Consider the following 72,089-nt stretch of genomic DNA (forward strand, 5'->3'; position numbering starts at 1 on the left):
ACTGTAATCATGACTATGTTATGAACAGTGCGTTCTGCCGGAGAATTTACAGTTTTGTGAATTAACCGGTAGAGCTTAAAATGAGCAAAATAATTTTAGGAACATAATTTGAAAATTCTGATGACAAATATGAGTTCAGAACGAAAAATTGTATAGTCTGGCACTTTCCGTGAAAATCTCGTGAATAGTGTTTCTACCGGGTATTTTGTACTGCTGTTTAAGCAACCGGTAGAGTCCAGAAATAAATAATTGATGAAATAAGAATAAGAAAGTCCAATATATGCCAAGCAAGTCAATATAGGCCCAAGAAAATGATAAGTTTATAAGTGTTAAGTTTCAGAATTAAATAAAGTACAGTTAGTGGTTCACAGTGCATTTCGTTAAAAACGGTGCAAAAACCATACTGTGAATTATGAATATTGTTCCTTAGGAAATAAAAATTAATTTAAATAACTTTAGAAAAATAAAAATATATCCGTAGCTTTAAGTTAAGTTTCCGGTAAATTTAAGTGAAATACGCGATAGAAAAACATCCGACAAAAGGGCCACATGTGCCTAAATAGCTTGGCCACTTAAATGAATCACTATTCATTGCAAAAATTTCTTCTTCTCTCTCTTGAAGGGCCGAGCTTCAGCCATGGAAAAGGGGGGGTTAGGGTTTTGCTTGTTTTGTTGATTTCTTCTTGAATTCTCAACCAAATCTTATGACCCACCACTTGAAATTGATTAGGAACCACTCAAGGAATCCATTGCACCTATCCATTTGAGCTATAGTTGAGTGTGTGAAGAGTTATTCCTCCTCTTATTTTCGGATTACTATTCATAGGAGGAGAAAAAGTGGGTTTTTGATGGAGCTTTGCTTGGAGGTTATTCTCTAGGCTTTGTACAAGTGATTAGAGGTAAGAAACCTCTATTTCTATGGTATTATTTTGTGATCTATGTTTTGAAAATTTGGAGCATGTTTTGAGTGGGAAATATTTGATGTTAGAAGGTGAAAATTATGATGGATTGTTGTTGTATAGGAATGATAGTGTTTAGTAAGCATTAATTTGTGATAAAAAAATTGAAAAGCCCTAGTGCACTTTTCCCCTAGGTTTCGGCCTTCATGGCTTATATAGGGTTCATCATGCAAATTTTTATTGTATGTTTGAAAAGGTAAAATATGTTGGAATGTAGTGTAAATGGATTAATTGGTGGAAATGCCAAAGTTAGAAAAAATCCTACAAATACTTGCTCTATGTTGCGAACTATAGGATGTTTAGGGGTATATATATATTGGTTACATTTTATTCTAATAAAATGGGTTGCATGTTAATATACCAATGGATGAGCTAAGAAGTGAAATGCTTTGACAAATGGTTGAAAAATACCTTGAGTCCCTAAGGGTACGCCCGCGACTTTTAAAGAAAAATAACATGATTTATGTGAAAAATTCTTAAGTAAATGCTTGATTAAATTAAAGAACGCCAACGGGTGTATAGAGGTCTAGACTTGTGTATTGGCATAGAATTGGCAAAAATATAAAGAAAGGAAAATAAGCGATAAAATGTATGCTTATGAAATAATCATGGTATTGCATCATTTTATTGATGCATTGTAAATTATTCTCTAGGTGTGCCTAGGGATTGAGAAGGATCGGAAATCTCTTGAAGCGATAAAAGTAACTTGTTCCACAAGTAAGCGTATTGGTAAAGCTTCAAGAGGTAAGCTCTATGTTTAAGGAGTCTTTTCCTGCTTGAGTGCTCCACCATGGTTAGTGAACTATGGTTGGACTGTCTGACTGTGATTTAGATGCTTTGTATAGATGCATTCATATAGAGTTATTTGATAACATGATATGTTTTGCTCTGATATGACTTCTGTAATATGATTTCTGTAACAATCTCTGGCCATTGATTGTATAGTACCCGGACGTCCGCTTTGGGGTCCTCCCTCGGGACTGATGGTGTACTCCTCTGATATGTCTGGTTCCGCTTTGGGGTCCTCCCTCGGGAACACGTGCGTTGATTTCCGCTTGGGGTCCTCCCTTGGGAATGACGGCGCACATCTCTGATATGATATGGATATATGCTCTGTTCTGTTATGATATCTGTTATATGTTGTATTTGTATACTCTGTATCTGAATTTCATGCAGGAGTGAGCCAGGGGTATGGAGAATTCTCTATAAACCTGGAGCTTATTGAGATTTGTAATCTCACCCCTCTTTGGGGACACATTTTCAGGGGCCCAGATTTCCGGTGAGTCCTCACTAGGCAGGGACACGACACGTGGCTGAGGCAGTTGACAGACCGGATTTTGAGTGGCTGTAGGCTACTACCTTTTTTGGAGTGTTTGATGTATTTTAGTATTTTCGCATTTGATGGATCATGATATTGATCCTTTATTTTGTATATGGCCTGTATATGTTTGGTACATGTCTATCAGTTTGATGCATGTACATTTGAGTATTCAGGAACGTTATATGATGATGTAGTATTCAGATAGGTTTATGTTTTGATGGCATGCTGTTAGATTTAGTGGCACGGAGCCATGTTATGCATGCGCCCATGTATGGGTATTTGATTATATTTGGATATCTGGTATTTCTGAATTGATATGTTGTATAAACTGTTTATCAGGAAATGCTTCTGAGTGGGATTGGAAAATCCCCAGTTGTCCGAGTTATAGAGGAAACTCTGCCCGATTTTCGTTTACGCCGAGTAAGAATTAAGTTAGAAAAAGAAAAAGTTAGCTCATATTTTTGTAAGTTAAGTCTTCCGCTGTTTCTGTTTGTATCATATGTATGTTAATTGAACCGGCTCGAGACGGGGATGTTACACTTCTCCTAAGAATATTACCAGATTGTCCATATATCGACACATACTGGTACTTACAAAAGTTACAGCAAACCTAATCTGTACAGCAAACCATGTACCTTGGGGAAGCAGGTGCCCCGTACTGGCCTTTGTCCTTGGTATAATTTTGCTGAAATAAAAGCCATACCATTAAATTAATCTTAAAAAAATAATTAGGATACAAAGACGAGTCTGAATTATTCCGTATAATGTTTTGCAGTCAGCAAACTGCAATCCTTCCTTTTCTACTTTCATAGAAGTGTAATTCAACAAATAGATAAACTCTTTTGATAAATAATCCAAACAAGAGTTCTTTCTCTAATCATTGAGGAAACATACCAGTTCACTGATTCCTACCGGTGTCACTGGTAAAAGCTCTCCTTTAGGTGGTAAAATGCATCTACAAGTATTCATGTATAGCTTGTTGAAAAAAATATGTTATGTCTTATACCCCATGAACTACTAGAACCATTAACCATGTGGTCAGCATCTGAGATGACACACAAGGTTAGAAAAAATTTTAACATCCATTTACAAGTTGGTTTCGATGTTGTCTATAACCGTGACTTTTCCAAACAATGCAGCAACACAGAAGACAACAGGATCCTTGATCTCTTCCACTTTCTCCAAGCTATCTTGATCAACAATATGTAGGCAAAAAGAATCTAGTTAGCAATAAAATATATATCTTGTTATTCATAAGTCTTAAACCTTTAATTCTCTATTGTTTTTGCTTCATTTAAGGCCCTTTTAGGTACAAATATATTTCGGGAAGGCATACATCACCAACAAAATAAATTTGTCCATCTATGTGAATATGGAGCACACAGACAGAGAATAAATTATGGTGGCAATATAAATAAAATAAGGGCATTAGGATATTGTGCATGGACGGGATGTTGTTGCTAATTAAAGTTAGCTCACAAAAATAGGAAAAAACAGGCAGCGATAATTATCTCCTCATCCGAACTTTCTAATCATAAATTTTTTTTAATCTTTTAAATAATTTAAGTTTCGACCACTAGTTTGATAAGAATCACCCTACAAATCTTAGTTTAGCCACTACCAACCAAGAGCGGACCTAGAAATATATTTTAGTATATATATATAAAAAACTTTAACTTAATATAAAAAAAATAATCAAGAGTCAACTAAACTGTTACAATAGAACATTTTGGGTTCTCAACAAAAATTACGGGCCTCAATTTAATCTCTTAGGAAAAAAAAGTCTAATCTTGATTCCTCAGAATTCAATAATAGACTCAGATAATCAAAATCATAGTCCTCTGAAATTCAAAAAGATCCACATTAATCCCTCAAAAGGACTAACATGGGTCTATTTTGAATTTTAAAGGAATCACGAATCGATTTTTTTTAAGAGATTAAATTGGATCCTGTAATTTTTGTTCATGACCCAAAAAAAAAAAAAAAAAAAATATATATATATATATATATATATATATATATATAATTTTTTTCTTCAAAAAGTTTGTGTGTGCACTTGCACACACTAAAACATATATACGTCCGCCACTGGTACCAACTATGGAAAAATTACATCCTAAATATAATTTAACATTAAGCAATGATTAGATTTAAGCCCGCTTTTAATTACAGATTGTCGTGAAAATAAAAAGGGCAAACAAATGAAATCAACTCGAGAAATTATTAGACAGGAAAAAAAAACAATTACAAGATAGAGAGTAGGGGAGAAAATGTCAAAAATTGTATTATTTAGTGTGTAAAAAAAGATGAAGGAAGAATATAAACTCTTAGTTTTTCTAATTTTTCATATTATATTGTTATAATACACTTAGGGTGTGCATGACAACCTTCCTGGAATCAATTTTTTTTTAATTTATGTTCCCAGGAACAGAAATGGATAGAAAATTCGTTTGGTAAAACCGATTTATTTTTTTATTCCCGAGATGAACCAGTTTCATTTTTGTGCTAGGAAACAGATAAAAGAATCAGAAAATTTCTACTTTTTTGTTCCCAGGAACAAAACACTTATCTCTCTCAATCACTCTCTACCTCTACCATCATCACCACCACCATCATCAAACAAACACGACCACCGCCACCATCATTGTCGTCGCCATCATACCACTAGTGTCATCGTCACCACGCCCCACCACCACGATGTCACCGCCACCATCACTACCACCTCCACCCATCACTACCACCATGCCACCACAACTACCACCGTCACCACCGCTGCCACTATCATTGTCACCACTACCACCATCACCACTACCGCCATCAACCACCACTGCCATCATCGCCACCATCGTCATCACTATGCCACGGCCACCACTACCATCACCACGACGCCACTACTACCATGATCACCATCACTATCACTAACCACCATTACCATTGCTGCAGCCACTACTGTCGTTGCCGCCGCCGCCAACCACCACCACCATCGCCACCATTACACCACCCTGCGACTACCATCACCATGTCATCGACATCACTACCCCACCGCCACCATCACCACCACTACCACCACTGTCACCTACCACCACCGCCACCATCGCAGCCACTGCCACCACCATCATGATGCCATCACAACCACCACCACCACCATGCAACCGCTACCATTGTCGCCGCCACCAACCACCATCCCCACCACCATTGTTGCAACCATTGTCGTCACCTCCACTACCACCATCCCCACCATTACCGCCACCGCCACTATTACCACCGGCATCGCTACAGCCACTGTTGTCACAATCACCATCACTATCATCACCACATCACTGCCACCACCACTATCGTACTGTCGCCGCCGCTGCCACCACCACCACAACCACACCATATGGAAAAAAAAGTGATTATCTGGAAAAAAAAATTATATTTAATATGAATTATTTTTTATTATATTATTTGTTATGTTATCAAACACAATTCTCATTCTCGGAATAAAAATAGAACATGTTATCAAACACATTTTTTTTCTCAGAAACTGTTTCAAGGCACAGAAATAGAAAAGAATTGTTTCTTTTCAGAAACTGTGCTAGGGAATAGAATGGTTGTCATGCACACCCTTATGCTCCCGGGAACAGAAATGGATAGAAAACTCGTTTGGTAAAATCGGTTTGTTTTTTTTGTCCAGGGATGAACCGATTTAATTTTTGTGCTAGGAAACAGAAAAAGAATAAAAAAAATTCTATTTTTTTCCTTGATACAAAATGAGAAACACTTATCTCTCAATTACTATCCACCACTACCATATCATCACTACCACCACCATCCCAACACGACCACCGCTACCATCGTCGTACCACCACCACCACCTCCACGTCACCACCACTGTCATTACCACCACCACAACCACTACCATCACCGTCATCATCATTAACACTACCACCGTCACCAAGCACCACCACCACCATCATCGTAGCCACAACCATCACCACCACCTCCACGTCACCACCACCGGTATTACCACCACCACCACCACGCCACCACTGCTACAGCCATCGCCGCAGCCGCCATTACCATTACCGCCGCCGCCGCCACCATGTCATCTCTATCACCATCGTCGCAGACACTGCATGTCACCACCACCATCACTGCGGCAACTGCTGTCACCACCAACACCTCTACGTCACCGCCACCATCTTCATCATCACCACCACCACCACTACCATCACTATCACCGCCACCATCACCACCACCATCTCTACAACGATTATCGTCACCACCACCACCCCACTACCACCACCGTGCAACCATTACCGCCGCCGCTGCCGCTACCATGCCATCACCACTATTGCCACCGCCACCATCACCTCCACCACCACCATGATGCCACTATTATCGCCACCACGACCACAACGCCACTACTACTACCATCGCTGCCGCCGCCGACACCACCACCACACCATATGAAAAGGAAAGTGATCATCCAAAAAAATTTAAGCTTAATAAGAATGATTTTTTATTCTATTATTTGTTGTATTATCAAACGCAATTCTCATTCTCGGAATAAAAACAAAATAAGTTATGAAATACATTTTTTTTTCTCAAAAATTGTTTCAAGGCACAAAAATAGAAAAAAATTAATTCTATTCAGAAATAGTGCTAGGGAATAAAATGGTTGTCATACACACCTTTAACCTCCTGTAAAATATTACAACACAGATTAGATTATTTGCTTAAGATGATCATGAGTTGTGAATGTTGAGACATTGGCCATGCTAACGTTTACATTCTCCATTTACTTGAACAAATAGTAACCCTTTGAACGTGATCCAATTTATTTTTGTTATAAGCATTTCATTTTTGGTTCCAACCCTAACAAATATGTGGATTTTCGAATAACTTCTCACTAGATTTTACATTAACATTATTGCTTTCGTTTCATTATTAATATACATCGATATCTTCACCCCATTTTAGTCCCTACATTATGTCCTACCCATCTTCCAAATACAAAAAAGAAAAAACCTCCACTCCATGAAAGAAAGAGAAAGGGGGGGGGGGGGGGGGAGAGAGAGAGAGAGAGAGAGAGACAAAAGCTAGTTCCTCACGCATACCTTAAGATAAACCAATCCCAAGGGAACAGAAGAAAATACCAATGACTCAATTCAAGAAAGCTGTATATAGTATGAACCTAACATGCTATTTGATCTCTAAATGAAGAAATCTCCTCAAAAATTGGAAGTCTCTTTGATCTAACTGGTCCCCATTCATTCATCAATTGTTCCAGGCCTTTGATGAACTCATCATCTAGGCCCAAAAGATCTTGAAAATGTGGGGGAGGTAGTATAGATCTCAACTCTGTTAGAAAATCTTGCGCCCGTTTCTTTGACTTGCTATCATCAGAGCTTAGAAGTTTTCCTTTTACTACATCTTCTAGAATCAATTGTGCCTCTTCATATCGGGCTTGTCTTATGAGGCATAGGCCCAAGTTACAAGCCTTGTTACAATCTGGATCGATCATTTGGGCTTTCCGATACACCACTTCGGCCATCACGTAGTTCATCTTTTGCATGTAGGCCCAGCCCAGGTTTCCCTGTATAAATAATATTTAGATATACTGGTATAAAGTATAAGGGAAATAATTATCTCATGTTGCATGAGATAATTAAACAGAGACAAAATAGTAGGGTCCACTATTTTTTCTTATCCCAAAGTATAAATGTTATAACATTAAAGCACAACTAAGAGTAAAAAGAGAAAACATTTTCATGTTGTTAGAAACATCTTGTCTTATGTCGTAAAGATAAATATGTTGGATCCACCTTTTATAAAAGGAAAAAATATTTGTCATTTTAAATGACATAAAGTTATATCATTTTAGGAGAGAGATAGACACAAAATAAAATTTTTTATTTAAAATTTAAAATAAAAAAAAATTCAGCCACTTTCTCTCTCCCATGATTTTCATTTTTTGTGTCTATCTCTCTCCTAAAACGACATAACTTATGTCATTTAAAATGACAAACACCAAACCTTTTATAAAAACATAAAATAAAAATAAAACTAAAGAGATCCACATGTTTACTACTATAGAATGAGACAAAATATCTCCAATAATACGATATTAATAAGTCCAAAAGTAAAATCTTATAAAATGAAAAAAAAAAGCTAGAGTTGTAATCAGCATTACACATAATTGTAATTTGAATAATAATTAGTCCAACTTAAACTATTATACTCATAACAAAAATCATATCTGCAATTGTTCATAATCTTAACCCTGGGAGTAGTAATCTGATTTGATATGGACAATTCATAATAACTGATTTTTATTTTTTATTTTTTATTTTTTAGGATTGTAATGTTATTTACAATTTACTACAAGCTTTATGAATAGTAACCTAACTATGATCCTTAAAAATAATGCTTGTTCCACACCAATTTTATTTTACATTTACATCATGTTTTGAACAATCAATATGTAAGAATCAAAGTCAAGTAAAAATTATATCAAAAAATTGATATTAAATAAGTGAGGTCCAGACTCCAGTCAATATTAATGGAAAAAAAAGATGTATATAAATTTTAATAACTGGATTTGTGAGATTTTAATATGAGAGGATTTGTACCACTTTCTTGGAAGCGAAATACAGAAGTTATGGAACTGGTCATCCAAATTTAAAAAGGGAAGCTTTAGTTAAAGATCAAATACCAGTAATCTTGAAGTTTCTTGTTTAATAGAAACTTGAAACTTCTTGCCATGAGACCGTGCTGTCTTTGTGAGTTTCCCATTGAAGGCCTCGCCTTGGTATATCAATTTCAGCTTTCTCTTCAGCAATTCTATTTGCTCATCTATTTTACCACATTTCTGTCATTCAAGAAATTGAAATTAATGTTTAGTTAATTAAAAGACTCAATCAAGTACAATTACACTCATTCATCTTACCCAGTACCCACAAAAAAAGACACTCATTCAATGCTAACTAAGAGGATGCCTCAACAAATCAACCACAAGCTTTAAAATATTATAAGACAAGTCAATTGACCTCGAAATTATTGAAAATACCCTTCAATTATTTGGGTTTTATATCTACCAAAATATTAAGTATTTAGGTTTCGTAACGACCCGGTTTTCTTTTGACGAAGAAAAGCATAAAATAAAATTGAAAAAACAATACAACTGATTAACGTCTTCATTTTCCTGCTTTTGTATAATTTCAAGATTTCTTTCAATTAATAAAAAAGCCAGTTTATAATTAAAAGGAGAAGAAGAAGAAAAAAAAAATTAAAAAGTGAATAGACAATCATTTCAATCGATTCCAAAACATAACATAATTATAAAGTTAAAGCATTCTTAATTACTATGTAAAAATTGTGACTACAAAATGGGCATAAAATTATTAATTATTATTGATTTTAAAAAGAAGAGGTTAAGGAGATTTGCACCTTGTAAAGATCTATAAGTACATTATCAAGGGACTCTTGAGATTGTTTCGAGCAAAGGCCTCTAAACGAGGATATGGCTTCAATGGCTTCTTCAGATCTGTCTAATTGCTTCATCACCACAGCCATATCCTTTAAAGCACTATCCACTTTGTCCCCTGAATTTATTGCTTTCCAAAATAATACAATTGCACCTTCCGGGTCCTTCTCTACCAGCTGCGTAATCCACATTATGACTATTATTATTATTTATTATTATTATCATTACTACTATTATTAGATCTTTGGTCATGTAATAATTAACCACAGCAATAAAATCTGAACTTTTTAAATCTAAATTATAGTGAAACTTAATATTTCTTCCTCTTGAAAATTTTGAAAGGCACCACAATTGCAGCAAAAATCCAGTATGAAACATTGAATATAATTGAATCCGAACTTAGAAACAGAATTGGAGTATTTTAGTCAAGTAAATAATTAAGTACAGCACAAATATATATATATATATATATATATATATATATATATATAGGATATTGTGACACCCAAGTTATGTTACACCCAAGTGACACCCAGTCAATCTCACCGTTAGATCGCTTATGTTGATCCAACGGTTATATTTATTCCCATCTTTGTATGGTCATGATTTCCCAAATTTAATATTTTATATTTATTTCTACCTTTGTATGGTTATGATTTCCCATATTTAATGCTTTCACTTTAAATTTGGGAAATCATGACTATACAAAGATGGAAATAAATATAACCGTTGGATCAACATAAGCGATCTAACGGTGAGATTGACTGAGTGTCATATGGGTGTAACATAACTTGGGTGTCACAATATTCTATCCCATATATATATATGGGTTCGCTTTTTCTGCAGATAATGCAGATAAGGTATCTGCAGTAAGCCAATACGACGTCGTTTTGGGACGGAAATCATGGTGTTTTTGTAATTTTAATTTATTTTAGGGTTACAATAGTCTTTATATTCATAATTTTTTAAGATTTCAATACCAAAACGACGTCGTTTTAGGAAAAAATGCAGATAACTTCTCTGCATTAATTGCGAAAACATTTTTCATATATATATATATATGAGGAGGGATATTCTAACTACCAAAATTTTCTACTACTGATCACCATTATATTAACATTTTCTCTCTCTTCAGAATCTTTTTAGCATTCTCTTTATTTGATCAAATGGTAATGTGATGAGTAGTAAGTTAGTAGTGAGAGTTTTTTTTTTTGACATTACATGGAATCGAACCGCACCCCTAATACACCCTAAATACACCCAACACCACTAGGTTATCCCTAGTGGTGCAATAGTGAGAGTTTTTAGTATTTAGAATATTCTCACTATATATATATAGTTTAACATTTTTGATTTTTTGGTGGTAAAATATTTATTTGTTAGGCTCACATGAAAGTGAGTGGTCTTGTTAATTTTTTTTTCTCTCTTTTATTCACAGTCAACTCACTCACTTTTCTTTTCTTTTTTTAATATAAATGGATCCACATCCTTTTATCTTTTCTTTTTTTTGGTACAAAACCTTTATTTCTTCTATTTACGATGGAATCTTTCCACTTTTAAGTGAATATGGTAGAAAAATATTGGAAAAAATATTTTATAATAAAAGAAAAAAATATTTTTTAAATATATATTCCATATAATAATAATAACAATAATAATAATAAATTCTGAATGTACTCAAAAAGTATCAATATATGAAGGAATTCTAGGAACCATGAGCTGATTTTTTTTATTAAAAAAAAAATCAAAATTCGAAGAAAAGTCAACATTTAATTAAAAATTCCATTTCTGTGGCTTTATTTAAAAATAAAAAATAAAAGAGAGACAAAGAACTAATAGATTCAGTCTAATTAAGTATTCTAATCTAACCTAACAAGATTCAAGCATCATATTGAACCAAACAACCAAAGTGAAATCGTGAATTTCTCATCAGACAAAGAAAACGTGAGAGGGCATTTATATACATAAGCAGTGTAATTTAGAATTGAATTGATCCACCAAAAAATATAAAAATAAGTGAAAAAGAGGAGAATCCTAAAAAATGGGTATAAATATATTGTACCTGAGCATGCTTGGCTCTGACATAAGGACTATCTCCATAAGGAACCTTGTGAAGTACATGGTAAAGGTCATCTCTTTTTCCTTTTGGGTTGTTGTTTTTGTTATTGCTGCAATCACTTCTTTCTTCCATTCTCTCTCTTCTTTCAGTTTCTGTTTCTGTGAGTTGTTGTTGCTGCAACCACTTCCTTTGTGAGTTTCTCTTTCGTCTTCTGTTACAATCACACGCTTTCGAGTTTCAACTAAAGCAAAAGCAAGGTATACCCGTAGAAAGAAAAAAGGGAGAGAGAGGATGAGAAAAACAACGTTGTGAACCTAGACGGATTCACGGTCTTGTTCCTTTCGTTTTGGTGTTAGGCCACTGCAGAGTCAATCAACGCCTATAATCGACGTAGAATTCGTTGAGGAGACACGTGTCCTCTCGTGATTTTAGCTTCGAAAATAACGATTCACTGTATAAAAGTAGGGATTAGTATTTGTTATATACAATTGTGTTATTTTAATTAAAATTATTGTATTTTATAGTAAGAGAAATAATTATATAACAGAAATTATAGTGAGGAAAAGTGAAAATAATTTTTTAATTTAAATATTAAACAAAATAATAATAATTTTAATTAAAATTTTAAAGGATAAATATTTTTCTTTTAAAAATATAGCATTGAATTGAAAAAGGTACCGATTCTTAATTTTTTAATTTAAGTCGTTAAGATAATGCTTACATAAATAATCATTTTTTTTATAGAACTGCATCGACGTTATTAGATAATATCTAATTTTTTTGGCTGTTATATATATATATATATATATATATATATATATATATATTATATATATAGGATTTTATATTTCTCATGTGATAAGAATCAAAAACTTTTCTTATGCACACTCAACCAAAGTGACACCCATTATGAGAGAGAAAAAAACAAACCAAAAAAGTAAAAGCACGTGGATCGATGGATGAGTAGGAATTTATTCTCCTCTCGTCCAACATGAGAACTTCATTATCCATATATATATATATATATATGGGTCTTTATTTTATCATGTTACATGATGTCATGCAACAATAAAAGACAAAAAATAATAATAATAAAAATATATGGTAAGACACTTTGTTCATTAATTTTATTTTGTCTTATCTTAACATAACCAAATTATTTTTTCTACAACATAACTCTTATATATATATATATATATATATATATATATATATATATATATATATATATATATATGGTTTTTGGGGGGTAAAATCTCTGTTTTTATTTTGAACGATTTCTAGAAGTTTGTGAAAATTAGAAATGAAGTTTGTACACATTAGTTGGTTTTATTTTTATATTTATTTACGTTAAAATTTTTTTTTTAATGTAATTGTCATTTTTTTTATTTTTTTTTCACATAATAGGTATGAGTCAAGTTTTGAGTCAATGAGTTAATTATTAAATGAGTCAGGTCTAAAACCTGACCCAAATAAAGTGGGTTAGTATTAAATTAAATCCAGTTTAAAAAAAATGAATATTTATAAGTCAGGTTATTCTGTGCGGCAGTAATTATCTGACCCAAATAAAGTGGGTTAGTATTAAATCAAGAGCGGGACAAGTGAATCAGTTATTGTGTGTGGCAGTGATTATCTGACCATATTTCACCCCATTAGTTAGATCATATATTTGATCTCCACTGTCTAAGGCTCTTACCACCTGATAAAAACCAAGGGAATGACTGGTTAATGATTTGAATGAGTTTAAGATATAAATGTCACAAATGAAGATAATTATGTCAAAAGCAAACAAGTACAAGCTTCATGAACCACATAATAATAGCTATCTCTTATTATTATTATCTCCTGAACCACAAGCTCATGTTTTTAGTAAGAGTTTAAGCTTTCGATTTGCTTAAAGATGTTCATTTTTACTCATGTGAATGTGAATGCCCTCAGGTAGTGTTCGGTTGAAGGTTTATTTTGAGATTGATTGAAAAGTGTAAGTGGATATTAGAAAATATCACGTTTGATTCAGATTTTTTCAAAAAACACCAGGCAAATAAGATAGATGGGAAAAAGACTTTTGTGTTGATTTTTGGATGAAATTCATTGTTACAGAATACCACTTGAGATGTGGTATTTTGAGATAATTGGGGAAGTGAAAAAACAGGTGCAAAGTTTCTCCTGAACATAGATTTTGCATATTTAAATAAATTTTTCTGGTAATATTTGGGTCAACCAAACAACTTTTTTTATATTTTCCTATCAAACTCACTTTCCAATCATTTCCCTATCAATTACATTTCTCTAGTAAAAAAAAATTTCTTCCGAACTAAACACTAGCTTAGTATAATGGTAGCTACGAACCTGTAGCAGTGGCGGTCGATTTACTCATCATTATTAGATTTTGAAACAAGTACTCAACTAACAAAATACTTGCTTTTGTGAAAATGTCTCTAAATATGTTTCACTCTAATAGCTATTAGTTTTATGACATGTCGCTGCAGTATCTTGCTACGACTTTTTGTTTTTTACCTTTTTATATTTTAGTAAAACATAGAGGCACACATTTCAAGAATCTCTAGCCTTCAATAAAAGTGGAGTAATAGGTGATACACAATACTCCAAACTATTCTTATAGGTGATACACAATACTCCAATCTTAAGAAGGTAAATTCGGATAACAAATATATTTGAATTCTTTGTTTTCCCCAATAATAATGCTTAGAAAATATAATCATTGGTATTTTTTTTAATCCTACAAAGAACTTATGCACTTACAGTTAGTCCATTGCATGGCCTAACCATTAACTTAAGAAGTTCATAGTCAACTAGAGTTGTGGCCCAATTGTTGAAAGAAGTATTGATTTGAAATTAAACAAATTACGATCAAATACAAGTCCCAATAAAGCAGCAGATACGATTTTGATTTATTTGACAAGAAAAAGAAAACAACACATTTGACATGATTTGAGATATAAGAATTAGAATTAGAATCAGAATCGCAATGGAAGGATTCTGAATGCTGAGCAGTTGGCGGTCTTGAATAGAGGGAGGAACGATTAGAAAATAATTGATGAAGCAACTTGATAATCAGTCCATTTATTTAATTGTCGCGGGAAGAGGAAACCAAAAACTCAACCTATTTTTTATAACATTTTCACCAACGCTTATTTCTTGGCTTTTTTACTTTTTTACCCTTCATTAATTAATTAATAATCATTTTGCCCCTTATTCAAAACTATCTACCAATCTGCCCCTCTTTAATCGATTAACTTGAAGATTTAATCGATTAAATGGTCAAAACTGGTAAAAAAGGTTGACTTGAAGATTTAATCGATTAAATTTTCAAGTTAATCGATTAAATCTCCCAACAGGAAACAAAGGTCAAATCTCCTCCGTAAACAAAAGCAGATTCCATGCAAATGAAGCAAATCAACAAGCATAGATAACCAAACAAACAAAGAAACCAACAAAAGAAAAACGATTCTTGGAAACTGGATTGATTTACATGAACAGGTCTGGCTCCATTTCTACCTCTCACATGAAAACTTTGCTTATTACATGAAAAATGGCACGAAGTGATCCTATTGTCAACCTCGAAACGATGACAGCGATCAAGGTGAACTAACGAACCCTTCCCGTCTTGCATATTCATCATAAAAATACTTAGCAGAATCTTCAATCAGTTTTTCGTATATTGGAGGTTATTTGAATTTTGAATTTAATGTAATAGGAGTTAATTGCGATTAGTATTTAACAGAAGTTGATTGTGTTTTGTATTTAATAGGAGCTGATTGCGTTTTTTATTTAATAGGACGCAATCAGCTCCTATCAAATACAAAGCGTAATCAACTCCTATTACATTAAATTCAAAATTCAAATAACCTCCAATACCGCGTTTGTCTCATTCAATCAATGCTTTCACGCTCATTTGAGACATTTAATCGATTAAATATAATTATTAATCGATTAAATCAATTAAGAGGGATATTTAATCGATTAAGAGAGATATTTAATCGATTAAATCTTCAAGTCAACCATTTTTGTCAGTTTTGACTATTTAATCGATTAAATCTTCAAATTAATCGATTAAAGAGGGACAAATTGATAGATAATTTTGGATTATGAGCAAAATAGTTATTAATTAATTAATGAAGAGAAAAAGGGTCAAAAAGCCTTTATTTCTTACTTTCTCATATTAACTTCATTGTCAATTCTCTGTTTTAAAATTTCACTTCAAACTTTTGCATCAGAAAAGAAAAATACATTTTCAAGTTAAGTTACAAATTTCATTTACCAATTAAATTTTGTTTCAACAGAAAATCTTTCAAAAACAAAAATATTCACATTTAGTTTAGTGTTTTGTTTGTTTTAATTTTTTTTTTCTGTTTTTAGTTTAAGAACTGTTTCAGCAATTGCAATTTTAATTTGAGTCAAAATGCCATGATCTCTGTGGGATGATATTAGGATCTTAAATACCTCATTTACTACTTGTTGTAGTGTATGCTTGTAGGACATACTTGCATAACTATTAGCAAGGTAACATCTACAATTGACCAATTTTTGTCACTTTTTTGTTGTTGATAAATCCAATTTTTATCACTTAAATCAGCATTATATCTCCAATTTATGCTTTAAAATGGACTCAATTATGCACTTAATTGACCAGATAGATATCTATCAATATCTAGGTTTATACTCGAGTTTGACTTATAAGTAGAATTATTTTAAACCGATTAATTTTCTATTTTAAAATTTGAATTAGAGATGAAGATGGGAGACCACGCTATCGGTTCCAATTAACAGAATATGCACTTCTATCTAGTTCATGTTTTGAAGATGGTTAATTATGGGTTTAGAGACTCGTGTTGTGTGACTTGACCAAGCTTATGAGTGGCCTTTGTCGCGTTGATCATGGACATTGAATTTGTGTTGTGAACTTGTGACAAACCTGATAAAACATGCAAATTGGGCTCACGCATGACTTTGAATCGGCTTGATAACCTGTCTGACAATCGAAGTATGAAGAGGGATTGGGCCGTTTCAGCAGTTCAACCCAGCCCACCTCGAATATAGGCCAGTTTATAAATCAATGCCATAAGACCCAACATCAATTAAGTAATTGCTTGTTACATATCCATTCTTCAATAAATCCCCGTTCATTATTGCCCTAAACCGAGTCCATTTACATATAAGTTGTTTGTACCACTATTTTAAAACTCGGCCAGGTTAGTTGAGGTATTGGATCACTAAGTCAGTAGTTCAATCGGTTAGTCATTGGTTCAATCGATTTAATTAAATTTATATTAAAATATATAATAAATATATTATAAGGTGAATTTTGACCAACAATTGATAAAAATTGATTTTAAAACATTGGTTCAATTACATGACCGATTGATCAAATGACCAGCTCAAATTGATGCCCTCATCGGGTTATTGAAACCTGGATTGACCCGACTGATCTGATCCGAGTTTTAAAACATTGATTCGTACCATCAAGTTTATGCGATAATTTCATTCATTGATAAATTATAGTAAAACTATATTTTTACACCAAAATATTTATATAATGTTTACAATTTATTTATTTGAATTAGAAAAGGTATATAGTGTGTTAAAATATGTATTTTATTATCTACAAAAAGTGTAAGAGCAGTATAATACAAATTGTTATGGACCTGACAAAGGTTTATATTCTAGAAGGTTCAATAAAGGACAACACAATCAGGAAGGGAATCTTCTATTAATGACGATCCTATCCAGACAGCTAAGTAGCTCACATTCTAGAAGGCTCAAATAGGGCTAACAACTAAGAGGGAATTAAGGAAATATTTCTTAATTATACTAATCCTACTACGGAAGCAATAGATCAACAATTGGACCCACAATACTCCTAAGAGGCCCAAAAGTTCACTCCTGCCAGGTAAGCTATCTATAAATAAGGGGTTAAACCAGTAAGTTACACACACTCTAAACCCTCTCTCTTAGCTTGTCACTTGTACACACACCCCACACCTTGATTATGTCATATGTATTATTGTGCACAGTGATCCGCTGATCTCTAGGGTACCTCCCTATAGGTACCTGAGAGAGGGCAAACAGATCCAATATTAAATTATCAATCTTTGATTGGACATTCACGATCTAACAGATCGTAACAATAAATAATGTATAAAGAAGGTTATACTTACAACTGTTTTTACAACCTCTTACAATCATATCTTAACACCGTTATTTCCGCCAATTAACAGATCATTTATTGTGAATTAATAATTAATTAATGAGTTTAATTCGCAGAAATCATAACCATTAATTGGCGAAAATCACCGGGATTGCAAAATTATAATTATAAAGACTATAATAATTTTGAAATAAATTAAAATTACAAAAATACAATGATTTTCGCCTAAAACAACGTCGTATTAAGCATATTGCAGATAACTAATCTGCAGTGCAGAAAAAACAAATCCAATGTATAAATATTATTAATTTTAATTATATGAAATCTAAGATGATTTCCACATGCCTCTTGACCGTTGCAATGAACGACATTCCTAACACAAGGCACGTCGACCCCGTCGCTGCAAATTGGTTTTTATCCTATTGGGCTTTTAATTTTCATTAGCTAAAACCATATATATATATATATATAGAGGGAAAAATTACTTTTACGTTACATGTGATAATTTTTTTTTCTACATATCATTCGATAACTGTGTTACTTTTTTTTTTTTTTTTTTTCAGATAGTGGAGTCCATAAATTTGTTTCTATGACATGATATAACTTATCTCCTTTGACATGAGATTAATAAAACCCATATATATATTGGGTTTGATGTTTGTCATTTTAAATGATATAAATTATGTCATTTTAGGATAGATAGACACAAAAAAAATGAAAATCATAGAACAAAAATGGATGGGTTTTTTTTTAATTTAAATTTTTAATAAAAAAATAATTTCTTATGTCTATCTCTCTCTTAAAATGACATAACTTTATGTCATTTAAAATGATAAATATTTTTTCCATATATATAATCATCTGCAATTGATTTTAATTTATCCAAGTCAACTTTTTTAATTACAATGATTTGAATATAATGCTCAAATATTTATTCAAATATTTCATTATTAGCCTAATATTAATTACTGGTTAAAAGTAAAGTTTTTTTTTTTTTTTTTTTTTTTTTGCCTTCAGATGATTGACTTTTTTTTTTTTTTTTAATGCATAACTTTTTTCCTACCTTCAATTAGATTTCAATAAGAATGGTAATAATAATAGAAAAAGATGTGTTGTAGACACAAATGACAACAAAATTTTATATCAAGTCTCTTAATTTCTAAAAGAGTATTTGTTGTATCTTGTTTGCTTTGTTTACTTGATTAGATTTCTCCATTACCAAGAAAAATCCTTCATTCGCCGAGATATATTTATCATATCTTTTGAGGCCCCTGTGGTGAATGTGGAACAGTGGAAGCATTCACGACAAAATTAGGGGAAGGTCAATCAATTAGGATAAGATTTAGATATATTATGGATAATGAGGAATCTCAATTGCTTTGAGTTTACTATTCCAATTACTAAGATGTACCAAATTCCACGTGAAATCTCTTATCGGATCCAAAAAGCGGAATTTGCTTTAGTAAATCGGATGTACCCACTTGGCTACATCATTTTTTTCAAATAAAATAAAATTTTTTTTTTTTTTTTTTTTTTTTTTTAATATTTAAACCTATACTTTCACTTTTATTCCATTCTTATTCTAATTTTTTTGCTTTTTTGGGATCGATGCATGGTAACACCAAATGTTTGCTCCCAAAAAGCAACAAATTGTCAACATATTAATATAAAATATGTTTATATAGAAATTATAAAATAATGTGGAAATCTCTATCCAATTATAATATTTATTCAGAATAGTGGTACTTGATATTTTTACCCGTACTTAAAATTAAGATTTTACATTCAGAAGGATGATAAAAAATTATAAAAAATAAAATCGTAATATAAAAAAAATCATAAAAACATAAAATTGTAATAATAAATCAAAATTTTAACTTCTATGTTTAAGAGGATAAATGACTTTGTTTTGTTTGTTTTTCTTTAAGAACCAAAACATAAAAGAGAATGGATATTGCGGATTATTGTGTCTCACGTAGCGGCAATTTTGAGTCCGGCATTGACTTCAATTAGCCCATCTTTTTTTAGGTTGGTTTGCGGAATGGATAGTGAACACTAATAGCAAATCAAACAAAATAGACATAGGGAGAAACAGAAACATCAAGAATTTTAACGTTAAAAACTTCTTTCATGTGAACAATAAATATCACGGGACCAAGTTCAAAAATACGTTCAAATGGGATTTACAAGAGATTCTTTCTAGCTCAATAATCATAGGACTCTATTCTCTAAATGATGGATCTACTCATAAGTATCTCACACAAGTATTTCTCTCTGTAAATAAGATAAGAAATCATAGTGCTGAGTTTCTTCTTCATGCGCTTTTCTCCTATGCATCTCTCTCTCTCCTATTTTTTCTTCTCTATATTCTCTTTGATAACTCAACATTTAAACATCTCTTATAAAAAAAAAGAAAAAGGACACCCATTAATTTGGACTAGATCCATCATAGGCCACGGATCTAACATGAATTTCACAGCTTGTTATCTGCTTCCAATTTTCCCTCATATCTTTGGCCCCGATTTGTTTGAGGTCAGGATCTTCAATAACACTTAAGACTTGTCTAATATCTCCTTTTTAACCGTTCATTATTTCTTCCAAGAAAACATTGGGTTCAGGGTATGCTCAAGTTTATTATCGGCCATAAACTTTTTGTGTGAACGGGAGAGAATTTGAATTGGGCTGCTAGGTACAAACTCGCAATATGGCACAATGGTGAAATATGAGAACTTGAAAGGAATCAATCAATAAAAATGCTAACCCAATGTTGATTATACACAGGGTTTGCTTTTTATGCAGTTATTGCATATAAGTTATCTGCTGTAAGTTTAATATGACGTCATTTTAGGACGGAAATTATGGTATTTTTGTAATTTTAATTTATTTCAGGATTATTATAGTATTTATAATTATAATTTTTTAATATTTCAATCCCAAAATGACATCGTTTTGGAGGTAAATGCAGATAACTTATCTGCATTAACTGTAGAAATATTTTTTCGTTATATATATATATATATATATTGGTTTTAATGTTTCTACAGTGAATGTAAATAAGTTATCTACATTCGCTCCCAAAACAACGTCGTGTTGTATTGAAAAATTAAAAAAATTATAATGAAAAAGACTATTATAACCCTAGAATAAATTATAATTATAAAAATACCTTGATTTCTGTCTCAAAACGACGTCGTTTTGGGCTCAATGTAGATAAGTTATCTACATTGACTATAGAAAAAGCGAACGCATATATATTATATGGGTTCATTTTTTCTGTAGTTACTGCAGATAAGTTATCTGCAGTAAGCCCAATAAGCCCTAGGGGTGGCAATTCGTGTTCGTGGGTCGGGTTCGGGTCAACCTGAGCCTGACACGAACACGAAAAGACTCAACCCGAACACGACACGATTAACAATTCGTGTTATAAAACGCAACCCGAACACGACCTGTTGGTTAAACGGGTTGACACGATACCACCTGTTTTTACACGGTGACTACTGGTTAAAAAAAGAAATTTATGCAATTTGTCTTCTGGAATAGATTGATCAATTTTGCTTTTGTATACAGAACAATCAATAACCATTTCCTAGCTCTCCTTGCCAACCATATAAAAAGTAGTAATACTTCTTGCTTATTGGTCTTCTTAGTCATACAGTAGTTAAAGAACTGAACTGATTGAAAAGAAGAACATGGGCAAGTAAAAAAAAAAAAGGTCGTGACGTGAATATAGGAACCTACAACAGCAAACCAAAGTTGTGGTGGATCCAAAGGTCGGGATCTTCGAAAACTACAACAGTGGGGGAGTTATTGTCGCGATAAAACCGTGGAAGAAGGTTTGCAGAGCCAGACAGAGATAGGCAGCAGAGACAGAGTAGCCGAGAGTGTTAGGAGAACGAACTGGCGCCGCGGAGAGTGAGACTAATTGAACCCTAAATCTAACATTTTGCTTTTATACCATTTAATAAATTTAATAAAATAATTTTATAAAATTGAATAAAAATTGTTTGCGGGTTGGTGGGTTCATGGGTTAACCCGTGACTCGACACGAATTTTTTCGTGTTATATTTTTTTAACCCGAACACGACCCATTTATTAAACGGGTTGACCCGAACACGAAAATTTCGTGTCGGGTCCGGGTTGGGTTGGCGGGTCGTGTCATAAATTGCCACCCCTAATAAGCCCAATGCGACGTTGTTTTGGGGTAGAATTCATGATATTTTTGTAATTTTAATTTATTTCAGGGTTATAATAGTCTTTATATTTAAATTTTTTAAGATTTCAATACCAAAATGACATCGTTTTGGGAATAAATACAGATAACTTATCTGCATTAACTGCAAAAATATTTTCCCCATATTATATATGGGTTCATCTGGTGTCAAGTCACTTGATATATGTTTTTGTCGAGTCACTAAATCATAATAGTATAAAGGTGGATCAATGGTGATAAAGGAAGAGAGAAAAAAGGAATCATTATCATACAAAGGTAAATAAATTAATATAAGGAAATAAATAAATAAAATAACGTAGTTTAATTATTACTGAACAATCCAGTGATATAACAAACAATAATCTCATACACACACACACACACACACACACACACACATATATAAAAGGATAAATGTTTCTTATATGAGATAATTTTATCTTCTACACACACATAATATAATAACCCTCACTAGTAATTGTGGATTTAATATTGAAGAATAATTAGAAGTAAAAGAAATAAAGTCACCTTTGGTGAAAAAAGAGTTAAAATGACAGTTAAGGGATAAAAATGCGGGTAAATAAAGTTATCCAAAAAGTGAAAATAAAATAGAAACGTGACTAGAAAAATATTCTAGTCTATTGGGTAAAGTTTGGCAATGAATGGAGGTGGGTAGATAGATGAACTTATACCCGCTGGTAGGGGTGTAAATAGGCCAGGGCAGGGCAGACTTTGGCCTTCCTGGCCTAGGCCTACAGACAAAAATGTTGAGCCTATCTGGCCTATGAGCCTATCAAAGGCTTAGTTTAAAGGTCAAGCCTGCCCTGTTATTAAAAAATAAAAAGCCTGCATGGCCTATGAGGCCTTTTAGGCCTACCATATTGCATATTAAATTTAAAAAAAAATGAAATATCTTATTCATTAAACAATATTTCTAGCATGTGTCCAAATTATTAAAATTCTACAACAGATTTTTTAACAAGAACACATATTATAAAAATTCATGACAACAAAGATTGAATTTTTCTTGACATACTAAAACAAAAGCAATTAGGTTATCTAACTTTTAGAATAAATAAATAAATATATAAAATAATTTTTTATTTAAATATTAAGCAGGCCGGCCTACAAGCTAAAAGGCCAGGCATTTTATGTTTAGCCTACGGCCTTGTTTCTAAACAGGCTCATCTACAAGCCTTAACCTACTCTTCTTACCTCGTAGGCCAGGACAGGTCAGGCTTTTCGTAGGCCAGGCCATAGGCCCCTGTAGGCTGGCTTGGCCCATTTACGCCCCTACCCGCTGGTATAATGAACTTGCTTAAGTGACTAGGGAGTCACTATTCCCATTCTCATTTCGTGACTTATACGGGAGGCAGAGGCAGAGAGCATGAAAATGAAGAAAAAAAAAGGATTTTGATGAAAATCTTCCAAAATTCATAACTTGAGCTAGAGACCTCTAAATCACTTCGTTCCAAAGCCAAACTTGTGAGAAATTTCGAGAGGAATCCATTGGTACTAGTATTTCTGGGTGGGTTTCACTGTAGAGAGAGATCTCCTCCTCCAAAGATTTCGAATTTCATGGAAAAGATGGATTTTGATGGAGCTTGAGGCCATGGGAGCTTAGATACTCATCTCTCCTTTGTTTTAGAGTGCATTGTGGTAAGAAATTCCCTTCCTTTTCATGTTTTTATGAAGATTGAATTTATGGTTTCATTTTGAAAATTTGGTTTGATTGAGCATGTTAGAGCTTGATTCAGGTTTAGCTCATGTTGAGAAAAGTGTTTAGATGAGAATTTTAACGGTGAAAATGTATCTGAAAAATTAAAGATACCATATTTTTGAATAGTGTTGTATACGTGAATAGTGACGTATACATGAATAGTATTGTAGAGATGAACAGTACCGTAGTACCGTATATATATATATGAATTAATGACTCTTGGATTAGAGGTGTGTGATAAGCTTGAATTTGATGGACTAAAGCATTGGAATCATGAAGTTGGCATGAATTCCTTTATGTGCCTCTTAGCCATTTACAAAGGAAGTATGTGCTATGAGTTACTGTTTTACAAATCGAGCATACTTTTATGCGTGGAATAATATTCTAAGGTGTATGGACCTTCGCTTTGGTGAAATAAAAAAGAAAATAAGGTAGCTCCTTTGTATGACCTTAAAATGAGTTTTAGCCATTTTCAAAGGAGGTATATGTTCGGAGATATTATTTCGCAAAGTGAGAACACTTATATGCGTAAAATAATTTATATAGGTGGCTAAGCTTGGGTTTAGGCACTAGACAAAGAGAAATCTTATAGCTCCATTGTAATGGGCATTCTGCCTTAAGTTGGGACTATCCTAAGACTAAGTGAATGTGTGAAATTTTGTGGGGATTTATTGAACAAAGAACCACCCACTCATGACTTAATATGATTAAGTAAAAAGAAAATAAACAATAAAGTGTGTGTCTTGTATATTTACATGGCATTATATCATTTTATTGAGTTTTGTGTTGAATTCCTTCTCTAGGTGTACCTAGGGACTGTGAACGTTTGGATTCTCGTGGAGCATGATAAGTAGCTTGTTCTTCAAGTAAGCAAATTGTAAAGCTCCAAGAGGTAAGCTCTATGTTTATGGGGTTCGCTCCTACTTTGTGTTCCGCCATAGTGTACGGACTGTGGTCAGGTTGTATGATATGTATGAGATATATGATATAGATGCATTCATATAGAGCTATATGATAATATGATATGTTTTGTTTTGATGTATTTACTTTGATATGTGTTAATATGATATGTTTTGTTATGATATGACTTCTGTAATATGATTTCTGTAACAATATCTGGCCATTGATTGTATAGTACCCGGATGTTCGCTTTGGGGTCCTCCCTCGGGACTGATGGTGTACGCCTCTGATATGTTCTGGTTCCGCTTTGGGGTCCTCCCTCGGGAACACGTGCGTTGATTTCCGCTTGGGGTCCTCCCTTGGGAATGACTGCGTACGCCTCTGATATGTTCTGGTTCCGCTTTGGGGTCCTCCCTCGGGAACACGTGCGTTGATTTCCGCTTGGGGTCCTCCCTTGGGAATGACTGCGTACGCCTCTGATATGTTCTGGTTCCGCTTTGGGGTCCTCCCTCGGGAACACGTGCGTTGATTTCCGCTTGGGGTCCTCCCTTGGGAATGACTGCGTACGCCTCTGATATGTTCTGGTTCCGCTTTGGGGTCCTCCCTCGGGAACACGTGCGTTGATTTCCGCTTGGGGTCCTCCCTTGGGAATGACTGCGTACGCCTCTGATATGTTCTGGTTCCGCTTGGGGTCCTCCCTTGGGAACACGTGCGTTGATTTCCGCTTGGGGTCCTCCCTTGGGAAATATCTGCGTACGTTTCTGATAAGATATGTGTATATGTTTTGTTTAGTTATGATATTTGATTATATGACATGTTTTATGGGATATGTATGATGATTTTGTAAATGATATTTGTTACGTACGTTGATTTCCGCTTGGGGTCATCCCTTGGGAACGATTGCGTACGTCTCTGATATAACACGTTTTGTTCTGATGTGAGTATTGTGATGATTTTTGTAAAAGATATTTGTTACGTGTGTTGATTTTCGCTTGGGGTCATCCCTTGGGAATGACTGCGTTTGTCTTTGATAAGATATGTATATATGCTTTGTTCAGTTATGATAATTGCTTATATGATGTTTTGTATATTATGTATCTGACTGTCATGCAGGAAGTGAGCCCAGGGTATGGAGGGTTTTCCATAAACCTGGAGTTTACTAGAGATTCGTCTCTAACCCCGTTTGGGGATATGATTTCAGGAACACAGTTAATTGAAGAGCCTCATGGGACAAGGACACTAACCGTGGCTAGAGGTACTAGTATGAGGATGTGGAGTTCTGGGTGGTCGGATGCTACTATTTGTTTTAGACGTATTTTTGGAAAAGATGTATTGTTGCATAGTGTTCATATTCGATACATGTACATTTATGTATTCAGGCATGATGATATGACTATGTAGTATTCAGTTATGTTATGTATTGGATTGCATGCTATTAGATTTGTGGCACGGAGCCAAGTTCAGCATGCGCCCATAGATGGGTATCTGAGTATATTTGCATGACTGGTACTTCTGGAAATATATATTGTTTAAACTGTCTATCAGGAACTCTTGAGAGTGGGATTGGAAAATCCCCAGTTGTCCGATTTACAGAGGTTACTCTGTCCGATTTTCGTCTCCGTAAAATAAGAATTAAATTAGAAGAAGTATGCAATGTGATATGTCATGTGAAAAAGGATTAAAGAAAAAGAAAAAGTTAGTTCGTATTTTCGTAAGTTAAGTCTTCCGCTGTTTCTGTTTGTATCATATGTATGTTAATTGAACCGGCTCGAGACGGGGATGTTACATTTATGGTATCAGAGCAGTTGCTCTAGGGAGTTACATGATATATAGCATAAGATATTTGAAGTTGGAAGTTCTTGAGTGTTTTCTTGGAGTGCTGTATAATGCATGTGTGATCACTGAGTGTGAGCGTAGCTAACTCATTCCTTAGTGTAATATATGCAGAGATATGGTTCCTCCAAGGAGAACTCGTAGAACATTTAATAATCATGATCCACCACCGGATCATGTTGTAGCGATTTTGGCTGCACTACAGCAGACTTGGACTGCAACTAGGCAGAAAGAGCTTGAATTAATAATGAAGCATTCAATTTGACTGTGATAAGGATGAAATTTCGAATTTTCGTCAGAGAAGGAAATTGAATTTACAATCGACTTGTTACCTGGCGTGGGGCCTATCTCTCTTGCCCCATACCGGATGTCACCTCTGGAATTATCTGAATTGAAGAAGCAGATCGAAGACTTGTCTAGTAAGAATTTTATCAGACGGAGTGTATCTCCGTGGAGAGTCCCGGTGATCTTTGTTAAGAAGAAGGACGAGTCTATAAGATTGTGTACAGATTACCGGCAGTTGAACAAGGTTACTGTCAAGAATAAGTATCCTTTGCCGCGTATAGACGATTTGTTGGATCAGTTGCGTGGTGCGACTATATTTTCTAAGATTGATCTTCGGTCCGGGTATCATCAAATCCGGATAAAGTCGGATGATGTTCCGAAGACAGCTTTCAGGTCCTGATATGGGCACTACGAGTACCTGGTTATTCCTTTTGGGCTTACGAATGCACCAGCCGTTTTTATGAGTTATATGAATCGGATCTTTAAAGCCTATCTGGATCAATTTGTGGTTGTCTTTATTGATGACATACTGATATATTCAAGGAGCAAAGAAGAGCATTCTGAGCATTTAAAGATTGTTTTGCAGATTCTGAAAGAGCATCAGTTGTATGCTAAACCGTTAAAGTGTGATTTCTGGCTTTCTGAGATACAATTTCTGGGCCATGTCATTTCATCTGAAGGAGTGGCAATGGACCCGAGTAAGATTGAAGCAGTGTTAGATTGGGAGCGTCCTAAAAATATTACAGAAATCAGGAGTTTTCTTGGTTTGACTGGGTATTACAGGCGTTTTATTGAGGGATTCTCACGGATGGTACTACCTTTGACACGGTTAACCCGTAAGGGGAACCCATTTGTGTGGACCCAAGAATGTGAAGTGAGTTTTCAGGAGTTAAAAAGGAAGTTGACTACAGCTCCGGTATTGATATTGCCGGATCCTACCAGTAAATTTGTGGTGTATTGTGATGCTTCTAAGTTTGGGTTAGGCTGTGTTTTAATGCAGTTTCGTCAGGTGGTTGCTTATGCTTCTCGGCAGTTAAAGCCGCATGAGGAGAACTATCCGACACACGATCTTGAGTTGGCAGCCGTAGTGTTCGCATTGAGAATCTGGCGACACTTTCTATACGGGCCGATTTCATTGTCTACAATGACCACAAAAGTTTGAAGTATCTGTTTGATCAGAAAGAGCTGAATATGAGGCAACGCCGATGGGTGGAATTCCTGAAGGATTATGATTTTGAATTGCAATATCACCCCGGTAAGGCTAATGTAGTAGCAGATGCTTTAAGCAGAAAGGCGCTTGGTATGGCCAATTTGATGATTTCTGAGTATAATTTGATTGAGAAATTCAGGGATCTCTGCATTCCTGTGAATACCGAGGATAGTCTGCATTTATTGACTACTACGGTAGTCCAGAACTCATTAGTTGAGCGGATCAAAGAAGCTCAATTGCTTGATGAAGAGATTCAGTCCATGAAAGAACAGGACTTTGTGTCCACTGATAGGTTCGGTCTTAAATTTTACAAAGATCGGATCATTGTTCCGAAGGGTCAAATGGTGGATGAGGTGTTAACTGAGGTCCGTATGGGTAAGTACATTATCCATCCTATTGCTACCAAGATGTATTAGGCCATGAAACCAAATTTCTGGTGGTCTGGAATGAAGAAAGATATTGTTCAGTTTATGAATAAGTGTTTGATATGTTGTATATGTGCATTCATTCACATTCATATAAATATTATATGATTTTTGATGTAATGATGATATATGTTATGAGAATCCTGGTCAGTGACCTTGGTATGTTGACTGCCTATGGCTTTGACCCTGGGAGTTATTTTCATACTACAGTTTGTGTACAGTTTGTGTTGATTGCCTATGGCTTGACCCTGGGAGTCACACTAGACATGTGAGACATGTCAGTTAGCTATTCTTGGGGAGAGCCCTTGAATAGTTAACCAGAGTATTAGTTATGATGTGATGCTTTGCATTTAGCATGTATCAAGGATATTCCTTGTGTAATTCATAGAGTGCAGTTTCCCTGGTCATTAAAATTTGTAAATTGTATTATCAGTGTAAGGGTTGATGTACAATGAAATTGTAAATTATATTATCAGTAGAATTTGTAATTGTATTATCAGTGTAAGGACTGGTGTACAATGAAATTGTAAATTGTATTATCAGTGCAAGGACTGATGTACAATAAATTGTAAATTATATTATCAGTAGAAAGACTGATACATTGATGTTTCAGTGGAATTATATTTTCAGTAAGAAGATGGATGTAATAAGTAAGTCCATTATATGCTAAACAAGTCATGTTTAGACCAAAAATGATAAGTTTAGAAATTTTACGATTTTGCGTGCAAACAGTGCACAGTTTGTAATTCACAGGGCACTTCGTTAAAAACAGTGCAGAAACCCAACTGTGAATTGTTATTACTGTTCCTTAGGGAATAAAAGTGAACTTAAATGAGCTCAGAGAAATAAAATAACGAATATAAGTTTGAGAATAAGAAGTCCTCTGGATTGCTGCAGCCCTTGAATATTCCTGAATCGAAATGGGTTAGTATTTCTATGAATTTTGTAGTAGCATTGCCGAGAACTCATGCTGGTTTTGATTTTATATGAGTTGTGATAGACAGATTGATTAAGTCTGCACATTTCATTCCAGTCAAGATGAGTTTCTCTACTGAGCAGTTGGCTCGATTATATGTAAAAGAGATTGTGAAACATAAACCCTTTGAATTTTATGAAGGGAATCATGTGTTTATTAGTTTGTCTCCGACTACAGGTTTAGGCGTGCTCTAGGTGTGAGGAAGTTAAGTCCTAGGTTCATAAGGCCCCACCAGATAATAAAGAGGGTCGGACCTGTGGCGTATCAGCTTGCCTTACCTCCACATTTGTCTAATTTCCATGATGTTTTTTTTCGCATCAGTCAACTTTGTAGATATGTATCTGATGTGTCCCACATTGTCCAGCAGGACGATAATGAGGTAAAGTAAGATTTGAAGTTTGTTGTGGGACCACTGAAAGTTCTGGTTCGCGATGAGAAAGTATTGAGGAACATGGTTATTCTTCTGGTTAAGATACAATGAGAAAGTTTGACTTCTGAGGACGCTACTTGAGAGCGAGAGAATGATATTCTCCAGCGTTATCCTGAGTTTGACGTCAGGTATGTATTATGTTATATGTGTGATTTTGCGGGCAAAATTCTTAAAAGGTAGGGTGAATATAATAACCCTCACTAGTAATTGTGGATTTAATATTGAAGAATAATTAGAAGTAAAAGAAATAAAGTCACCTTTGGTGAAAAAAGAGTTAAAATGACAGTTAAGGGATAAAAATGCGGGTAAATAAAGTTATCCAAAAAGTGAAAGTAAAATAGAAACGTGACTAGAAAAATATTCAAGACAATTGGGTAAAGTTTGGTAATGAATGGAGGTGTGTAGATAGATGAACTTATACCCGCAGTATAATGAACTTGCTATATAAGTGACTAGGGAGTCACTATTCCCATTCTCATTTCGTGACTTATACGAGAGGAGAGAAAGAGAAATGAAAATGGAGATTTTGATGGAAATCTTCCAAAATTCATAACTTGAGCTAGAGACCTCCAAATCACTTCGTTCAAAAGCCAAACTTGTGAGAAATTTCGAGAGAAATCCATTGGTACTAGTATTTCTGGGTGGGTTTCACTGTAGAGAGAGATCTCCTCCTCCAAAGATTTCGAATTTCATGGAAAAGATGGATTTTGATGGAGCTTGAGGCCATGGGAGCTTAGATACTCATCTCTCCTTTGTTTTAGAGTGCATTGTGGTAAGAAATTCCCTTCCTTTTCATGTTTTTATGAAGATTGAATTTATGGTTTCATTTTGAAAATTTGGTTTGATTGAGCATGTTAGAGCTTGATTCAGGTTTAGCTCATGTTGAGAAAAGTGTTTAGATGAGAATTTTAACGGTGAAAATGTATCTGAAAAATTAAAGATACCATATTTTTGAATAGTGTTGTATACGTGAATAGTGACGTATACATGAATAGTATTGTAGAGATGAACAGTACCGTAGTACCGTATATATATATGAATTAATGAATCTTGGATTAGAGGTGTGCGATAAGCTTGAATTTGATGGACTACAACATTGGAATCAAGAAGTTGGCATGAATTGCTTTATGTGCCTCTTAGCCATTTACAAAGGAAGTATGTGCTATGAGTTACTGTTTTACAAATCGAGCATATTTTTATGCGTGGAATAATATTCTAAGGTGTATGGACCTTCGCTTTGGTGAAATAAAAAAGAAAATAAGGTAGCTCCTTTGTATGACCTTAAAATGAGTTTTAGCCATTTTCAAAGGAGGTATATGTTCGGAGATATTATTTCGCAAAGTGAGAACACTTATATGCGTAAAATAATTTATATAGGTGGCTAAGCTTGGGTTTAGGCACTAGACAAAGAGAAATCTTATAGCTCCATTGTAATGGGCATTCTGCCTTAAGTTGGGACTATCCTAAGACTAAGTGAATGTGTGAAATTTTGTGGGGATTTATTGAACAAAGAACCACCCACTCATGACTTAATATGATTAAGTAAAAAGAAAATAAACAATAAAGTGTGTGTCTTGTATATTTACATGGCATTATATCATTTTATTGAGTTTTGTGTTGAATTCCTTCTCTAGGTGTACCTAGGGACTGTGAACGTTTGGATTCTCGTGGAGCATGATAAGTAGCTTGTTCTTCAAGTAAGCAAATTGTAAAGCTCCAAGAGGTAAGCTCTATGTTTATGGGGTTCGCTCCTACTTTGTGTTCCGCCATAGTGTACGGACTGTGGTAAGGTTGTATGATATGTATGAGATATATGATATAGATGCATTCATATAGAGCTATATGATAATATGATATGTTTTGTTTTGATGTATTTACTTTGATATGTGTTAATATGATATGTTTTGTTATGATATGACTTCTGTAATATGATTTCTGTAACAATATCTGGCCATTGATTGTATAGTACCCGGATGTTCGCTTTGGGGTCCTCCCTCGGGACTGATGGTGTACGCCTCTGATATGTTCTGGTTCCGCTTTGGGGTCCTCCCTCGGGAACACGTGCGTTGATTTCCGCTTGGGGTCCTCCCTTGGGAATGACTGCGTACGCCTCTGATATGTTCTGGTTCCGCTTTGGGGTCCTCCCTCGGGAACACGTGCGTTGATTTCAGCTTGGGGTCCTCCCTTGGGAATGACTGCGTACGCCTCTGATATGTTCTGGTTCCGCTTTGGGGTCCTCCCTCGGGAACACGTGCGTTGATTTCCGCTTGGGGTCCTCCCTTGGGAATGACTGCGTACGCCTCTGATATGTTCTGGTTTCGCTTGGGGTCCTCCCTTGGGAACACGTGCGTTGATTTCCGCTTGGGGTCCTCCCTTGGGAATATCTGCGTACGTTTCTGATAAGATATGTGTATATGTTTTGTTTAGTTATGATATTTGATTATATGACATGTTTTATGGGATATGTATGATGATTTTGTAAATGATATTTGTTACGTACGTTGATTTCCGCTTAGGGTCATCCCTTAGGAACGATTGCGTACGTCTCTGATATAACACGTTTTGTTCTGATGTGAGTATTGTGATGATTTTTGTAAAAGATATTTGTTACGTGCGTTGATTTTTGCTTGGGGTCATCCCTTGGGAATGACTGCGTTTGTCTTTGATAAGATATGTATATATGCTTTGTTCAGTTATGATAATTGCTTATATGATATTTTGTATATTATGTATCTGATTGTCATGCAGGAAGTGAGCCCAGGGTATGAAGGGTTTTCCATAAACCTGGAGTTTACTAGAGATTCGTCTCTAACCCCGTTTGGGGATATGATTTCAGGAACACAGTTAATTGAAGAGCCTCATGGGACAAGGACACTAACCGTGGCTAGAGGTACTAGTATGAGGATGTGGAGTTCTGGGTGGTCGGATGCTACTATTTGTTTTAGACGTATTTTTGGAAAAGATGTATTGTTGCATAGTGTTCATATTCGATACATGTACATTTATGTATTCAGGCATGATGATATGACTATGTAGTATTCAGTTATGTTATGTATTGGCTTGCATGCTATTAGATTTGTGGCACGGAGCCAAGTTCAGCATGCGCCCATAGATGAGTATCTGAGTATATTTTCATGACTGGTACTTCTGGAAATATATATTGTTTAAACTGTCTATCAGGAACTCTTGAGAGTGGGATTGGAAAATCCCCAGTTGTTCGATTTACAGAGGTTACTCTGTCCGATTTTCGTCTCCTTAAAATAAGAATTAAATTAGAAGAAGTATGCAATGTGATATGTCATGTGAAAAAGGATTAAAGAAAAAGAAAAAGTTAGTTCGTATTTTCGTAAGTTAAGTCTTCCGCTGTTTCTGTTAAGTATCATATGCATCTTAATTGAACCGGCTCGAGGCTGGGGATGTTACACATAAGGCCCATATGAAGAGACGAAAAAGAAAAAAATGGATCACATATTTTTAAATGTATGTAAGAGATAAAATTATTTCTTACAACATAAAAAATATTAATCTCATATATATATATATATATATATATATATATATATATATATAATATATTTAGTCCGTACTAGTCTCAAGTCCATGATATGGCTTGATCTATATTACCTTAGGGGGTGTTTGGTATGAGATTTTTGATTGGAATGATGGGCAACTGGGTTTGGTAATAAATTTTCACCATGTTTGGTATGAAGATAGTAAGTAATTCCTAGGCAAAAAATATCCCGAGCATTTGAGTTTTTAACTAAAATGAGGATAAAAAAAAATCCTTCTCTACCTGTGGTATTTATTTTTTCGTTGATTGTGGATTGTGAGTGAAATTTTTTCTGACTAAAACGCCCTCTTGTATCACAGCCAGACACCATGTGTTATAAAACTTCAGCCAGTCTAAGAAGTATATATATATATATATATATATATATATATATATATATATATATATATATATATATATATATATATATATATATATATCAGTGAAGGCCTTATACAGTGGGCTGTAAGGTGCTCGTGGGGAGAGGAATTATGAATGCAACAGGGCTATCAAAAAACTTACACCCATTCATTTTCCATTTCATCAGCTGTCCTGTGCACTGTGATGAATGTCAATGACCCACAACACCGGTTACAGGGACAGAGCTAATGGAAATTTTCATATATAACTTTTCCAACATACTGAGATGGACCACGTACTAAAACTAACGTTTAATAATAGACATACAAAATTGAAAAAAGAGGGGTAGTTTGGTAAATTCAATTAACATTCTCATCAATATTTTACCATCAACCAAATGTAGTATCAGTAAAATTAACCCTACTTCCCCGGCAATATTTTGATCTACCAAACACCTTTTTAGTACTTTCCTTTGAAAAATAGTTTCCTACCATATTCTTAGAAATATTTTTTCCCAGGTAAAAAAAAATATCTCTTATACCAAACGCTCCCTAGACGTCATCAAAAATGTGCAATGGGAATAGATACACTTTTATAAAAAAAAAATGAGATATAAGAAAAAATAACTATAAAAATAAGGGTAATATAAATATGTTCCTTTTTTTATATTTGATAAAAAAATCATAGTATTGAAAATATTTTCCTCATAGAGCCTTATCCCCTATACAAGCACGTTGAAGAATATTGGCCTAGATATGTTTATTTCTCTACCTACAAATTTTTTTTTTTTTTTTCACTGTTGAACTAACTTGGACACTTTAGTCTGTTTTGCTATTAAAATAAGGGATAATATAAAATATTTGTACTTGTTTGATTGTTCAAATAATATAAGTTTTGGACAAAAAAAATCAATTCAAAGACAACACAAACCTCTAAAATTTTGTTAATCACTAAACCAGGTTTCAAAATCTAATCCACAGTACTGAAAGAGACAAAAACCAATAACTCATATCTCTTCATTACCCGAGCTTTATTCCACACAAATTAAAGAGTATTTACAATAAAATTTTATGTTATTCAATCCATAAGCAACACAAAAATTATTCTGAAATTATATTTGCAGTTATTCCCATCTTATCTCCAACTAAGGGATTTACTTAACCAACTGATGTGGAGCTCTCTAGCGTTATCAAGAAGTTCTAAGACCACCCCCTTTAGGTACAGGCAAGATTACGTATGAAGATTATGCAAAATTTATTTGGTTTATTCATAATCCAATACCTCAGTTTTTGTTTAATTTATTTAATTAAGATATATGTGCATCTATGTATATGCTGGATTTCACCGGTGCAAGAAAAGGAATATAAGTAGAGATAAGTCTCCATCACATCTTGGGGGTGTTGGCATCGATTCTCCCACATAGGCTAAATTTTTGGGGAACCTACAAAACTTTGCATATCAAACTGACAACTTGTTCTATACACATGATCATAAAGTTACTGATCCAAATGATTGGTCACCATATATACATTCTGAGAAGATCTATATCTGCATCATCCCTTTTTTTCATTTAGCTTCATGTGTTTTGGGACATTTGTACCCAAAATGAACAAAGCTATGCCTTAAAAGAAATTGACCCTTTTGTTTGCTTAAATAGTAAAAATCAGTTGTGTAACTGAAGCATAGCTCAGCAAATGCAACCCAAAATTTGGAAAAAGAAGACTATGTAATATGTACCATTAGGAAGCTTTGTCGGCATGTTGGGCTTGATAGACCCCACAACTCAATACAAATAATGATAGTGTTAGTCGGTTGGCTCTTTAAAACTAAAAGATACCCTTAAACCTTTGGTGATAAACACAAGCACTAGCACCACTACCATCACCTAACACCATTATCAAAAGTCTCATATATTTGATTTCTTCTTTAGAGTTCATATTAACCTTTATATTCGAAGAATGGTTCAAAAGCTTTGGAGCTAGCTTGGACTATTGTAAGTGCTAATTAATGATCTCTTTTTTAAATTTCTAGAAACAGCAGATAATTGAAGATGCGGTGTCTTGCAGCTGTAGTGAGAAGAAATCTTCAGAAGATGAAGAAAAGCTCAAAGGTGGCAGATGAGAACATGTTTGAAGCAGGGAACGTGGTTGAACTACCAATATTTGGAGGTAATAACAGAGGAACAAGACAACGTGGGTGGAATGTTTTTTCACTTATTTATACTATTCTTCATGCTCCAATATCAATACTCTCATGTGTCTCTAATCCTCATGTTAATGCTTCTGATGGGGTTTGGGCCTCTGGTGAATTAGCACAAATTTCTGAGATGAATCATCTTATGGTAAATGACAGTTTGCGATATGCAATTTTGATGTAGAAAATGTGAAGAAAGTTGTAGCTCTAGATTAAATCTCTCGTTATCTTTCTTCCTAGTCTTCTCTTCTTTCCTTTATACTAATTTGGATCATCAACTACACTAGGTAATTAAACGGTTTACTCAAAGAACTTTCTCTTCTTCTTCTTCTTTTTCTTTTTTTGGAATTCATTTTTTCTCTTTGTCTTCTCTTAGTGCATACATAGATACATACATATTCAGAAAAGGGTAATAATTTTTTTAATTATTATTATTGATTGGCTTTGTTCATGACCTACGAAAACACAAAGATCAGAAGAATATGTATGTTGATGTTTTCATATGATAAATATTGATATAAAAATGAGTTAGAATGGTTGATTTTCCTCTATTACACTTCTAGTTGGGCTACAGTGTAAACTCGTGTCTTTAAAGCTAAATATATCTCACAAATGTATACAACTAAGGGTTTGTTTTTTGTTGTTTGATACAATTAATGAATCATACTATGTTGGAGCTCTTAGGAAGAGCGTCATAGAAAGGCCTCAAAAAGGAGAAAAGAATGTCAGAAAGTAGTCAAATGTCTATTATCATTTTGAATAATCAAGCACTTATTGAGTACGAACTGGGTATAGTTGGTATTCAACTTTGTTTCTCTTTAATTACTGCCACTATGTTAAGTATCAGTTGAGTTACAAGACTATCTTGAGTACTTATCGTTTTATTATATATTCATGGACAAATTTTATTGCCCATTTAATAAGTAAATATTTATATACTTCCTCTCACATGTCTCTCTTTCAACATGATTATATCATGTGTCATATCATATTCATTTATTAATAAATTAACGGTCCTAATTTTAATGACAAAATTTGTAAAACAAAAAAACGGAAATGATTATTTTAATTGCTAATTGTTAATCTGTCAATTGATAGTTGTGATTTAACACATGCATTCTCATGTTGAAAAAAAAAAAAAAAAAAAGAGAATTTAGTTCCCACAATAAAGGTTACAAACAAAGGATATATTTAGTCCCCATTATGAGTACATAGACCTTATCTTAGAAAATCTCTCACTCCCTATATAGCTCACCTTCTGCACACATATATGATTGTGGTGCAAAACCTCACTGCAATGGTGAGGAATTGGACAAACGATCAGGCTCATATTATCTCTCATATGATTAGGGAATATTACTCTTACATATAGATATCCCTCTACTCCATTGAAGAAGCATTTAGCATCCCTGCATTTAATGAGATGTTACTTTGCAAAAATATTGAGCATCCGCACACATTTCCTCTCTCTTAATCTTACATGAGATAACACATTCGTGACTCTCTAAGAATTTTGGTCCATACCATTACCTCTTTGAGTACCTTTACAATGAAATACTATATACTCATTCAGGAATATTTACCTAATTCCTAATTCTAACTCTACAACAATTCAATAATATAATAATAATAATAATTTATTAGATATTAAGAGCGTTTAGATGGGCTTTAAAAAATAATTTTGTATGCATTGTTTTTTTTAAACAAGAGCTATTTTATATTTGGAACAATATTCAAGAAATAATTTTAGGTATTTTGGATTTAAAATAAAGTATATTTTAATTTATTTTTCAATTTTTGATTGTTTCAAAAAGGTATGTTAAAACACACACACACAAAGTTAGTTTTATAAGAAAAGAAATTCATCCAAGCAAGCCTGAACAATATTTTTAAAATTATTTATCAATTTATCATATTTTTAAAATTATTTATCAATCTATCTTATTTTGACCAAAGTTGATCACTGTTGATCATGTGGATCCCAAAAACAAGACACGTGTTAATTATGCAATAATGACATATGTTAAATTTGTGGAAACCAAATAATCAAAAAAGGAGAATGATTTCTCCATTTCTTCTACCACTAACACAAAATTTTCTCTTCTTTATCATATTCTCTTCTCTCTCTGTTGTTTTTGTATCAGTGGAAGAAGGAATGATTTCAGCAGCAATTACATAAATCATTCTCCCAATCAAAAATAGTTAATTTTTGTCAAAATATAATAGATTGATGAATAGTTTTGAAAGCATGCAAGACTGATAAATAATTTTTAAAATAAGGATAGATTGATCATTTTTCTTACAATAGCACCGTAAGAGTATTGATATGGAGTACGAATTTGATACGATTATGCCACCAATTGTAAAGCACTCGTGCATCATAACTCAAGCTAACTAGATATCAAACAAATGAATTACTTATTTCTTGAGTGTTATTTATTATAATATTACAAGGTACAAGCAAACCTCATTCTATTTTTCACCTCACCATTTTAAGAAGAAAAAGGGTAGAAGAAGAATAGGCAATTAGAAAAGAAAGGAACTTGTTGATCTTTTATGAGAAAAACAAACATCAGAAATAATATTGTGCAACAGCTTATTTTATTCTGACTAATGAACTTGTTTTTAAATACAAAACTGAGCTCATGCGGTTGTTACTAACCAGCTGATTTTGTTGGTCCACAAAATCAGCAACAAACTAACAAAACAATAACAGTAAAATGCAGTAAACAAACTCCTAAACAAAAGACTAATCAATTTAAAAAATAACTAATTAACTCCTAAAAAATAGGACATCAACAGCAGCCTTGAAACACCAACATTCTCCTCCTGGATCAAGTGCTGCACACTCCTAGCTTCTCCCTGAGAAATTCAAATCGACTAACATGAAATGACTTGGTGAATATATCTGCAATTTGGTTTTCTGAACTGCAGTACATTAGCTTCACTTCTCCAGCCTTCTGCACTTCTCTCAAAAAATAATACTTGATCTTAAGATGCTTTGTTCTTCCATGAAATACTGGATTCTGTGAAATAGCTAGAGCAGCTTGATTATCCACAAATACTTCTATGCCTTCTTTTTGCTCCAAATGCAGGTCATCCATCAGCTTCTTCAACCATAATGCTTGGTTTACAGCTGCAGTAGCTGCAATGAACTCAGCTTCTGCAGTTGATTGGGCCACTATTTCCTGCTTCTTTGAACACCAAGAAAAACAAGCTGACCCAAATGTAAAACAATAACCCGAAGTACTTTTCATATCATCCACTGATCCAGCCCAGTCACTGTCAGAATACCCTTGCAACTTAAACTTCTGAATTCTGCAGAATTTGATTCCATATGAAAGAGTACCTTAACACCCTTTTTGCAGCTACCATATGCAGTTCACTTGGACAATTAAGAAACCTAGACAAGACACTTATGGTAAACATAATGTCTGGCCTAGTTGCAGTGAGATACATAAGGCAACCAATTAAACTCCTATAAACTCTTTCATCTGCAGATTCCGATTCATCTTTCTTTTGAAACTTTTCCTTTTGACCCATTGGAGTACTTACACTCTTGCACTCCTCCATGTTGAATCTTTTCAGCATCTCCTTCAAGTACTTCTTTTGATAGATAAAAATTTCATTTTCAGTTTGTCTAACCTCCATCCCCAAAAAATATGACATCTCACCAAGATCAGTCATTTCAAACATTTTCATCATTTCCCTTTTGAATGCAGTAATCTGAGAATTATTACTCCCTGTTACCAGCATATCATCCACGTAAAGAGACACCACCACTAAGTCAGATGCTAACTTCTTGACATATAAAGTGGATTCACTAAGACTTTTTATGAAACCCAAACCCAGCAAGTGCTCATCCATCTTGCTGTACCATGCTCTAGGAGCTGCTTCAAACCATAGAGAGCTTTTCTCAGCAAATAAACCTTCTCCTCCTGATCTGGTGTGACAAAGCCTTCTGGCTGCTCAACATAAATCTCCTCTTGCAACTCTCCATTCAAAAAAGCAGATTTCACATCTAACTGATACACTTTCCATCCTTGTTGAGCTGCCAAGGCAAGAATCATTCTAATTGTATCTAGTCTTGCAACCGGAGCAAAGGTTTCTGAGAAATCAACTCCCCAAACCTGTGCATATCCCTTCACCACTAACCTGGCTTTATGCTTATTCACTGAGCCATCAGGATTGAGTTTGGTCCTGAAAACCCATTTTACTCCAATCATTTTCCTGTCCTCGGGTCTTTCTATTAGCTCCCATGTCTGATTTTTTTTCTATCATAGCCAACTCTTCCTTCATAGCATTCATCCACCTCTGATCACTTTTAGCTTCCTCATAACTTGAAGGTTCCAAAACAGCCACACTACACCTCTGATATATATCAGTCAGAGATCTGGTACCTCTAATTGGATCATCATCTACTAGCTCATCATAATCCAGTGAGACCTCCTTATGCTTTGCTTGTGGCTCATCTGTCCAGTCCCACTAATCATCTTCTAGGAACTGAACATCCCTGCTATTGATCACCTTCTTTGTCTGTGGTTGATAGATCTTGTAGGCTTTTGACACCAGACTATAGCCAATGAAAATTCCAGGTTCAGCTTTTTCTCCCAGCTTGTCTCTCTTGACCTGTGGAATGTGAGAAAAACACAGACAACCAAACACTTTCAAATTTTTTAGAAATGGCTTGAAACCAAACCAAGCTTCGAAAGGTGTCTTCTTTTCCAGTACCCTTGTAGATAGTCTACTTAACAAAAAAACAGCTGTGTTTGCTGCTTCTGCCCAAAATTCTTTTGGTAGATTCTTCTCATGCAGCAGACACCTAGTCATTTCCATAATGGTTCTATTCTTTCTTTCACTAACTCCATTTTGCTGTGGAGAATAAGGAACAGTAAGTTGATGCTCAATTCCAGCTTTCTCACAGAAAGTGTTAAACCTTTGTGAAGTGTATTCTGTTCCATTATCAGATCTGATGACTTGAATTTTGCAGCCACTTTGAGTCTCAACCCATCTCTTAAACTTCAGAAATATCTCAGCAACTTCTGACTTTTGCTTCATAAAATAAATCCAGCACATTCTAGTATAATCATCAATGAAGATAAGAAAATACCTGCTGCCATTTAGTGAAGGAGTCACGTGAGGACCACAAAGATCTGTATGAATTAGTTGTAGCTTCTTTGTAGCTCTCCAGGTGGATTCTTTGAAAGGAAGTCTTGTCTGTTTGCCCAAAAAACAAGCTTTGCACCTTGTGATCTGCTCCTCCAGGATTGGTAACCCAGTTGCCATTTCATTCTTCTGCATGAATAGTAAGCCTTTGTAATGAAAATGCCCCAACCTTTTGTGCCATATTTCTGAATCACTAGCCTGACACTTGAATGTCGCTTGCTCCTTCTCAAGGGGATTTAGAGAAAAACTCTTCTGTTGCATCTTTATTCTGAATAGCTCCTGACCATTTGAGTCAAAGATCAAACACTTTCCTTCTTCAAATATCACTTTAAATCCCTTTTCTACCAACTGCCCCACACTCAGCAAATTCTGATCAATATCAGGCACGTACATCACACCAGAAACCAGCTTAGTTCCAGCATAGCTCTCTATTGCTACAGTCCCTTTACCTTTCACTTCTAGATACTCTCCATTTCCAATTCTCACTCTTGACTGCAATGACTTGTCAAGGTCTCTAAATAGCTTTTCATCACTTGTCATGTGGTTTGTGCAACCACTATCAACAAGCCAACTATCACATGGAGCACTAGAGGAGAAACAAGAGGCAGCAAATAATTGATCTGCCTCATGCTGGTCTGCAACATGTGCCTCACCTTGTTGTTGATCTCCTTTTTCTTTGCAGAACCTTTCAATGTGTCCAAGCCTATGACACTTTCTGCACTTCACATCTGGCCTCTTCCAACATCTGAAGTGTGGGTGATTCTGCTTTCCACAATGCTTACATGAGGAATGCCCGCCCCAATTGTTCTTAGAGTTGATTGCGTTGTTCTCTCCTGCAGCAGCTTCTGAACCACTACTGTCATCTCCTTTCTTCCATCTTACATTATGCTGTTCTTTAGCCTGCAAAGCTCCTTCTGTACTTCCTTCAAGCCTCATTAACCTTCTCTGCTCTTGTGCTTGCAGAGCACTTAGCAATTCTGCCAACTTGATTTGAGACAAATCCTTGGTATTCTCCAAAGATGCAATGGTTGCTTCAAACCTTTCGGGCAAGGAGACAAGAACCTTTTGCACTAGCCTATTATCAGAGAGGTCGGTGCCTAGAGCTCTTGCTTGATTTGCAATATTTACCAACTTATCAGAATACTCCTTAATTGTTTCAGACTCCTTCATCTGCAATCTCTCAAATTGTGTGATTAGATTCAGCCCCTTCATGCTTCTAATCCTCTCATCTTCTTTATACTCATCTTTGAGGAAGTCCCAAATAGCTTGAGCTGATTCACAAGCCATAATTCTGCTGAAAATGGCAGGTGAGACAACAGCATATAAACAAGACTTTGCCTTTGCTTTTCTTGTTATCCTCTCCTTATGAAACTTGATCTGATTGATGGTTGGATTATCAGGAAGGGGAGCAACTTCATAATCTTGTTCTACAACTTCCCAAAAATCGCAACCCTCTAGATAGGCTTGCATTCTCACTGCCCATGCTTGATAATTTTCTCCATCGAATATTGGTGGAGCCATTGCTGAAAAACCACTCGATCCTCCCTCCATTAATTTCTCAAGTCACTCACAGCCCCTTAAGATCAAGAAGGCTCTTGATACCAATGTTGATCTTTTATGAGAAAAACAAACATCAGAAACAATATTGTGCAACAGCTTATTTTATTCTGACTAATGAACTTGTTTTTAAATACAAAACTGAGCTCATGCGGTTGCTACTAACCAGCTGATTTTGTTGGTCCACAAAATCAACAACAAACTAACAAAGCAATAACAGTAAAATGCAGTAAACAAACTCCTAAACAAAAGACTAATCAATTTAAAAAATAACTAATTAACTCCTAAAAAATAGGACATCAACAGCAGCCTTGAAACACCAACAGAACTATTTGCAAGAACCTAATCCTAAACACACCAATACACAACATAAGAAAAAAGTTAAACTATTAACATGCCAATTGATCTCTAACTGAAGAGATTTCAACAAAGATGGGAAGTCTTCTTGATCTATTTGTTCCCCATGCATTTAGTAATTCATCAATCCCTTTAACAAAGTCATCATCAAGGCCCAAAGTATCCATAAACTGAGGTTGAGGCATGTTGGCATTCAATTCTTCAAGCAATTCCTCAGCTCTTTTTTTGGACTTTATTTCATCAGACCCTGGAAGTTTTCCTTGTAAAACTTCTTCAAGAACAAGCAACGCTTCCTCATAACGAGATTGTCTCATAAGACATAAGACCAAGTTGCAAGCCTTATTGGCATCAGCATCTATCATTTGGGCTTTCTTGAACACCACCTCAGCCATCATGTAGTTTGTCTTTTGCATGTAGGCCCAGCCCAAGTTTCCCTACAACATCAATCAATATATTAAAATCTGAATTCTAGGGGGGAAAAAATATTGAAAGATGCATGAAGACCATGTTTCATGATTTAAAATACATGTTTGGCATTTTGTTTAAAATTTTCATGATGTGCATTGTTTTTTGAAGTTTGAATCTAAGCAAGAAGAAAAAAAGAAAATGCGAAATAAGGTCTAACAAAGTCAATGATTTAAGTACCAATAATCTTGCAGTTTCTTGCTTTATGGAAACTTGGAACTTCTTGCCATGAGAGCGAGCAGTCCTTGTGGTCCTTCCATTAAAGGCCTCTCCTTGGTATATTAATCTAAGCTTTCGTTTGAGCAAATCAATTTGCTCTTCTATTCTTCCACATTTCTGTCTTTCAGAAAAACTAAATTAATTAGATTGATCATATTATATTGTTTAATTGATTAATTCCTATTAACATGTCACTATGAAACCACATAAATTGATAATTTTACCCTTTTTATATATCACGGGTTCATCAATTACCCGATTAATCTAGTTCGAGTATTGTCATGCCCATTATAGAGGTAATTAAGTTCTCCCAAGATTATTTTCTTTATTTCCACCTCTGGCTAAAAGTACTGAATATGACGAAATGAACATTATAATTGTATATATGTATAGTTCATGTAGGTGTTCATACCTTGTAGAGGTCAAGAAGTACATTATCAAGTGACTCTTGAGACTGTTTGGAACAAAGGACTCTAAAAGATCTTATGGCTTCAATAGCTTCTTCAGCTCTATCTAATTGCTTCATCACAACAGCCATGTCCTTTAGCGCACTGTCCACTTTGTCTCCAGCATTTATTGCCTTCCAAAATAAGACTATAGCTGCTTCTGGGTCTTTATCAACCAACTGCGTTCATATCCATTTGTTTCCAAGAAAATAATGATAATAATTAGTTTCAAATTATGACTATTCATTCAATTACAATAAAAAGATTACATAAAGAAAATACTTCAACTGTTATAGTTAAGAGATTTGGCTAACAATTTTAGTTGTGTATGTGTGTATTTACACTCTCAACTCAAATGAAAGCAGATATGATGCTTAAAGCAGATTACTACATATGTTTCTCATAATTCAATGACAATCATATATATACTAAACATCAATCTACATAATACTTAAATATAAAAGTAGTTCTATAAGATATTACAATAATGTCAGAATGGATTGTTTATCTTGGCCAGTGTAAGAGTCTTGTTCACACTCAGTGATTTGAGAACTAAACTTCGAAGTTTGAGCATGTCTTTGGAGCCCCACGGAAAGAAAAAAGATAGTGTTATATATATATATATATATATCATATGAATAGCTTCAAAAATAAAAAAGGAATATAAAGAAAAAGAGATTCTTGAGTTTGTAAGATTTTCTGAATCTTACCAAAGCACCAAATCCGATAAAATAGGAATTATAATTATTACTATATCATGGTAAAAGAAGTAAAACTGAATACAAGTGGAAATGTTAGACACTTCAACTTGAAGTCAATGTTTATGGTAATTTATTACATATCCATATGTTTTCTGTTTTGGCATATTTTCTTCATAAACAAACAGAGCAACTTTTGTTTCAGCATAATAGATATATGTGCATATTGGTCAATTCAGAATAATTAAGTATTTTTTCAGTAAAGCACTACTAAAACTTTTTCTATTTTGGAACCAAAATCAGTTTCACACAACCCCATAAGCATACATTTCAATGATTACAAATATCAAGAATTACAAAGATGGTGCAGTTATCAGGTTTGAAGATATATATATATGATTTCATTTATGCAGGAACAATAGTACTTTCAGATACCAAATCATAGTTCCAACTTAAACAAAATTGAAAATGGTAAGCATATACCTGAGCATGTTTGGCTTTGACATAAGGACTATCTCCATAAGGTACCTTATGAATAACATGATAGAGGTCATCTTTCTTTCCCTTTGAACTCTTCTTGCAGACACTTCCATCCATCTCTTTCTATGTCACACAAAACCAAGTCTTTTATGTTTCTTTTGTTTTTAGGTACACATGCCCCCTTATGATGAGGAAGAGAGAGATTCAATGTAAAGGGGGATCTACTCTCATTATAAGGAGATAGGAGGATAATATATACAAGGAATCTATGACACAAGCAACTATGAATCTGGATGGGACTGCGTCCATATTCCCTCTATGCATAGTTTCCCACATAACAACTAATCATGTACCAATAGCTAATTGGTATGTGGCACGTGTCATTATTTTGTTTATCATTGTTTCATTTCACCCACTGTACTTTTGTGTACAGCAAATAGATACAGTGGCTCGCATCATAGATTCAGATTAGTGTCTAAGTACATTCTTACACTGTTCATTTGACAATAGGACAAAATTTTGAAGATTACACTCTCTTTATTTTTACAATAAAGATACTAAAGTTAAAATATAATATTAAGAATTGAATTATTATTTTTTAGATAATATTTATCGATTTATGAATTATTTAATTAATCCAATTCGAATAGAGTAAAATCATATTGACGATAAAACTTTCTGTACCAAATTTTAATATATTATCAATGTAAAAGAATTTTACGCTTACTTGTTGTTATACTGTTTAATGAATTTAATATTTCATATAATTATTAATAAATTTAAACTTATTAATTAAATAACATGTCAACTCAGAATTAGATAGAAGTGTAAAAAAGTTTTATTAGAATAACAGTATATCAAAATTAAGCTTATTTATCATTTATTAATTAATTGTTGATTAGATTTAAGTGATAATTGCAAATATTTGTTGTAAATCAGTGATTAATAATATATATTGTTAAGTTATTTGTTAATTAGAATATATGGAAAAGTATATTATAAATGGTCTGGCGTGTCGATTCAGATTATATCTTAAGGAATAGTTTTCTTATTCGATTAGAATTTAGAGTATAATATTAATACAAATTGGGACTAATGTTTTGAAATTTGTATCATGTAAGCAAATTAATTTAATACCAATTTCATATCATTTAATCCTTATTCTTTCTACTTTCTTACCTACTTAATTCCCTATAATTGTAACATGAATTCAAAGAGTATTATACTCGATTACCTGTCACATCATTATTTCGCTGTTAAATTTTTTAGAATATAAAATGGGTCCCCAACTTTTCATGTTATTGTACATTTTTTTTCTCTTATGCAACCAATTACAACTATGTACTCGAGGAAGTACAAAATTGTATTATTAATGTTATTTTTTCTTTCTCCGCTACGTTAGTCGAAGTCTTTCGAGGAGAAAAAAAATAGCTTTTAAAATTACAATTATGTACTACCCATAATACATAGTTGTAATTGATTGTTGCAAAAAAAATTTCCTTGCAACAACATAAGAAGTGATTTTGCCATATAAAATTAATGTAGACCTTTACTAAGCGGCGTAAAGGATCCAATAAGGAAACATGTATATCATGCATATACGCAACCCCATAATGCACAAAGCCTCTTCAATAGTCAATGGCTAAAGAACAAGCATAAAGTTCCCATTATTCCAAGGTATCATAGCCCATTAAAAGTCATCTCATAGTCAGAAAAGCCAACATAATCCACCAATGAGAGATATATCGTCATACTAGCATATATATTTAGCCAAATACTTGTTCTATCAAGTTCAAAACTTGTTCCTATAGTTATAGCACAGATCAACACAAATAAAAGAAAAAAACAAAATCACAAATAGGGAATTCTTCACGAGATTCCCTCAGTACAATCGCCACTGGAAGAACGCACATCACTAAATAATTAATCAAATAAGATTATCAATGTCGGAGCATGGATTTGATAAATATTATGCATAATTATGATAAAAATATTATTTAGAAAGTCGAATAATGCTTAAAGTCTCTTTTCTAATGAAAACTGCAGATACCAGTTTTGCTTCGTGATATAAACGCGTACCGATGAAGTGTTCCGAAAAATTATAAAAAAAATATGACAATTCCTAGAAAAATGTCTAGGTTAAGAATATGAAGTTTGGGAGTAAAATAATTAGTGGAGCTATTAGAACTAATACAGATGGATTAAGTGAATGCACCTATAAATAAAAATTTGCACATAACCCTAGGTCATATTCTACCAATTTCTACGTAGTGTCTTCATTTCCTTCATAGCTGCCATGAACCCTTTTGCATAGCTCTTGTCACCTCCCCTTCAAGAACACCTCAATACACCATTTTTCTTCTTTCTTGAGTTGATCAACCATTGATACAACTTGAAAGTAACTATCTTGCGAGGCAAAAAGATCCCTTCTTGGAACCTTCTTATTGCTGTTTTAGGGAGGTCAGAGTGAGCCTTGTGAGTTTTTAGAGTTTGAGCCAATATCAAGCATGCTTGGAAGCTCTTAGCGGTGAGAGGAGTGATTTGCATCACTCCATTTTCGTGTACGGTGCTTGGTGGAAGCAAAGAGTGGATTTTCCAACCTTAAAGACACTCCATTTTCTGTTTACGGAGCCTTGGGTACCTTCTACACCTTCGTTCTTGAGTTTTTATAGAAAAGAATGAACATTGATGCAGGTATAAGAGAAAGCTGGTAACCGAAGTGTAAAAATGGTATAACACACCTAAAAAGGCATGCTTGAACGTTTGGTGTCATGAAAAATGGAAGGATATCTTCGCGAAAATGCAAAACTGCATTCTGTCGCGAAATATCTGGATATTAATATCCGGATATGGATATCCGGATATTGACCCTGTGATATCTGGATATTGATATCCGGTCCCCGAGGAATATCCGGATATTCTAGAAAATTCATGTTTTGAGCTATCTTGTCCAAACAGAAGCGTGAGTTAGGTTTCTGGACCCTTAATTGGTTAGTATGAACCTCGGTAATAATCTAACTAAGTCAGAATCAATGAGATTGACTGCTTATGGCTTTGAGAGAAGCCTACGGTCATTAAACGAAAAAGGAAACATTATCTTAAGGCAATGAACTTCTAGACTATGAATATTAATGATATTTCTAGTATAAACAGACTGTGATTGTGCTGTTTGGTGACCCGTGGACCTTGTGTGGAATTCTAGTTAGTAATACTAACCTGACAAGTAGCTTTCGTTTCCTCAATTTTATCCATTGATAGTTCCACCATACTTCATAGAGGGGTGATTTATATGCATGATGTATTTTCTGAAAATATGTGAAGAATGTTTGATATATTGTTGAGCTGGTTTATGAGTGCAAATGTCATATGTTATGTATGTGGGGTGTTCCACCCTAGACGGTAATCCCTGAGTATGTGAGGCACGTACAAGATGGTAACTCCGTGGGTGAGGCACAAGAGAGGAGCCTTGTACTGTGGGTTGCAGACATGCGTAATCCCTACCTTTTATTCTCTAGCCAGTAGGATGCATACACACATGACATAGACATATGCTGCATTGCATGGAGATTTGCAATTATACTGTTATTATCTTTTTGAACTTATATTGCACATGTAAGTGAGCTTGGGGTGAAGAGATCCTTGAGGGCCCCTTGTCTTACTGAGATTTCTTGTTAGAGATCTCACCTCGTGTGGGACACATTTTCAGGTACAGGTGTTCCTGAGGCTGAGACCTCCTAGGAAGTTTCTCATGAGGTGTGTGAGTGATGACAAAGCACGCTGAAAAGTTTTGTGTTGGTTTGTGGGGACAATCCTTGATCCTGCAAGTGGTCCGACCTTACACATATGAACTATTACTTATATGTAGATCCTTTATAGTAGTATCCATGAGATGATCTTTCCCTAATGAAGAAGAATCAGGTAGGCTTAAAATATTTATCATGGGATGTAAAAGATTTGGACATGGATGCTCATATTCAGACTCACTCAGCACAACAGGATTACTATTACTCCCTTCAATTCTTCTCCCAGATTAGTTATTCCTAGTAGAAACCACAAGAGAACCTTTGGACGCATCTCTCCCCTGCAAGACCTAAACCTCTTTTTGATAGGTCTTTTTGTTTTCTAATCTGGGAAAAAGAACCTCTGTCATAACACTTTAATGAAGGAGGCTTTTCCCCAAGCAACTTGGCTTTCTCCCAAGTGAAAATACCTTCTCCAAATAACCACCATTTTCTAATACTCAATGACTCAGCACAACCAATTCCAGAGTTTGCATAATCATAAATTTCTACCATTCTTATATAAGAAGAAAAATTACTTAAGGACATTTGATCAGATGCAAAAAAGTGTGTTGAAAAATAAAAGGGAAGGAGGAATATAAACCCAAAAATCAAAAAAAGCAAAATATGGCTAAAAAAATCCAAAAAAAAAAAAAAACATCAGAAAGGCAAATACAAATGTAAACCCATAAAAGCAAAGGAGAAATGCCTATAAATGCAAGTAAAACCCAAAACAAAAAAAAATATAAGAAAAAGAGAAAGGAAATGCCAATACCTTAACCTATGAAAGTGCTTGAACTCTAAATCCTTTTTATATAAGCCTGGAAGCAACATGATCACAATGAAACCAGAAAATAAAGATTTTTTGGAAAAAGGAAAAAGCTTTAGAAGATTTCTTTGAAGGGGTTAGGAAGAGAAGAAAATGGTTAAACGAAAGATAGGAGAGAGTTTTTACAAATGAAATGATAAAGTTCACTCCATTCTCAAACTATACAAAAGGTCATAAAGGGGAAAAAAAGGTAAAAACAAAGGAAAATATTAAACAGTAAAAGTGAAATCCTAAAAGTACTATACATGTGTCAGATATTAGAGACACATGATTAAGACATTTTAATAATTATCATTTAACTGACAATTCAAAGTCTTATCAACTGATTTTAAGTGGCGATGTGACAGTTATTAACTAAAATAGAAGGTAACCCCCTAAATTTTACTTTTTACCACAACAGTACACGAGGAATGATACCACAATAATTGTACATCCCGCTCCTTATGCTAATGACATGAGCAATGGGCTAGGGGCAACTGATGTGGACCGATACTAAGTTGGATAAAGGATTCAATCTAATAACTGCCCAAAGGCCCAAAGACATAAACTTAGTTAGTAAGGAAACATCTATATCGCGTGTATACATAATCCCTGAATACATTGCTAGATTGACGACATCGCAGGAGCAACATGCCTCCATAATCACTAAAGGCTAAAGAACAAGATAAGGTTTCAGTTATGCCTAGGTATCATAGCTCAATAAAAGGTATTCTGCAGACAAAATAAAATGACAAAGCCACTGTAATCCACTAGTGAGAAGTATACCGTCACATTAAGGTGGCATAACAAGGCAATAAGCAGGTCATGTCACTACTATAAAAGAGATGCTCAAAGCCCCAAGTATAATCATCTTCTTCCAATTTACTCAAACTTGTCATTCAAATACTAACTTCAGCGTCAAAAAGTCTTATAGGTACCCAACCCCATCTTCCCCAAATAAACATACTCCAATGGTATCACAATCACTATAATGCTTATATCATCCCATGTAACAAAGCAAATCCCATCACAATCATCCATCAATAATCCCTTTTGACCGAATTTAACCATGTGTAATCAAGCTCAATTCATATTGGACTAGTATTATTATATCTATAATTATTTTCCTTTTGTCTTTATCAATATACCTTAAACCCATTGCGTCTATTTTCAAAATCCATTGTCCCTGCTGCGTAGTTTTTGAGATATCAAATAAAAAGTTAGACATGTTATTCAAAGTTTTTCAAGGTTACCCCCGTTCTCCAGTTGATGATACAATATTTGTAAGTAATACTCTATCATTATTTTTTATTACAAGAAAAAATTATTTATTTACATCATATGTTAATTTTTAGTTAGCTATTTTCTTCTGTTATCATTTTTTTATCTATCTATTTTAGATGCATTTTAAAATTATGCATATTTACACTTCAAAAAATATTATTCGCTTACATTGTTTTGGACCGGTCATCTTGCCCAATCCACTGAGCTTCGGTTATGGCTCTCTCTTTTAAGATTATGAAATAATTTTCACTTATAAATATCCCTTCTTCAGCTATTGAAGGAAGTCTTAAATCTATCATTCTATGATTTGCTTCTCTGTTAAAATACAGAGTTACCGTACCCTTTACACCATCTTTCACTCTCAACATTCGACTAAGGAATACACGGTGACTCCCTTATAAAGTGTTTGTCCATACTCCATACTCCATACTACAGCTTCTAAAAGCTTATATCGAGATATTTCACCTTATTAAAGGAAACATCTAATCTCATCACAGTTCATACACTATCACAGCATCTGTCTGAACATTTTAAATTAAAAATAAAATAAAATTAAATACATACATATATATATATATATATATATATATATATATATATATATATATATATATATCTTGTAGATCCCTACACAGATGAATTATTGAAAGAAAAAAAAATTGTTCTTTTAACATAACGTAGTACTGTGATATTATTGTAAAAATTAATAGCAAGAATGATAAACATTTGTTCTTTGTCTTGAATGGCATGATGATGGGATGCTATTTTGAAGGAAGCTAATCAATCGGAATATCAGTCTGCATATATATTCGTATTAAATAATGGTGTATTTGTAAACAAAAAACAACAGATAAAAGCAGAATTTGTTGGCCTTTTCTTGACGTCACAATGTTTGTAAGGTACATTACAAGCCACGCGAACCTGGACTGGAATCAAGTTAGATTCAATTAGATGCATTTTATGAAATGGGTTACAACTTACAACAATGCAGAGGCTTTCCATCATTTTTGACATCCAAGTGTTGTCATTTTCGCCGATTGATGTCATTAACAAAGAAATTACCCATTTTCATTTCATCAATTATCAAGGTTTGTTTGAATAGAATGAAATGAAATAAAGTAAATAAATCGAAGATCTTAATCTATGCTGCACCGACATCGATATGAGATACAATACGACACGACACTCAGACACGTTAATTCTAAAAAATATTAAATTTTGACACGTTAGGACACGTTTTGATAGTATATAGTATTTTTAATTTGTATAGTGTATATTATTATATTTAGTATTCAATAATTTAACAAAAAAATAAAGCTAAACTTACAATACCCATCAATTTTGCAAAGAAACATAATATATCTCAAATATTTATATTAAACTCAATAAGGTCGTAATCGTAATCTAACAAATTTATATACTTTGAACTCAATAATATGAAACTCAATGAAACACAACATAATCTTTAAATCTTTTTTGAGTCTTTGCAAAGAGTATTGGAATGTCGAAAAGTATCGGTGAGTGTCGAAAAGTGCCAACACGACACATCAAATTTTTTAAAGTGTCAGCATGGTAGATCTTAATCATTAGTATTTGAATGATTCAAAATTAAATAACGCATGATAGAATTCATTTTATTACATTTTATTTAATTTATTTTTTTAATTAATAAAAATATGAGGTAAAATCATCTTTATTTTTTATAATATTATTTAATATTCTTTCACTTTTATAATTAATAATACTTTTTTGTTTTATCATAAAACATTTAAACAAATAAAATATTTATTTCATTTCATTTCCTTTTATTTTATATAAGCTATTATCAGATATCGATCTGCAGATAACCTAACAATTGATGCAGAGACAGTATGTGAACCCATACACTGCATCAACGATTTGTCAGTCTATCCGTTAATTATTTTATTTTTTTCATGCAAGTATGAAATGGTAATTATATATGCAAATATGCAAGTACGAAAATATGAACAAAAGATAACACAATTTACGAGTTCTCTCTCTCTCTCTCTCTCTCTCTCTCTCTCTCCATATATATATATATATATATATATATATATATATATATATATTCAATATTTCTCTTATCACATTTATTTATTTATTTTAAAAAAAATTCAATCATTTACCAAATCTCATTTCTCCTCTCCTATAATGTAACAAATAAAAAACAATTATCAAATAATTACTCCAATTACATTTCACATTTTTCTTTAATTCAATAAGTGAACAATGGAATTAATTCAATTGTAAAACACCATTAAGAAAATATGATCAATAACATATATCACTAAAGACTGTTCTGACAATATCAGTTAATTATTTATACCAGTAAATTTTTATCTTAAATTTTCAGTTTACTTATGTATTTTACATACCAATACATTAATAAGTTATGGAAGACTTTCTAATAACTAATCACCTTAATGATGGCCTGCATAATAAACCTTATGCCCTTCACGCAAATGGAATTCCAAATTTACATTTTCCAGTAAAAGTGTAACTACTTGGATTTATTTGAACATCATGCAAGGTTATCAGAAAAGCTACTTTGATTAAAAAAAACCATATAAAAACCAGATACAGATAAAAATATGGTGTTGGCAACCATAAAAGTTGAAATGAATTACAGCAATCATAAAACCAAGATGCTTTCCAGCTAAATCTAAAGATGAACAAAACCTTGCCCCGTATCAATTTCATGACAAAACATAAAATACTGCTTAATAATGCAGGATCATGAGCCACATCACACTATCAACACAGCATTCTAATAAACACTAACCGCACTGGTCAAGGCAAGCATTTAGCAAGAATCAATAGCATCCATTGCTATCATGCCTGGTTGCCACCACCCCTTGAACGTCCACCCATTCGTCCACCCATTCGTCCTCTACCACGGCCATATCCCCTGCCTCCACCTCTGCCTCTTTCATAACCAGCACCTCCTCCACCTCTGCCTCCTTCATAACCTCCACCTCTGCCTCCTTCATAACCTCCACCTCTGCCACCTTCATAACCAGAACCACCTCCACCTCTGCCACCTTCGTAACCAGAACCTCTGCCACCTTCGTAACCAGAACCTCTGCCACCTTCGTAACCAGAACCACCTCCACCTCTGCCACCTTCGTAACCAGAACCTCTACCACCTTCATAACCAGAACCACCTCCACCTCTGCCACCTTCGTAACCAGAACCTCTACCACCTTCATAACCAGAACCCCCTCCACCTCTGCCACCTTCGTAACCTGCACCTCCACCTCTGCCACCATAACCTCCTCTGCCACCTTCATAACCTGTTACAAAACGCAGTAGTTAAAGTTCAGCTTATAATCAGATTGAAGAAGCATCTTCTAGGTATATATACTTCATAAATATAACAACAGTTTTTCACATTTGGCCGGGATAAGTGCATTAACTAAGAAAATAGGTAACTAAGTAGCATTTACATGTTGCATTCCTCAAGAGGAAAAACATAAAGCAGGATAAAAAACAGACCTAGAGTGAAAAAAGCTCTTTCTTCCTACTGTTATTTTTACTCAGAAAAACAAAATTAAAAGGTAATAAACAACAAACAAAGAGCACAAACTCAAGTAATTAGAATAGATAAAGAAAATCCATTAACATTTATCATCATCACAGCAAAATGGGGAGAATATGCAATCAAGTAAACATACCACGATACCCCCAACCTCTTCCACGCCCACCCCCTCGGCCACGATTTGAATACCCACCATTATCTGTCAGGAACTGAGCACAATTAAAAAGAAGACTAACTAAAGAGAATTATATAAACATCCAGACAATAAGATGAACAACCAAAGCACTATAACTCAGCATTCAGAATCCATACCTTGATAATTTGCATATCCACCCTGGTAATACCCATATCCACCTTGATAATTTCCATAACCACCTTGATATCCATAACCACCCCTTCCCCAATTCCTTCCTCTCCCTCTACCCCTACCACGACCTCGACCTCGGCCATACGAGACTAAAAGAAGATATTGGATGTGCTAAAAGTTAGAAACTATAGTGTATTTAACAATCTGATGACTAATTATTGTAGAAGATATATGCATGGTTACCTTCATTTACAGCATCATAAGGACCATGTGCAGGTTTTATAGCTTGCTGCTGATAATTGAAGTGTGGCTTTGGTTGTTCCACATTATATGGAGCTTGATAACTATAAACAAAATCATATAGACAACATCCTAAATAGGTCAAGTCAAACAATCCAGGAAAGGATTCATGATATAGGCTTGGAAATTATCCCCAGCAGGCCATTATAACAGGCAACACTTCAACCTGAATAAAAATTAGAAATAAGATCATACAAGTTCTTTCAAGAACTTACCCAGGAGAGTTTTTGTTTAGTTCTCTAGTTGATAAAGTGACTGAGATCATAGAGACATGTCGAGTCATTTCCACACTGCATTAAATTTGATGTTCAGCAACTTTGCTACCCAAATACACAAAGATGCATGCACAAGGTGGAAGCTTCATATAAACTTACGGTACAAGACCCTCCTCAATGGGTTCCCACACATCTGTTATGCTAACTGAACTGATTGCAGTCTCTTGGTGCAGCGCAATCCTCTTCTGCATAAGGAGATACAAAGCCAGTCACGGAAAAATCAACCTGAATTCTGAAGCATCCTGTATTTTCTTGATTTTGACCTTTTTTAACTTTTCAATAAACATTCATTCTAAAGTTATTGGCCTGGGAACCCCCCAATTGTCTGTCATTATTTCCATTTATTATAGGGCCATTTGAAATTTCTTCATATATTTCGCTCTTTTTTACTGGAAACATATGCTAGACTGTCAATTGCATAAATTTTAAAGAAAATAAAATGAACAAGAGAGGAACTCGTTCCAAAGAGTTTTGACCTTTAAAATCTCTACAATGGCAACTGTCTTGCTGATTGCTTGTCCCATTGCCTTCAAGACAATCTCCTTTGCATGCTTTTCCTGGATGGATTACAACATACAACAATAAAACAGCATAAACCAGCATATCATGACTAGTTTCTGGCAGATCTGCAAAATATGAATAAATAGAACATGCATAGGCATGTAGGGGTGTAAATGAGTTCAGCTATCCATGAACTATTTAACCTAAACTAGTTAAATGCTCAATCCAGCTTGTATGTGTATCTAAATAAACAAGCTCAAGCTCAAGCTTGGCTTTAGAATCGATTATATAATTGAGCTAAGCTCAAGCTTTATAGGTTTGATGTTAAAAGCTCGTGAAAAGATCATGCGAGTGAGTATATGCAACAAAAAAATGTTAATTTTAGATAACAAAAGTGGTACAGATGATAATAATTTATACATTTCTATTACTTAGTATATTGTCATTTATCTAGAGAATAAAAATTACTTTACTTCCATTTTCAAATATTCTTTCTTTTCTTTCCCCCGATTTTCACTTCATCTTCTTGCATGAAAATGTCTACTAAATACTAAATTAATAAACTTCAAAATACTTCAAGAAGAGAATTTATAAAGGGAAAGAAAATAATCAAGCTAAAACAAGCCAGGCTCAAGCTTCATATCTTTAAACAAGTCAGGCCTGAGCTTTAAATTTGGCTTGTTTAAATAATCGAGTCAAGCTTGGGCATCATCCTTTTCTTCACAAGTAAACCTGACCTTCAAGTGCTTGCTTCACTTGAGTCATTTACACCCCATACACATGAATACAAACACAGCACAAAATGACATGTCCCAATTAAAAATAACTGCAGTAAAGAGGTCTAACAATTAACTAACTAGAAATGTTCAAAAAAAACTTTCAACTGACGATATTAGAGTTTATATAATGATTTTTCTACAAGAAAAGACAACAAAATCAGGTTTCAAATAAATTATAGTCAGCAAGTAAAAGAAGCAATTCAGTAATATTGTACAATAATTTCAATAAATGAGAAAGGAGTGACAAAAGAATAAAAAACAGAAGTCAAAAAAGTCAAGTAATCCTGATCATCGTTGTCAAATTGTGACACCCATTGTGAATCTGAATGCTGATTTCTTAACGTTGAATAATGAATAGTAGCATAAGATATGTTAACAGAGTAATAAATAATTTTAAAAAAAATTGTAAAAGATGCATATACATGTAAAGCGAAAAAAATGCTAATTCAAGTTAACAAGAATAATATCACATATGACACTTGACCAAATATTTAGAAACCTAATTTTAATCACAAATTTTACATATGTCAAACCATATATACATAAATCATAGATTAATATCTGATTATGTTTAAAAATTATGCAAGCAAAAAATTAATAAAATCATAAAAAACGTGGCAAACAGAGTTCGACAGTCACACAAAGATGCATAAGGTCTCCATTTGAATAGAAACAGAAGAATGGCAGAGCAAAACAGATTCTTTTCTGGCCTTGGTGAATTTTCAAATGATTGAGTGTCCGTTGGGAAAATAAAAAGCAAAGAAAAATTAATACCATTTGTTATATCAGCCTATTAGATCCAATCACCAATTTAAAAAAAGCATTTCTGGTACTATAGAATTCTTCAATTCATCAAATCACCCCAATCTGCACCACAACATCATGATTCTAATAGGTTTCCAATTCAAATTCTGATTGGAATTGTTCCATTTGTTTATTGCATCGAATTGTATGATTTGAATCAGAAATTGTAAAATTTCCATTACAATGGCCCAAATTTTAAGTGTAGCAGAGATAATAGTGTGGAGCTGGAGCTGGATGAGTAAGCATAAAAGATAAGAAAAAATTCACAAGGTTGAAGTCGCACATATTGATGAGAAAATGACACAAACTCATCTAAGGTAGTTTGGTCATGTAGGGGAAGATCAACATAAGCCCACCTAGCGGGATAAGGTTTTGTTGTTGATGATGTCAATCCAAATTTTGTCAGAATAAATAACTTAACCACAGAATACCAACACCTACCCTGCAATTTGCACAAACGAAAAAAAGAGGGGGAGAGAGAGGAGGGTACAGGCAACAGACACCACAATTATGTTCTTGTTTAGATTAACTTATTTGAGTCAATACATTAACAAAAACATAAAATCACAGATAAGTTGAATGGGTTCAAACATGAAGTGTATAACTAACAAATTTAAAAAGTAAATGTTGAGATTTAAATACTAAAAGAAAAACTACAGAACCTCAAAACTTAAAAAATAAATATCATTTTATTTTGATTTACAAACTTAAAAGAAAATTTTTAGTTTTTCTCATTTAATATATTTCTTAATACAACAATTTCTTTCAATCTCTTCTACTTCTATAAGAAGACTTCCTAATTTGTAATTACTTCAATTTCCTACTCAGTTTAAGAAATTTCTGGGTATGCAGCTGCTTGGCTTTTGTTAACAAAATGTAAAAGCCAATCATCGCCTAGATTGTTGTCATTATCCATTAAAATGAACTTGGCTCCTTATTTCCTAATACCAAAGGTTTAATTAATTAGTAATTTCCCCAATCTCCCTAATTGAATGTTGTATGAGGGATTTCTTCTTGTAGTGGTCCTCTTCTTCTTTCTGCTAATTTAAATCATTTCTATTACAAATACACAAATTGCAGACATCATGTATCATCCCTGTTCTAGAATTACAGTATGGACCATTTTGATGATTGGAAAAAGCATGGAACCGAACAAAATAGATACCCCAAATTAGTCAAACAAAAGAAAACCAAAAGCCACTGAACATTCCAAAAAATACCACATCAAAACAGATATATAACAACTTGAATAATCCACAAAACAACAATTCCTTCTTCTATGCATTGATTAAATAAACTATGCCCATTACAAGCTCTTAATAATATTAACAAGGACCACTAACACTTACCCTGAACTTTATAGGCCAAATTGTTAAAAAACAATGAAGGGTAGTTTAATTATTTATTTATTTATTTCGTAACCTAATATCTACATACAATCAAAGGCTAGGAGAACAAACGGAAACACACAATGACACCAATCACAGACAACTCAAATACACAAACCTCGTCAATTGTAAATCAATCAATAAGCAATGTTAAAAACACGAATCCGACAACTCGGAACATTCCGAAAATGCCACCTCAAAAACCCAGAAACTGATAAGACAACCTCAATCCTCACAACGAAATAAAAAAATATAAAAAAAAGCAAAAAAATATATATCACTACGGGTTCACATTCGTTGAATCATCGATTCATCAAATACTACGCCAACACACAAAACAACTCGGCATGCAAAAGAATCGAGGAAAATGCAGATTCATTGAAGCAAAAGGGGAAAAATGAGGACCTGAAGAAGGGAACTGGCGTAGGTGATGTAGTTTCGGATAGCGCCTTGGGTAGTGATTCGGATCTCATTCTCGTTGATGGGAGATTCAGGTTTAGGCTTCTCAACTTTCTGGTACCTATCCATGGTTGTTTGGGAAGAGAGAGAGAGAGAATGGGAATGGGAAACCCTAAGCTTAAAACCCTAAGCGAGAGTATGAAAAAAAGAAGAGAAAGACGATAGAAGATTATAAAGTGTTTTTTTTTCTCTCTAAAACCTCAGGGTCCGAATGTTACGCTTACGGGTTTGGGGTTATACCAGTGAAACCCTTGCTGCATGCCTCAATCATCTTTTCTTTTTTTGTCATCCCTGCCAGCGTGTGGGTCACACGTACGGCTTAGATTGGCTTCTCTGCTTTTTTTTATAATTTTTTTTAATAAAAGATAATTAAACCAGAGATAAATGTTTATAAAAAAAAAACAGAGTATACTTTGTTTTATATTCATTTATAGGATTGAATTTCAAAATGGAAACAAATTAAAATATTATATTATTTAATGATCAAAATTTCATTGCGTTTAAGGGACACTTGCCTATTTGTTTTAGGATTTTTGAGAGAGCTATGGTCTCTTCAAATTCTACATACTTCAAGGCGATCTTTTTTTCCCAATGTATCACGTATTCTTCATTCATAAATACAAGATTAATAACCCTTGATTACGGAATTGATTAGTCATAATGCAATTACATAATTATAGGATCAATTACCCATAATTATAAAAATAATTACCCAAAATATTCACTAAAAATGTGATTTATAATTAATATTTCTAACTAATATCGAATCTACCCATAATTAAAATACTGCACTTATTATGCACTGTCAAGGTTTGACAGTGCATGTGATTTTCTTGGCGCATATGCATTTCATATTTTTTTTAGACTATCTTTGCACTCTTCCCCCTTTTTTTTTTTTTTTTTTTTGATAACATGCACTCTTCCCTTTTAAATAAGATAAATTATATATTTTTTACTCTTCAGCACGTATAAAAGTGACTAAATTGAAAATTTATGATTGATAAAAAAGTTAATAAATAAATAATAGTGACCTTAAACACCTTTTATAATTAGAAATCAATACGTCTAAAAAAATTAAAAATTAAAATAATTTATTATATTAAATAGTCCTAAATTGAAGGCACAAATTCTCGTTGTAAACAAATCTCTTAGCGATATTGAACCAAACAATAAAAGAGTTTCCTAAGATTTTTTTTTTCTTCAAACATGATTCTAATGATCATGACAAGCAAGAAAATTTTGAATTTCATGACTCTAATTGTCCCTTTGGGGTGATTTAGACCCTTTGGATATCTCCCACGACCCGAGCAGACAAAATGGCCCTTGTAGATATGAGATTAATCTTAAGTCAAGCAGTGTCGCAATTATATAGCTCTTACAACCAATTTTGAATATTCTTATTATTGACTTTGGAACTTCACTTAAAAAATTTATTTCATCTTTTAAAATCTTGTAGAAAATAATAGGTTTTAAAAGTTAGTTGTGAGTAGGGGTGTTCATCAACCGATCCAAACCGATTCAAACCGTGAAAATCGAACCGAAAAATCGATAACCGAATAAACCAAAAACCGAAAAATCGAAAACCGAAAGAAAACCGCAAATTTTAATTGGATTGGATCGATTTTCGGATGGGTTGATGAAAACCGATCCAATATATTAATTATCCTCTACTTACTTGTCCTTTCTCCAATCATAGCCCAAAGATTTCTAAACTCAAGACCCATTAACTCATCAACTAAACCCAAAAAAAAACTTAGTCACGTCTCATCAACTCTATAGTATTGTTTACTGATATTTTTGTATTTCAATTTTTTTTTTACAAAGTCAATATATACAAAAGATGTTATTTGCACAATAATCATGAAATTAATTTTAGGATATTCAAGAAACCGAAAACCGATCTAATCCAAACCGAAAAAAATTGGATTGGATCGGATCGGATTTGAAAAAAAATCTAAACCGAATGGATGATTACATGATCAAACCGAAGGGATTGGATTGGATGAGTTTTGCTTCCAAAACCGATCCAATCCAGACCGCGAACACCCCTAGTTGTGAGCCACCTTGACAATTTCAAAGAGAAAAACTAGACCCTAAAGAATTTTTTTTTATTTCTAGTGGACACCCTTAAAGATTCATTTATATTAAAATAGATTGAAGTTAGCATATATTAATCTCTCAATGGATGAAAGTGTCATTTTCAAATTAAAGAAGATAATGTAATTTAAACATTTTTTAATAGAAGAAAGTATTATTTAACATTTTATATATATTCGATCCAAAAGGGATCGTATTCAATGTAGGATTTGAGGATCAATGATATATATAGAAAGGATAGCATCAAAGAGCGGTAGATCATTGTGCACAAACACAGGCGATAAGCCAAAGGGGGTGGTGTGGAGTGTAAACATAGTGACAGTAAAGAGGCTAAGGTTTCAAAAGTGTGTACGTGTGGGTTTAACCCTTTATTTATAAAGAGGGTTTACCTGAAGGTGGAAGAGTTTATGAAGGATTCAAATTCTCAATTAGATAAAGCTCGAATCTTGCAAAGTCTACGGGACCTATTATGTAGGTCTAGAACAGTTACCCATGAGTTTGGTAATTTGACGGTTTGAACTACCGGGCTAAAGTAGCAAGCTTTTTGAACTCGAGGTGCCGAAGGACCGAGTGGCTTTTGTCTAAGCTTGAATTATTAATCTAGAGTGGCTAGTCATCATGTCATTCTATGCTTCTTGTGGTTGGGTGAGCTCAATGTCCATGGACCAATTCAATCTTTTGAGGAAATTTCAAATGAAATATGTGTTGCCTTGCTCTTCTTAAGGTTGTCTAAATTTTCTTACTTATGAAGGTTGGCTTATGAGTCAGTTAATATGAGTCCCTCATAAAGCTCGGCCTCTTAGCTTATCATTGGTTTCTTTAGGGTTTATGGAAATTGGCATCTCATTAACTGTTGGTTTCTTTCAGGTTCATCTTGATGATTTTGTCTTTACACAAGTTACATGTCCTCATTGGTCGAATATGTGACGGAGATCGTGATGCATCCTCATCTTCCACTGTCTTTGAGTCTACGTGTTCCAGTTTGCTGGTTTTCTTCTCGAACCTTGGGTTTCGATTCCCCCTCACGCTCTTCCATATCTCGATTATCCACTTCTTTAGGGTTGCCCTCATTCAGTTGCATCCAAACTTGTGAGAATACGTCCACATATTTGAGCTGGTTTGTAACCATTTAAACCTTCCATGTACCTTAAATCCCTTCTTCTACCTCTTTGAGGTCGTCACCCCCCACAGTGGGTCTAAACCGCCAGATAAAAAGGTTTGGCTAACACTTTATGGAGTTCTAAGGAAGGGGCTCTTTAAGGTTTACAAGGACTTCTACAAGATATTTATATTTCAGTACTTCAACGTGTTGGCTACGAAGAGAACAAACCCTTTGTTTTTTTTACCAAGAAGGGTGCCCTTAGGTTCTCTTTTATACTAGATTGACAAGAATTACTAGGAGAAGCAAGCCAAGTATCGTATTCCTGCATCTAGATTAACGGTCGAAGAGGAGGTGGCAACCATATCCTCCTTACCTAGTGGAGGATTACAACATCATGGACTCTGGATGGTTATTGAAAAAGGTTAAGAATAAGATCGGTGAAACCATTGGTAGGGTTGCTTGGGTACCACTATTGGTTTCTATCTCTTTTTTGCTTTTAACTTCTTTACTTTTCTTGTTTACGAATTAGATGTGGGCCCTTTCTTACCTTGTCATCCTAGAGAAGATAAGTGTAACACCCAGTATGCACCCGGTGTATTAAACATACAATGGTAATAGCGCAGCTAATTAAATGCGGAAGCTAACTTTTTCTTTCCAATTATGAACTATTCATTATTAACCAAGTGGATTACTTATTCCTTTTCAAAATATGTATGTAAATTACAATAAATGACTAACTGAACAACCTCATAGTATAATAACTGAATATCTAGTCACGGAACTACAACATGTAGTCCAGATAATATCCTGATACATTATACAACTCTAGACTAAATAACATAACAGAAATCAATGTGGCATGGACAACTCCCATGCTCACCAAATCAGGCAACATAGCCAAACAATGTCTCGAATTAAATAGCAATCTAATGACAGTAAAGCATAATCATCATCCAGGCATATCAGCATAGCAGTATGTATAAATCAACTCAATTCCGGCCTCCTGCCGCTAGAAGCATCTACCCCTGAGGTACCTGTACCTGAAAATATGCCCCAACACGATGTGAGATCTCTAAAAAAAAAATCTCAATAAGATAAGGGGTCCTCAAGGATCTCTCCACCCCAAGCTCACTTATATGTGCAATATAAGTTCCAAAATAGTATAACAATATAATTTCCAAAACTTGTGCAATGCAGCATATATCTATGTCATATGTATATACATCCTACTGGCCAGAGAATAAAAGGTAGGGATTACATACGTCTACAATCTACAGTACAAGGAACACTGCTTGCACCTCACTCACGGAATTACCATCATTTATTTTCATAAAAACACAGCATGCATATAACCATCCCTCCATGAGGTATGGTGGAACCAATAATGGGCAAAACCGAGGACACAGAAGCTTACCTCTCAAGCTAACAATCCAAACACGAGTCCACACTAGCCCAAGGTCACCAAACAACACAATCACGGTCTGTTTACACCAGAGATATTATCAATATAATTCATCTAGGAGTTCATTACATTACGACAATGTTTCCTTTTTCATTTCGTACTCTTAGGCTTCTCCCAAAGCCATAAGCCTTTAATTTGAGTGATTCTAACTTAGTTAACTTATTACAGAGGTTCATACAAACCACTCAAAGGTCCAGAAACCCAATCCAAGCTTCTGTTCGGACATAACAATGCATGATTCAAAATTCTCAAAATATCCGAATATTCCACGGGGACATATCCGGATATCGCAAACCCCATATCCGGATATCCATATCCGGATATCATATCCAGATATTTCGCGACAGAATGCAGTTTCTACATTTCGCGAAGATAGCCATCCAAGGCCTCATTTTTAACACTTTTACACGTCCAAGTATTTTATACCCATTTAGGTCAATGTTCATGTTGGTTACTTAATCCTATCATATTACATGCCAAGACTTGATCTTTAACAAGAAAACTCATGAACAGAGTTAAGAACATACCCCCAACAGCTCAAAACAGCAAAAATAAGGTGTCTTGATGGTTTTTATACCACTCTACAATGCAGCAAACACATGGCCACGAAAATGAGCATCAAGCTAGGTCTTTTCTCTATCAAAGTGGCTTCTTGAAGCTTCCAATGTCAAGAAAATGGCTTTCACACCCTCAACAATGGAGTCAGGCCCTTAAACCTCCTCACACAGCAACTACCCTCAGAAGACAAGAGCCTCTCACCCACACAAGGCCTATTACTTAGTGTTTACTAGATTGAGGGAGAAGAATCAAAGAGAAAGGTGGTCTCTTGGTGGGTTTTCAGGTAAGGAAGGCAATGAATTGGTGAAGAGAAGGTGGCAGTAACAAGCACCCACGCAGAAAATTGAAGGATCAACCTAGGGCTTTGTGCAACCTTAGTATATATAGGTGCATTAAGTTTAATCCCACTGTATTAGCACTAATAGCTCCACTAGTCATTTTAACTTCAAACTTCAGATTCTTAACCTAGCCATTTTTCTAGGATTTATCATATTTTTATTATAATTTTGTGGCACTTTGTTGGTACGCATTTTTACGTAGTCGATATCAGTTCTGATGTCAGTTCTCATTATTACTGCTCCAAACTTGGTTTACTAGACCTACGTATTATTCTAGGAATATTCATGTGCTTATTATATTTTTTCGGGATACTTCATCGGTACACATTTATACTGTGAAGCAGAACTGGTATCTGCACTTTTCGTCAGAAAAGCAACTTTAAGCGTTATTAAACCCTTGTGATAATTATTCTAATCTTACCATATTTATTCAAGGTCAATTATGGAATTATTCTCTTAAACTCATAATTTATTATTTAAATTCTTAATTTAACAGTACAGGTTCTTGTAAGTATAACACCTCGTATTTCTAAACTATATGATTATATATGATAATGTGATCTAAAAGGGTAGGATTAGTGAAATTTCGAAAATTAGGGCCAAAATACATAAAAAGGGCAAAATGGTAATTTACCAAACACATAACCCTGGCAAGAAAAATTGAGTAGAAGGTCTCAACTGGTAAAAATAATGTCGAAAATGGATTTAGGATGAAAAATCGAGTGGATAGGTAAGTTTCAAAAAATGTGATGAATAGTGATTTTCCGGTGTAAAATATTGCGGTATAATTATACCAATAAGCGTGAAAATATGATCAGTATTTTTATGAAGTAAAAATATGACGTGAACGAGAAAAATACGTAAGTTATGAATTTGTGAGTTAAATTGGGTGATTTAAGAAAATTAAATGACATGTGAGACCCATTTAAGTGACTTAAGTGGGTGGAAAGACAAAAAGTGCCAAAATTTGATTTCTTCTCTCTCCTCTCTTCCTCCCCAACCCGTGGAGCTCACCATTGATGGGGGCTTTTCCTTGAAACTTCCATCAAACCAAAACATCATCAAAACCTCTCCAAAAGCCAAAGTGTTATACATCAAAGTTCAAGTAAATGGCATTCTAAACCCAACCATAACACTCTCCACTCTTGAAACTCATTATTTTGGGAGAAAATCATCACCCTCTTCCATGAAAATTTGGAGATAAATAAGTGTTCTTGGAGTTGTTACTCAAGCCATTGCTTGGGTATTGTGTGGAGGAGCCCTTGGCCTTGATTCTTGGTGAGTAGCTCTACTTGTAGGTGTTTAATTTGGTAGATTTGAAATTGGTGACCTAAAGCATGTGTATACGGATTAATATAGTTAGAGAGCTCAAATTGAAAATGTGTATTAAATAAAAGTGACTTAGAATGATGTGTTAGAGTGATTAAACTCATAAAAATTATTGGTGAAATTATTGGTGTGTTGTGTAATTAAATGATTGAGTTGTGGAGCATTGGTATGTGTTAATAATAGGATTGTATGATATGTGTGAGTGTTGAATTGGATTGAAAACCTTGTAGGGTACTTCCTTGAGGAATTCGAACCATAGTGTGGTTGGAGGGGAAAATGATGTGAAAATATGGTTTAGGCAATGGTTGATGCTTTAGTGCATAATTGGTGGATTGGTGAATTAGTTTGATGACTAAAAGAGTTAAGGTAGTTAAATTAAATGGGAAAGGGCCATTAGGCCTAAGTGATTCTAATTGGCTATAATTCTTGTGAAGTTGATTGATTGTTTGCAATTGGTTGATGATCTTGGTATTGATTTATATAGTTTGCCTCTCACGGACGCAATAGAGGAGGATTGAACTTTGGTGCTTACTTGAGGAGCATTACTCTTGGAGTTGAGGTAAATCATTGGAACTTGGGTTTTGTGGAAGGTTGTGGTTAGATTTTGTGCTTTTGACATTGTGTGAAATTGTATGTTCATACATTGTTGCTTGAATTGTGTGATATATCTGTGATCTCTGGCCAGTAGATGTACGTGGTTTGGACTTCCACTGGAGATATCCCTTTGGGGGATCCCAGTCGGGTTTTGTCGTGGGGCCGACTCTGGGAGCGGTACCGAGATGATCCAAACGTGGAACTTCCGCTGAATAGGTCTCTTGAGGAGTTCCAGTTGAATTTTTCCATGGGGTCGTCTCATCCATGGGAGAGGCACCAGGAAGATTCCCGGAAGTTATATGATGGGGTCCTTGAACGAAATCCTGGTATCGATGTTCTTGGATGTGAGCCCAGTTGGTTGTGACTTTGTATCTTATGCATTTTACATATGTTTCTTTTTGCACATTGAGTGAGCCATGGGGTGGAGTGATCCTCTAGTACCCTTGGTTTACTGAGATATATTTGTATATCTCACCCCGCGTTTGGGGACATCATTTCAGGTTATGGTGAGCATGAGGACCATCGGGCAAAAGGCCCGCTTAGAGGAGTTTGAGCATGATGTGCATATGGAGGGCATGGCATTTTGGAGGAGTATTATTTGATGCACATAGCATTACATTTAGTATTTTGAACTTAGATCATGAACATATTGCATGTTATTATCGCCATGCTTTTGGGTGTTCATGACTAGATTCTAAGTCTATGTAGTTGTTGTACATTGATGCCTATGGTTTATATTGACATTTTGAGTGAGCATGATACTTGTCCATGGCCACATATATTGTGCTTAAATGCATTTGGAAACTTGTGTTGTAAATAGAACATTTGATGTTTAAAATGGCTATGGTATTGGGAATCATTGTAATGACATATTGGATAATGATTATGCATGATGGAAGGGCCTAGAGCCTACATTAGTTCTTGTGTAAGTCTTATATTTAGTAGTAAAGTGTCAAGGGTAGAATACATAACCTATTTGGTGTTTTAAAAGCTGTCATCTGTCATTTTACAGTAGGGTAATCAATTACTTTTCTTTGGTAATCGATTACCTGAAATAAGGGACGCAAGATTTGAGCCACTGCGATCAAAGTAATTGATTACCTGAGCATAGGTAATCGATTACCTAGTTCAGTAATCGATTACCTATGTCAAGGTAATCGATTACCCAAAACTAGGGAACCCAAATTGAGCTACTGCCTCATTCTGGAACTTTTGGTAATCGATTACCTCAAAAAGGGTAATCGATTACCACTATGTAATTTTTAAAAATAAGTGTTTTTATAACCTAGAGTTAATGGTATTACTTGGAAGGGTTGTAATAAATGAATTTTATGCTTCCGCGAATTTTGCATTTACAATTACGATGTTGTTTTTAATTGATTACGGAATTGGTTAATGTTAACTATAAGAATTTAACAAAAAGAAAAATTTTAACTGTGATTTAATTAACTCAATGACTGTGATTGTAACTGCGCTTAATACCATATGCAATGATAACATTACCGGTACGTAACAGGTTGTTACAATAAGCAAGTCCAAGTAGGGTAATTGAACTATATATTACCAATACCTTGCAAGTGGTGTTTGGATGATCACAAAGCACTAACAATGCAACAAGAAGCTCAACATAGCTACACAACATGGAAGGCATGGCAACAAGTCACAAATAAGATTAAAAGACTAAGACAAAGTGCAAATTTGAAAAACACCCAAATATGCAATGTCAACCTAAAAGTCAAAGTTTTCAAGTCCTACAAGCATAACAGGGCTCAAAGTGTGAAGATCTTTGAAAACAAATGAAGTCTGATACGTATATTGTTTATAATAAGTTCTTAAAGTCTTAGAAACTAAGAGGAATGAGTTTATTGATCTTTAACTTGAGGATTGCATATAATAGGCATAAACTTATGCATATTGAACATGCATACATAGATCCTTCATACAAGATCACAGACACATGGAAAATTGTGAAAATGATGATGTACACATACATACATGTGTTAGATGTGATTAAAGATCATTTAAAAGTCACTAGAAATCGTTTGGAGGCGTTTAGATTCGAAAAATTAGCAAGAAAACTGTCATATTAGCTGAAGTAATCGATTACCTAAGTTCGTTGAAGAAGGAATCGATTACCCCACGAAAAGTAATTGATTACCTCATGTTTTAAGTGATATAAAGCTTAAGTTTTCGATATAATTAGATGTCCAATGTCTGTAAACGTCTAGTAACTCAATAAGGTACCTATATAAATACTACATAGGGGTTCTGAACACAATATTAACGTTAAGAAGCACCAGAACACGTAAAATTCAGATTGAAATCCCACGTGGCTTAGTTTTGCATATCTTTGAAAAAAATCAATTATTCTCTCGTTTCTTAAATTTTTTTTTATCTTTCTTTTTATTCTGAACATGGGGAGGTTACCCTACATCTGTTTGAATGATTTGAATTGCTATAATTGATTGGACACAATTGGAGTGATCCTAAGGGGCTTAGATTGAGCGTGATCAAGGTTTGGTCATAGGTCTTATAAAATTCCTCTTGTAAATCGGTTTTTTGAAGCACCAGTTGAAGCTTGATGATAGTGGAACGATTAACATCAATATGGATGTAGCTCTTAAGTGGATAGAGAGTGAACCAGGATATATTACAATGTTTTCTCTTCCATTTCCTATCTCTTTAATTCTGTTGCATATAACTCGATTTGATATGATATACATGATGTTTTGAATATGTATTTAGGTTAGAGAATGTTTGCTTACCGATCAATTTCATTCTTACATGTTTTCTTGAAAAAGGTATTATTTTTAATTATTTATTTCAAAAGAAGTTACACACAATTCACTTCCTTCACGTGTTTATGTTTTAGCCATCTTTTCTTTACATAAAGACCTTGAGGTTTGTGAAGGGTCCGATGCGCCATCTCTGAATTCTCTCCTAACAAAGAAAACAAATTTCACCAAGGCAAAAATCCAAAGAATTCTTCAAACTAAGCAAATGTAGCTTTCTATTATAACTTCCACTCAAGATTGATCTCCCTCTCTTTCTCTTTCTCTCTCTTCTGAACTCGAATGTCCAAGATGAGCTGGCTAGCGATCATGTTTGTTCTCAATGTATATGCAAGTTTAACAACGAAGAATACACATGCAAGTATACTCGATTATGAGTTGTGTAGATTGTTAGCAGGGGATATCATTCCTCCAGACAAAATTAAATGTGTATCCTAGTGAAAATTATTTAGTAATTGTACTATAAATCATGAATAAGTGTAATTGTCTAATTACTTTGTCATGTTTAAGAAACAACAATAGAATGTATAAAGTGAGAAATTTAATTTTTCACTGTGTTTATTGAATTTAAAATTGATTTAGTTCAAATAAAAGAGTAAGGTTTAAATAGATCAGGCAACAATCTCCCCGATTAATGACAAGTTCCTTATGAAAGCCCCAAGACCTGCAACAGTGATTCACTCAGCTAACCAAACTTGCTGCAATGCACCTCTATTTTTCCAACATAGGTACTTATTTTCTTTGAGCTTGTTACATTACATTCCTATACTACTTTTCAAAACTCGTTTTAAGGTTATGTGGTTACATTTATCCGTAACCTTAAAAGTAACTAATTTCTCAATTAGTTCCAAGCCATAGTGCTCAATGATTATTTCATATGTGAGAGTTTTCCAACTTCCAAATCCTTTTTATTTAGTTAACATTGGCTAGACATCAACTAGAATTTTCACAATTAAAACTTCATTGAACACGCTAAATTAAACATCCATAAAAAATCATTCACGTTCAATCAAAACATAACACCTCAAGGTTCAACCATACTTGATCCCAAATGATTCAGCTTTTGTTGAAATTACAAAACAAACAAACTTCTAAGGAAACAAATAACATTGTTTTTCACAATTACAAATGATAATTCGTTCAAGAACAACTTCAAATTACATAACCATGGGAATGCAAAATAACAAAAAAGACAACGAAGAGGATGATGGTGATAGTTCAATCAAAGAAGATCAGACTCTCACTTGTTGAAACATGCATCTTTCATGGCAAGATTCCTCTTAACTGATTTAAATCTAGCTTTAAATTGTACTTTTCGCTATATTTTGACCCCCTCAAATGAAGAAGGTGAAGAAAAACAATGATGGATGGGAGAAAATATGAGGTTCCTGATTCCTCTATAAGTGATTGAATGATTAATTAACTGTTTAACTTTGTTTTCCCTTCTTCTAAAATCCATTTCCACTTCTTGTTTTCCATTTAATCTCATCCTTTTATATTTCTTTAATCCTACAGTCTTGATGCCAATGTCCAAAAGTGAAGATAGTTTTGATTTGTCCTTTCTGTCGTGGGTCCCACACGCATGTGCATCTCTTAACCACTTTTTGTTACTTTGGTTCTACCATGTTGTACTTCAACCTACAAACAGTAAAATGTGGTGTCAATTCACACTCCACAATTAATTCAAACTATCCTCCAACATACCAATTAAATAAAATCAATTACCACACAATTTTTATATGTTCCAAAAAATTCAAGCATTTTTTAGTCCTTCTTTTCCTACTATAAAACCTACTTATAGACATCCCAACATATCCCAATATGATTAAGCTTGTTCTGGGCTCATTTTTTACTAGTGAGGTTACCGAAGAGCCTCACATCATCCTCCAGCCTGCCAAGTACATGGTTGATGATGTGTATGATGAAGCATACCTGAACCTAACTCTAACCAGATGGAGGTCAAGACGCTCAAGTGTGTCTCCATGCTCCAAGCTTACTATATTATTTTTACCTAAGAAATATAGAGGAGGTTATAGGTTGATTTTGTTTCTGAGAAAAATGTGGAAATGACTTGACCTTCACTAGGGTTGAGCAATTAAAGAAAGAGAAGGAGGA

At 34.1% G+C, this 72,089-nt stretch overlaps 4 protein-coding genes across 6 annotated transcripts; 1 reads left to right on the plus strand and 3 right to left on the minus strand.

Annotated features, from left to right (window-relative positions):
• Positions 1–7,140: 7,140 nt before the first annotated feature.
• Positions 7,141–12,126, minus strand: LOC133295989 (protein SULFUR DEFICIENCY-INDUCED 1-like). Its single transcript, XM_061494933.1, has 4 exons — positions 11,814–12,126; positions 9,715–9,927; positions 8,981–9,136; positions 7,141–7,861 (listed from the first exon to the last, which is right to left on the minus strand). The coding sequence occupies exons 1-4, from the start codon at positions 11,940–11,942 to the stop codon at positions 7,460–7,462; spliced, it is 900 nt and encodes a 299-aa protein (XP_061350917.1). The 5' UTR covers positions 11,943–12,126; the 3' UTR covers positions 7,141–7,459.
• A 23,596-nt stretch (positions 12,127–35,722) lies between these two features.
• Positions 35,723–36,362, plus strand: LOC133295994 (uncharacterized). Its single transcript, XM_061494942.1, has one exon. The coding sequence runs from the start codon at positions 35,929–35,931 to the stop codon at positions 36,253–36,255; it is 327 nt and encodes a 108-aa protein (XP_061350926.1). The 5' UTR covers positions 35,723–35,928; the 3' UTR covers positions 36,256–36,362.
• Positions 36,363–42,890: 6,528 nt separating this feature from the next.
• Positions 42,891–45,670, minus strand: LOC133295991 (protein SULFUR DEFICIENCY-INDUCED 1-like). Of its 2 annotated transcripts, XM_061494934.1 has the most exons (4): positions 45,463–45,670; positions 44,248–44,460; positions 43,797–43,952; positions 42,891–43,585 (listed from the first exon to the last, which is right to left on the minus strand). In XM_061494934.1, exons 1-4 carry the CDS (start codon positions 45,574–45,576, stop codon positions 43,184–43,186), a joined length of 885 nt encoding a protein of 294 aa, XP_061350918.1. In that variant the 5' UTR covers positions 45,577–45,670; the 3' UTR covers positions 42,891–43,183. The 2 variants fall into 2 exon arrangements, with proteins under 2 accessions (XP_061350918.1, XP_061350919.1); XM_061494935.1 differs by lacking the exon at positions 43,797–43,952.
• Positions 45,671–53,899: 8,229 nt separating this feature from the next.
• On the minus strand, positions 53,900–59,903 carry LOC133295992 (glycine-rich cell wall structural protein 1.0). 2 transcript variants are annotated; one of them, XM_061494937.1, is made up of 8 exons: positions 59,649–59,903; positions 56,248–56,328; positions 55,871–55,956; positions 55,712–55,786; positions 55,440–55,540; positions 55,202–55,345; positions 55,026–55,088; positions 53,900–54,626 (listed from the first exon to the last, which is right to left on the minus strand). In XM_061494937.1, the coding sequence occupies exons 1-8, from the start codon at positions 59,769–59,771 to the stop codon at positions 54,184–54,186; spliced, it is 1,116 nt and encodes a 371-aa protein (XP_061350921.1). In that variant the 5' UTR covers positions 59,772–59,903; the 3' UTR covers positions 53,900–54,183. The 2 variants fall into 2 exon arrangements, with proteins under 2 accessions (XP_061350921.1, XP_061350920.1); XM_061494936.1 differs by having other exon boundaries at positions 53,900–54,644.
• Between the last annotated feature and the right edge of the window lie 12,186 nt (positions 59,904–72,089).

The sequence above is a fragment of the Gastrolobium bilobum genome, unplaced genomic scaffold, assembly GCF_033153095.1.
Source record: "Gastrolobium bilobum isolate Gb01-03AN ecotype WA unplaced genomic scaffold, APGP_CSIRO_Gbil_v1 utg35429, whole genome shotgun sequence".
Lineage (NCBI taxonomy): Eukaryota > Viridiplantae > Streptophyta > Magnoliopsida > Fabales > Fabaceae > Gastrolobium > Gastrolobium bilobum.

Coding starts and splice junctions, on each gene's coding strand:
- LOC133295989 (XM_061494933.1), bottom strand. CDS start 11,942: ATGGAAGAAAGAAGTGATTGCAGCAATAACAAAAACAACAACCCAAAA. Junction 9,928..11,813: donor TCAGAGCCAAGCATGCTCAG/GTACAATATATT, acceptor TGGATTACGCAG/CTGGTAGAGAAGGACCCGGA. Junction 7,862..8,980: donor AAGAAACTTCAAGATTACTG/GTATTTGATCTT, acceptor TTATTTATACAG/GGAAACCTGGGCTGGGCCTA.
- LOC133295994 (XM_061494942.1), top strand. CDS start 35,929: ATGCGGTGTCTTGCAGCTGTAGTGAGAAGAAATCTTCAGAAGATGAAG.
- LOC133295991 (XM_061494934.1), bottom strand. CDS start 45,576: ATGGATGGAAGTGTCTGCAAGAAGAGTTCAAAGGGAAAGAAAGATGAC. Junction 44,461..45,462: donor TCAAAGCCAAACATGCTCAG/GTATATGCTTAC, acceptor ATATGAACGCAG/TTGGTTGATAAAGACCCAGA. Junction 43,586..43,796: donor AAGAAACTGCAAGATTATTG/GTACTTAAATCA, acceptor TTGATGTTGTAG/GGAAACTTGGGCTGGGCCTA.
- LOC133295992 (XM_061494936.1), bottom strand. CDS start 59,771: ATGGATAGGTACCAGAAAGTTGAGAAGCCTAAACCTGAATCTCCCATC. Junction 56,329..59,648: donor ACGCCAGTTCCCTTCTTCAG/GTCCTCATTTTT, acceptor TAATCCATCCAG/GAAAAGCATGCAAAGGAGAT. Junction 55,089..55,201: donor TGGATATGCAAATTATCAAG/GTATGGATTCTG, acceptor AGTTCCTGACAG/ATAATGGTGGGTATTCAAAT.